This window comes from Dipodomys merriami, unplaced genomic scaffold (genome assembly GCF_024711535.1).
Source record: "Dipodomys merriami isolate MVZ:Mamm:240054 unplaced genomic scaffold, mDipMer1.0.p SCAF_9, whole genome shotgun sequence".
Taxonomy (NCBI): domain Eukaryota; kingdom Metazoa; phylum Chordata; class Mammalia; order Rodentia; family Heteromyidae; genus Dipodomys; species Dipodomys merriami.
Window position 1 is genome coordinate 33,976,369 of NW_027206512.1, and position 71,195 is coordinate 34,047,563.

Sequence of the window (71,195 nt, forward strand, 5' to 3'; positions counted from 1 at the left end):
TTACTGTAGCTCCCCCCACCCCGCATTTCAAATGCAGTTTCAGTATCTCAGCACCCATCTTCTGTCCATGAACATAAGAGCAGTGTGCTAAAGATAACGAAGTGGAAAGGACAGACATGGTAGCACATACCTACAATCCCTTCAACTGGGAGGGGGGAGGCAGGAATATCATGATATGATAATGCACACTTATACAATCTCAGTACGTGGGAGATGGAGATCTGGAGGACTGCAATGCAAGGCCAGCGTGGGCAAAAACGTTAACGATGTGATGCTTGTGCCTGTGGTCGCAGCTAGGGAAAAGGCGTACGTAGGAAGATCGAGGTCCAAGGCTGCCCTGGGCAAAATTTTAGTGCAAGAACCTATTTGAAAAACAAATAACTAGGGCTGAGAATGTGGCTTCATGGTAGAGTGCTTGCCTACCATGCATGAAGCTCTGGGTTTGATTCCTCAGTACCACATACATAGAAAAAGGTGGAAATGGAGCTGTGGCTCAAGTGGTAGAGTGCTAGCCTTGAGCAAATGAAGCTTAGGGACAGTGCCCAGGTCCTAAGTTCAAACCCCAGGACTGGCAAAAAAAATAAACTAAAACAAAACAAACAAATAAATACAGCAAAAAGGGGAGGAGGGATGCCTCAAGAGGTAGAGTACTTGGCTGGCAAGAATGTGACCCTGAATTGAAACCTCAATACTCTTCAAAAAAAGACATTCAATGTGTTATATAATGAATGGACACAAATTATCTGTGGGCACTTTTGGAACAATACCTCTTCCTTGCCTAAACTTATTAACCCTGCCAGGACCTTGATAAAAACAGACTCCATTCTAGAGCTTGAGATATTGCATTGCTCCCAAGCCCACCGCAAGGCTGATGACTGGCCCTGGACCACGCTTTGCTCAGTCAGGGCTTAGATCAGCACAGCTGTTTCCACTCAGCTTCTGTGACAAGCTCTTCTATTCCCCTTTGATGGCATCTTATTCAGCCACAGAGCTGCAGGAGTGTCAGTACATTTCTACCAAAGAGCGCACGTTTGCTTCGAATAGAATTTTAGAGAAAAAAAGCAGTTCGTTTTATTTAGCAAAATAAATTTAACAAAGGCATTTAAATAATCCTGTCGTTTTCTAAGTGACTTGCTTTTCAGCCCATTGGAGTTTCTATCTTCTAGCCTAACAAGGTTATTTCCAAATGACTGCAACTCTCCAGCCAAGATGCTGTTTTATGCAACGTGAATCATTCAAGTGCATTTCAGCGTCCGCACTGGAGCATCTCTGTTAAATAAAGTGTGGTGAATACAACTCAGGGAAGCAGATTTATGAGGAAACTTCTTGGACTCTCCATCTTTTGATCTTGTCAGCAGACGCTCTGCTTGCTCTGAAATGCAGACTCAAACACAAACTTACATAGTTGGTTTCCACACATCTGTCACAGACATACAAGGGGAAGTAAGGTAAAGGCTTAGCCTTTCCTGGCTAAGCCATTGCATGACACAGAAGCTGTGTGTGAGTTTCCTGTTGGTATGTCCTTTTCTAGTTACATACATTGAAAAAAACTACAACATTGTGTTAAATAGTAAACTAGCCTACGACACGGCCCTGAAAAATCAAAATGGACTGATTAAGCTGAGGTGAGAAACAGCAGGTGGTCAGCAGATGGTCTTCTTGGAGTGAGGCTGCCAGTGTCCACCATCTCCCTAGTCGGTGACAGATCTACACTCCGAGGGCAGGCCTTCAGACCGCCGCCACTGGGCCAGACGCTCCTTAAACCATTTCTGGAAGAGAGAAACACACAAAATGTGCCATCACATACTGAGATGCAAAAATGCCTGCTCCATTTCTAAAAGATAGCCTTTGTGTCTCAGCTGAAAAGGAGGAAAGTAAGGATGTGGCCATGGGAATGATCCTCATGGTGATACCGACCCTTTCTGCCTCAGGATCCTCACACATGCTATTTTCTATGCCTACAGTGGTCAATGAACTCTCTTTCCTCCTCAGATCTCAACTTTAACAAATCCTTCTCAGTGAAGGCTTTCCTGGTCAATGTATCAAAAATAGGCTCTTTTTGTTCTCTATTTTAGTATTTTGTTACCCTCACAGAAGTTTCAGTATCTGTGATCATGTTACTTTCTTGTGTATTTATGTCTTTTGAATCAACACACCATCATAGAATATAAGATCCATGAGAGCAGATCATGTGCTCACCTTCTCACATTGTATGTTAGCTCCTAAAATAAAGTCTCAAGAGTTTAGCAATCAGGCCAGATGGGGGTGGCACTTGGCTAAAATCCCAGTACTCTGGAGCCTGAAGCAGGAGAATTCTAAGTTCAAGGTCAGCCTGGGCTTCATAGTGAGACCTTGTCTCAAAAGTAAAGAAGAAAGGTGGGCACTGGTTGCTCACACCTGTAATCCTAGCTATACAGGAAGCTAAGGATTACAGTTTGAAGCCAGCCCAGGCAGGAATATCCAGGAGCCTCTTATCTCCAATTAGCCACCAAAAACCCAGAAGTGGAGCTGTGGTTCAAGTGGTAGAGGGCCAGACTTGAGAAAAGAAAAAGCTCAAGGACCTGAGTTCAAGCCTCAATACTGACATTGGAAAAAAAAAAAAAAAAAGGAGTGGCCAGGTGCTGGTGGCTCTTGCCTGTAATCCTAGCTCCTCAGGAGGCTGAGATTTGAGGATCGAGCTTCAAAGCCAGCCCAGGCAGGCAAGTCGGTGAGACACTTATCTCCAATTAACCACCAGACAACCGGAAGTGGTACTAGCCTTGAGCTGAAGAGCTCAGGAACAGCGCCCAGGCCCAGATTTCAACTCCCACAACTGATGGGGGGGAAAAAAAGTGGGCATGGTTGTGTCCTCCATGTTTGTACCTAGGGAAGCAGGCTTCTGCTTAGATAACGGGTTTCCTTAATGAGGAAGCTCTGTGGGGGTTTCAGGGTTGCCAGCACTTGTTTAAATAGGATTTCCACTGATTAGAGCTGAATAAATGGCTATATTTTAAAGACTAATTAAAATCTAAAGGAGGAAAAATTTTTTTTTTTCACTTTCTATCAGGACTCATTTAGGACAAAATGGTCAAGCTGGTCTCATTCAAAAGAGCCACCCACATCTTCACAGACAGAATATTGATGGACCGTTCTGGAAAAGAGCTCTGACTGAGACCACATTTGTGGCTCTGCAAGTTGGCAGCAAAATGCTTAACAAATTGAGTCTTGGCATTGGGGGATGGGAGGAGGTACAAGGAAAGATCAACTGTGTTTTAGCTTTCAGTGAAGAATATCATGGACTTATGAAGTATATTCAAGATATACTTACAAAGTTTCAATGAAGTATATACATGGGAACGTAGAAGATCACTTGCTGTCTGACAGATATAAAAAACAAAACCCAAAAAAACCAGCAACATTAAATCCCTCACTAACTTCTATTCCCCACAGCCGAATCTCAGAGCATCTTACATCAATACCAATTTTCCACCTGGCTCCATCCTTCTGTCTTTTGTGGGAGCCTTTGTTTCTCCTGGGAAAGACATTCATCCTGGCTTGCTTGTAAATGAATGCCCTCATTACCCTTGCCCAATGGTGGAGATTTATTTACTCTGAGGGACAGATGAAAATGAGCCCCTGGGATAGGGGAGGGGCTGGGGCAAAGTAACATTGTTCCAGTCCTTTTCTCTAGTGACTAACATATCATTCTTTTCAGGGAGAGACCTTTAGAGGTCTTTATCCCACTGATAAAGTGTCCAACAAACTAACACTACTGGGTTCTGGGAACCTGCTCAGAATATCAAGAGGAGATTAAAAAAATAATACTAGAAACTTCTCCAACCACACTGCACTTGAATGTGTGTGTGTATACAATACTAGATCATTCCCTCCCTCCAGGGAAATAATGAAAGCACTTTCCCAGCCCTTTTTTTGGTGCCAGTATTGGGGCTTGAACTCAGGGCCCCGTGCTCTTGCTTGGCTTTTTTGCTCAAGACTGGTGCTCTAGTACTTGAGTCACAGGTCCACTTCTGGATTTTGCTGGTTAATTGGAGAGAAGAGTCTCACAGACTTTCCTGCCTGGGCTGGCTTCTAACTGCAATCCTTAGATCTTAGCCTTCTGAGTAGTTAGGATTACAGGTGTGAGTCACCAGCCCCTTCTAACATTGACTTCCAAACAATAAAAGACACTGGACTCAGGATGTGTCAGCTTCCATCTACCTTAAGTATAGGAGCTGTTTAGATTAGTGTCATGAGAAAACCCTACTCCAGGGCCCCTATAAATGGAATCCATTAGCTCTGCCTTCACTCACTGTTTCTGTAGGTGTCCTCCTATCGTGAGAACTACAGAGGGCAGTGACAGAGAGTCTGCAGATCCTTTAGCAGCTCAAATCGTGATGCTTGGGTGTTCAAGTTGTTGCCTGAGATGTATACTGCCCACCTGATGGGGGCTGGGGATTAAAAAGAAAGAAGGCCACAGAGCTCCGGGGTCAGTGTTTCCCACCCATTTGTCACTCTCGCCCGTTACCAAAGTATCAGCTGTGTGAGTCTGTGGTACCAAACTATCTCACAAGAACAGCTCATGTTTCTTTTACTAGAGTATGACACGCTCTAAGAAAATTAACAGTATGGGGGCTGGGAAGGTGGCTCAGTGGTAGAGCACTTGCCTTGCATGCCTGAGACCCTGGGTTCGATTCCTCAGCACCACATAAGCAAAAAGAAAAAAAAAAACCAGAAGTGGAACTGTGGCTCAAGTGGTAGAGCACTAACCTTGAGCTGAAGAGCTGAGGGACAGCACCCAGGCCCAGAATTCAGGCCCTAGGACTGGACCAAAAGAAAAGAAAAGAAAAGAAAAGAAAAGAAAAGAAAAGAAAAGAAAAGAAAAGAAAATGAACAGTATGATGCAGCGTATAGTAGTGCACAACTGTATTCCCAGCACATAGGAGGCTGAGGCAGGAAGAGAGTTCCAGGCCAGCCTGGGCTGCATAGCAGTGATTCCCACCCACCAGGGCAGGTGAAAGTGGTAGATGGGGGTGAGGGAGATGGGAAGATGAGACTCAGAACAAGCGACAGGAGACAGGCAGACTGAAGTAGTGAGGAAGACTCTTTCCTGAGACTTGCTAAACTTTGCCTGCCTAGGAACTCTGGGTTCCAAATGCTTCCCTGCAGGTCTAGGCAGGAAGACATAAGAGCAAGCTGACTGCAGCTGTAGGGAGGAAGAAGGTGTTGGCCCCATGGCAGGAAGAGGAAGCCCCCGGCCTCAGGCTGACTCACCCACACTCACTCACGGGCAGCTGGGTCTACCACGTATTTATTTGAAGATGTCAGAAGAGGGAATTTCTTTAAATTCTCTCAGATTAGGTGAAGCTCAAGGCTGATCCCTAATCTGAAGTGGTTGTCTGAAGTGCATGTCTTTTGTTTTTGTTTTCAAATTGAGTTTTCTATGCTTCCCTCCCCATGCCACACACTGGCTGCCGGCCCTCTTCTGCAGGGACAGCTTAGCCTGGTGGTAAAGAGTCTGAAGTTGTGGAACCAGACTGCTCCCTCAGAGTGGTCTTGGATGACTTCCTTAACCTATCTGTGCCTGTTTCTATATCTCTACACTTATGTTAACAGTACCTTCCCTCACAAATAAATGACTTGATACTTAGAGAGTGCCTAGACAATATATGGTAAGAGAAGGTCATTCCACAAGGCCAATGTGGAGCTGGGGGTGCAGCTCAGTAGTAGGGTATGTGCTCAGCATGCTCAAGGCCCTTGGTTAGATCCCTAGTGATACTCTCTCTCTCTGTCTCTCTCTCTCTCTCTGAGTGAATGACAAGAATCAGGTAAAGGGATTGATGATCATTTAATTTACCATGGGATAATCAGAGGCTGAGAAAGGGTTAGACTCCACATTTATACCAAGCCCATAGTATCCCACAATCTTGTTTTTAAAGATGAACACTTTGGGCCAGGCAACATAGTAGTTGTCTGTAATACCAGTAACTTTGGAGAGGAGGAGGATGGGGGTGGGGAGGAGATGCTGACAAGATCCCATCTTAATCCAGTCAGGTGCACCTGCTATCTCAGTGACTCAGGAGGACCATGGTCCAGGAAAGCATGGGCATAAATGAAAGACCCTCTCCAATGAATGAATGGATAAATAAATGCAAAAATGACTGGGGGTGTGGCTCAAGTGGTAGAACACCCACTTAGCAATCCAGGCCTTGAGTTCAAATCCTAACATTCACACACACACACACACACACACACACACACACACACACACACGGAGGAGAGAGAGAAGTCTCTGTGATCCTTCTACTTTTTTTTTTTTTTGGGGTCCGGTTGTGGGGCCTGAACTCTGGGCCTGGGCACTGTCCCTCAGCTCTTTAGCTCAAGGCCAGCGCTCTACCACTTGAGCCACAGCGCCACTTCCGGCTTTTATTCTTTTTGCTTATGTGGTGCTGAGGAATTAAACCCAGGGCCTCAGGCATGCAAGGCAAGCGCTGTACCACTGAGCCACCTTCCCAGCCCTCCTTCTACTTTTCTAAATATAGCATGGGATTTTAAATAAAACTTCAGCAGCCTGGGGAGGTGGGGAGTGGGGGGGGTGTTCCAAGAAACTTGAGCCATTAAGAATTAGGTTACAGTAAATCACCCTCCATTAGATTCTACTTCTGGTTAATCAGACAGCTGTTCTCTTTGCCAGAAACAGATACGTTTGCCTTTCTATTTGATCTGTGAATGAGAAGACCTTACATATGGGCAATGCCCTTGGCTCGATTGGGAAAACCCTGCTGGGCCTGAGGTACAGAACTTTGGTCTCCATACCTGGCAGGGCACTGCTACCACCAGCTTTTCAGCCCTGACTCCAGCAGGATGGGGAGAGGATGCTGGGGAGCCCTGTGAAGGTTTGGAGCTCCCTAGCAAGACACTAGGTCAGTGTCACTAGGTCTATGACTAAAGAGAAAATACAAGTCAGAGTTGAGATGGAGTTTACAAATTTCAAAAATCAACTGAAGGATCCGAGGCTGCGAGTGAGAAGGCTCGGTGCAGCCTCCTCTACCTCAGTTTCCCTGATGACACAGGCGCTTTTATTATTTTTTTTTTTTGGGTCCAGTCGTGGGGCCTGAACTCTGGGCCTGGACACTGTCCCTCAGCTCTTCAGCTCAAGGCTAGCGTTCTACCACTTGAGCCACAGCGCCACTTCTGGCTTTTTTCTTTTTGCTTATGTGGTGCTGAGGAATTGAACCCAGGGCCTCAGGCATGCAAGGCAAGCGCTCTACCACTGAGCCACCTTCCCAGCCGACACAGGCTCTTTTAAAAAGACAAGTCCACCCCAGAGGACATCCCCTCTCTTCTGGTTCAGTGTCAGATATCTACATTTATTTTTTGGAACATGCCAGAGAAAGTCTCTAAACCTTAAGAGCCAGGAAATTTTTATTTATTTATTTAAGATCTGAACCTGGCTCAGCACAGCGCGATGCCCAACCACCCAGCTCACCCTGGCAACTAGCTAGCTAGCTCCCTTCTTCGGGGCCTCAGTTTCCTTGTTTGCCAACCCCGAGAAGTGAACAGTACAGCTGATCGCTAAGTCCCCCGCCCCTGCCGTCCCGCGCCCCCCGACTGTGACATTGCCGGTGTCCACGGACTGGCCTCGGCCCGTTCAGCGCAGCCGGCGGGGTGGGGATGGCGCGGGGCGCGCGCGGGTCCCGGGCTGGGAGCGAGGGAGAAGGGGACGCGGCCGAGCGGGGTCTGCGTGGCGAGCCCCGCGGGGCTCCCCCGGGACCGGTGATGGATGGATCGCTGGGATCTGTAGATGGATGGGGGGGGGGGATGGCGGGCGCGCACCGGACTCACCTGGGTCTCCTTCTCCGAAAGGCCGGCCTCGGCCGCGATGAGGCACAGCGTGGTGGGGTCCGGGTGCTTGTTGACCTTGTTGAAGTTGTACTCCAGGATCTCCACCTGGTCCTCCGTGGGGCCGCTCCGGCTCTCTGCAGACATGGTCCCGGCGCGGCTGGCTGCGGCCGGGAGGAAGAAGCGGGGGGAAACGGTGAGCCGAGCGCGGGGAGCGGGGAGCCCGGTCCTCCCGCCGTGTCCTCCCGCCCGCGGAGCCGGGCTGCGGTGCGCGCTCCCTCCCTCCCGCCCGCCTCGGCCGCGCCGCCGTCCCACCGCGGAGCCCAGCAGCGCGGCGCGTCCTCGGCCCCCCCCCCCAGGACTCTCCCACCCCGGTCCCCGCACCCGTGGTTCCGAGGCGATGCGTCGAGCTTAGGGCGGACGGTGACTCTGCCGCTCTCCCCACAGGCGTGGAGGAGGCTCTGCCTCCGGGGGAGGAAGGGAGGGGAGGGGAAGGGAGGGGAGGGGAGTGGGCCCCTGGGGACAGGCGACAACCGCGGGACTGGGTTCGCGGACACGCGCCGACTCTGCGGTGGGGAGCCCGCGGCCGGGGGTTGGGGGGGCGGTGGTTACTGGTCAGGGCCAGGCACCCCACGCCTCCCCAAAAGATCCTACACACCCTGCAGAAGTCGTCTCTCCAAGTCTCTCCAAGTTCCCATTTTACAGAGATGGAGAGATGGATCCGCAGAGGAAGCGTGATTAAGAAGGCCAAACCACAGGGGGAAAGGTCACCTGCCACTCCATCCCAACTTTCTATGGAAAAGCTGTGAGTCACCTGCTGTCACCTGACCAGTATTCCACAGTAAACAGTGGAGTCCACTTCGCTGTGTCCCACCAGGTGTAGGAGCTGATGCTAGGAAAGAGGGTCACCCACCCAATTGGGTAGTAGCAAAGCCTACACCAGCAGCAACCTTGAACTTGGGGGGGGGCAAGTTTGGTCTAAAATCAGGAAAACAAATCCACCACAAGCTTCTAATCTCTTGTTTGTCCTCAGCTTGGAGCCAGACATTGCCAGCAGGTTCTAGGCAAAGTGCCTACCAGCTGTGTTCTCCCATACCTACACAGCCCCACAAGGAGTCAGAGTCAACTAGCGACGGTGCACCCTCGTCCTTTCTCCACATTAGAGAGACAGAGGGCTCTCTGGAAAATTAGGCCTGAAATATTCTTGGCTGTAGATTTGGTACAGACCTGTCAGGACTTGGTGACTGTGGCGGACTAGTAAAAGACAAGTCGAAGTGTGGGATTCACACTGGTTTTTTGTTTAAACAAACAGTTGCAAAATCCTAGCAGCCCAGTCCTGAGCAGGGTTTGATGTGGTTTGTGCCTGCAGATCAGCCACACTCCTCTGACCTGCCAGGCCAACGCACTCTGGGCTACTATGTCCTTTCCCTACTGCTACCTGCACCTTGGCTCCCAGTGCGTGTAGGAAGGATGCTTCTGCTGCTAGATCCCTTGTAGGGACCTCAGATAGGACAAAAGCTGTGTGTAAATCAGGCTCAAATTCTTGACACCCAGGTATCATGTGCTGTTAGGAAATTCTGTGCTCTCCCACGGAAAAATCCGCAGCAGCAATTCCTGCTCAGCCAAGGGGCAGTCAAGCCAGGGCAGACATACAGACTCTCCTCTTAGCATCCATCCATCCACATGTCTGGAGAGCTTTGGAAATCTCTTTTGATTCACTGACAGGCCCGCCACTGCCCAATGGAAAGCTTTGCCCTCAGTTTCAGGCCTGTGATTGGCTAGCCTGTTCTTAGTTGGGTAGGAAAAAAACAAAAACTGAAGGTTAACTATAACTATGTAACTGCAGCCTGGAGTTGTAGCCAGTTTAAATGAGTATGGACTGTTCTAGAAGGACACCTGTCGTGGTGAAACCACCCACTGAAACCATCTACCTCTGCTCAATTTGCCTGAAAAAAAAATTAGGAGGAAAGGCTACTGCCTTTTATTTCATTTAACCTCCTAGAAAGTTTCTGGTAGATTCCATTTCCTATGGTGATACCGACTCTTCCCAGAGGCTCTTTGCTGCTGCTTCCTAGAATCTCGATGCTTTTGAAACATTCTATTTCAAAATGGGATTTAGATGGAAGAATTCTGTGCAGCATTGCACCCTAGATTTGGTTACAGACCTCTATAGCTCAAGGGCTGCCAATGTTCTTATGTGGAATCCAGTATATTTTATTTGACCAGCTTCCTGTGACTTCCTGTGACTTTGTGTGCGGTTTTATGGCGAGGTCCTGGTTGACTTTAAAGGACTGGTTGGGTTATTTGGCAGAGGATCATTGACTTTGGTCAATGTAGGAGGGCCCTTTGACAACACCTACATCTCTAAGGAAAACCAAACAAACCTTCACGGAAGGTGAAAGATCTCCACCATCTGATGTGTTTGTTAATCACTCTACAAAGCACAATTTCAAATTTCGGTTCCCTTTGGTTGACACATTTGCTGTTGCGTTCTCCTCAACTCCCCCCCCCCCCCCCCCACTGTATAAATCAAACCACCCTGGTAACCTTGGCCTTGTAAAACCTCCACTGTTTCTAGTAAGGAAAGTAAAGAAACAGTTGGAAAGTTTCTCTGAAGGTAGTCTAAACAATTCTAGATAAAAAGACCTAAAAATACTTTAAAGCGATTACACGTTAATCTTCACACAAGTTTTATTGTGGTTATGATATCTTACGAAACATTCAAAGGGCAAAGTGTCCTGTCACTGTGTTTTTCTTTTGTGCCTGGGGGAAGTCATTGCAAAAGTGTGTGGAAGAGGGTCCACGGATACAGCTCCCCTTTTCTTAAAAAATAAAACAAAAAGCAAAATAAAAAGAACTCCAAAGCCTCAATTGTGTCTGTTGTCAATCCAACAGCTTTACTTCCGTTTATTTACATTTCATCTATTTTGAAATCATCTACTTAGATAAACAAACTCACAGAAAGTACTATAAACTGGCAAGCTGTGGTTAGCATTTGTGGGTTTTTTTTTTGTTCTTTCACAGCATTCTTTTTCTTCCCTTCCTTCCCTCTTTTCCTTCCTCCCTCACTCCCTCTTTTCCTTTCTTTCTCTCTCTCTTTCTTTCTTTCTTTCTTTCTTTCTTTCTTTCTTTCCTTTCTTTCTTTCTTTCTTTCTTTCTTCCTTTCTCTTTTGTGCTGGTTCTGAGTCTTGAACTCAGGACATGAGTGCTGTCCCTGAACTTTTTTACTCAAAGCTCTACCGTAGACACAGCTCCATTTCCCTGACCTCTTCTTAATGCCATTAATAGCAAGAAGAAAAGACAGTACCCATCAACATAGGTAGGCCTGCAGTGAGCTAGTCAGCGAGGGGAAAAAAGCAGGTGGATCATACTTTAGGATCTTCTCCTAATGTTCTGTCGCTTACGTCTCTTGTGATCACTGTGCCCTTCCAGCTAACAATGGACTCTTGAAATATTTTGTACTTTCCTAAGTGAGAAAAATCAAGGTGCGGCCATTTCCCCAAGAGAAGAGATGGGTCCTGGAGGGGTGGGATCTTCCCACTCGGCACTTACTGAATGAATGACTCTACAGATGGAGAGCAGGCATCCCTGGCGCACTGACTGTGTCTATCAGAAACACGAGAAGGAGGATGGGAGGCCAGCTAAGCTGGAGAGTGCTGGCTGGCAGGTGCAAGGCCTTGAGCTTCACCCTCTGTGCTGAAATAAAAGTAAAAATGGACAGAAGGGGTGGGGCATTGATCTGCCTTTCCATATCATGAAGGCTGGTGTGATGCTGGAGGAGTGGTTCTCTTAAATGTACTCCTGGTGTTCGTGTCCTTTTGCTGACCACAGTGGTTGTCGGGCCTAGACACCAACAGCATCACCTGTGAACATGCCCAAGCCCACCACAGACAACTAAGCAGAGACAAAGTATTCCAACTTTTTTTTCTCTCTTTCTTTCTTCTTCGACCTTTTTTTTTTGGTCCTGGGGCTTGACCTCTGGGCGCTGTCCCTGTGCTCTTTAGCTCAAGGCGAGCACTCTACCACTTGAGCCACAGCGCCACTTCCAGTTTTCTGGTAATTAATTGGAGATGAGTCTCACGGACTTTCCTGCTAGGGCTGGCTTTGAACCATGATCCTCAGATCTCAGCCTCCTGAGTAGCTAGGATTGCAGGGGTGAGCCACTAGCTCCCAGATTCCAACTTTTCTGAGGTCTTATTATTTAATCCTTAAAATTAACTACAAATGTTCTGAAATTCTGTTAAGGGGATGGGAGGTGTCTCAGAGCTTGAACTCAGGGCCTGGGCAATGTTTTGCTCAAGGCTAGCACTTTACCACTGGAGCCACAGCTCCACTTCCAGTTTTTTGATAGTTTATTGGAGATAAGAGTCTTAAAGACTTTTCTGCCTAGGCTGGCTTCAAACCATGATTCTCAGGTCGTAGTCTCCTGAGTAGCTAGAGCCTGGCCTTTTTTTTTTTTTTTTTTTTGCTTTTAAAAATACTTCTATCACATAATACATATCTCTTAAAAAAAAACAAAAACCAAAAAACTGAGAAACCCCAAAATGCTGGGCACTGGTGGCTCACGCCTGTAAGCCAAGTTACTCAGGAGGCTGGGATTTGAGGATAGTGGTTTGAAGCTAGCCCGGGCAGGAAAGCCCATGAGACTCTGATCTTCAATAAACTACTCAGAAAAAGCTAGAAGTGGTGCTGTGGATCAAGTGGTACAGAGTGCCAGCATTGAGCTAAAGAAGCTCAGGGACAGTGCCCAGGCCCAGAGTTCAAGTCTCAGGAGTAGCAAAAAACAAAACAAAAAAAAGAAAAAATCCACCAAGAAGGTATTTGGACAGTTTTGCTTGTTATTGACATGCATAAAAATGGTATGATATTTGCTCCTTTCACTTAGCATTTTTTCTAAGATCTATCCATATTTCTGCATGTAGAAAATTCATAGTCGTTGCTGATTCCCTTTTATGGATATTCTACCGTGGACTGACATCTTTTCATAAAGGATACTGACATCTTTTCATAACGGATACTCAGGTTTTTGCCAGTGTTTTGCTGTTGTTTATGTTGCTTGAACATTCCTTCCACTCTCACAACTAAAGATTGAAGTCAAGATTTGGGGCTTTCTTGGCAAAGTCTCTACCAGTCCCCAGCCCTTGCACCAGCCTTCTGAAAGGAGTTTTCTGGGCCGTGTGCTAGCACTAGTAAACGGGGTTTATAGGCAACGGTGCTCTTTGGCTTTTGCACGTATCAACTCACCTTCTAAAGCATTTCCTTTTCTCCTTATCCTTATCCTCACCAGTACTGTCAATCTTCTTAAGCTTTGGCCAAAGTTGTGTCTTCTTTTTATCCAAGAATAATAGCTAAATCTTCTCAAAGCTATTTATAGTTTCCAGCTTGCAAAAACTTCTTGAGATTAAAAGATTTACTTGTTTACTATGCTCTATGTAAAAGTATTTTCCTACTCCAGTGCAAAGGGGGATTTGAGGTATTTGGGAGGAGAGTTGAAACTCTCCAGGCAAGCTCAGCTATTTTTCTGATCACCAGCAGCACTACCATAGAATGTATGGGAAAGTAATTATTAAAGGACCTTTTGTCTTAATCATGCTGCATGTGTGGGTGATTTTACTCCTACAGTGTTTATGGGAGTTGAGGGTTAACCTCTTAACCCTTCCCCTAAAATAAATATTAAAACTCAGAAATGAAAACCTCAGAGATGGGTGTTAAATGACTGAGTAATGAAGAAGACAGGCTATAGAGGTAGACAGAAAGTATAAAAGGGAGACACTAGTAGGCCATGACTTCAACATAGGATAGACAAGTAGATGACAAATGTGCTAAAATGTTTGACCTTCGGAATTATGATCAAAAGCAGGTTGATATTAGTCTTTTGTTTCTCTCACAAGACTTTCTTAGGAATCAGACTAGGTTTAATCTTGTTTTGCGGTCAGGAAGGATTAACTAACTGATCAGAGAAGGACTGAAAGTTCTACCTTTTGTTCTAGCTACAGCACTCAAGCAGCTCATAATTCCATGAACACTGAGATTGATTTATGCCCCGGACCAAACACATTCTTCCTTTGTCTGATGTATGGCATCAATTCTAAGCTATTGCTGAATCACCCACCCATTTAAATCTGTGAGGTCTAACTTAATCATCATTTGCCACTTCGGTGAAGAATTGGGGTGGGGAGGGAGATGGGAAGCAAATCTTTATAGTATGGGCAGGGGCATCATTTCTGTATTGTGGTCTCTTCCTTCATTCCCCCCAATGGCAACCTTACAGACATGCATGCAAGCCTTCATGCTTCCTTAATCAGAGATAATGGAATCTCCTCTTTCAAGCTTTGTCTGCCTTCATTTTTCAGATGAATAGTTGAAGTCAAGATTGCTTGGGAAGATAGTTCAAGTTTGACCCGTATGTTCTGAGCTCTTAACCTTTGACCACTGCAACAGCTTGGAGAACAGGCAGAACCACTGACTAATTGACAATGGCAAACAAGCAAGCATGCTGTTCTAGAACACAGTGCACTGTACTTGTTGAGGCTGGAAGACTGCAACACTTACCTACTACCATCCTTGAATATATTCTGTTCCAACTGGCTGCCAGTGACTAGACCATCCTAACTGTAAGTTACCAACCTGTAAGTTAGAAGGGTCATCAGGTTTGGATCTCTGGGATGTCTCTCAACTTTGGTGACCACACACTGTTCTGACCCAGCTCAATAGATCATCCAGTAATCTCAGCCCATGCCACTAGCACCACCAAGCAGGCTAGCTCTCTCTCTTTTTTTTGTTTTTGTTTTTGTTTTTGTTTTGCTGGTCCTGGTGCTTGAACTCTGTTCCTGAGCTCCCTTTTTCTCAAGGCTAGTGCTCTACCACTTGAGCCACAGCTCCACCTCTAGCATTTTCTGTGATTAACTGGAGATAAAAGTCTGGGGGACTTTCCTACCCTGGCTTGCTTGGAACCTCAATCCTCAGATCTCAGCCTCCTGAGTAGCTGGGATTACAAGTGTGAGTCACCCATTTTAGCTCTCCTTCCTGTGCTCTTCTTTCATTGGTGCAGAGCTGGAAGTGTGTGAATAATATAGTATGCGAATGAAAAATGTCACAGCATCGAACAGATGGAATCATGGAGACCATGGCTGCCACTTCATCCCCAGATGTGCAGAATTTTACTGAAATGATTTATGAACTTCCTAAACAGTTGTCAGAAGAAGCTTGTTAGTGATCTAGAAGTGTATGTCCCCTTCAGAAAACAGGAAGATACTTGAAGAACTGTGGAACAGAACTGTGTCCGGAAGTAACTTCCAACAGTCAGAGTTAGTCAATCATGAGTTGACCCTGAACATAAAACTCCTTGCATCCATACTAAATTGTTTTCAATCCTATCCCAACTGCTATTTTAATCTTGTGTGTGGAAATACAAAGAATTGGCAAAAAGAAATAATAAAATATTAGGCTTCTTCTTTGAGCATTCTTGGAAATAAGTGGGCAAATGGAAGAAGGCAAGCCATGTCCTTTATCTTCTTCTAGGATACATACATTTGTAAACCTGCTGCTTTTCCAAAGGTCCCTTTCCATGATAATCATCAAGAAATTGGAAAATGGTTCTATAAAAAGAATATTAGGGGCTGGGAATGTGGCCTAGTGGTAGAGTGCTTCCCTATCATGCATGAAGCCTTGGGTTCAATTCCTCGGTACCACATAAACCAAAAAATCTGCAAGTAGCACTGTGACTCAAGTGGTAGAGTGTTACCTTGAGCAAAAGAAGCTCAGGGACAGTGACCAGGCCCTGAGTTCAATCCTCAGGACCGGCAATAAATAAATTAATAAATAAAAAGAATATTATAAATTATAGATAGAACCCAAGGTTAACCTCTGGAAGGGCACGATTAAAATGTTATTTACTTGTAACTGTGAAAGAAAATAATCCTATTGAAATATCCTAATAAAATTTAGTAAGAAGTCATTTGTTTATGGGAAAGCAAATGCTTAAGGAAAAGCCATTTTAATTAAAACCTGGTTTAGGAGCCAGGTATGGGGGCATACACCTGTAATTCCAATATTTGGGAAGCTGAGGTAGGATGATTATGAGTTGAAGGCCAGTAAGATCCTGCTCACCTCCCTCCCCCAAAGAAATCCCAAGGCAAACAAACAAATCTGGCTTAAGGAAATAAAGTCTCGGTGCATATAGTAAAAGGGCTTTCAGGGAACTGTTTAGGATTTTAAGAACTGTTTAAGGATTTTTACAGCACAACTCAGATGTGTGCCAAGTATCTAGAATAGTCCCTGGAACATTGAAGGTACTAGTAAATATGTTTGGAATACATATTGGTTGAAATTTATCTTCATTCCCAGAGTACGTATGACTTTCCTTCATCTCACTATTGAAGCAGAGCGATTCTCCCTAGGCAGAAAAAGGAGAGGGAAATAGGGGGAGAAGCAAGAATGTGGTCTGAGATGTTATGGTAACATGGAATGAAAAGGAAAAGCCAGAGTTTCTTTGCATTTCCCCCTTCTCTTCACCCTTCTATCCAAGGCTCCTGAAAGAAGGGAATGGGAGAGATGCTGTGTGACACATCTTGAACAAGCCACCAAGTGGCTCAAGGGACACCAAGTCAGCACAGTGGCTAGCCAGTGCTCCTCACGTCTGGGAAGAGCAACAAAGAAACTCCTGGCTTTTGAGAATGAAATGCACTGGGAATGTCTGCGTGTCTGTGATGCATGGGATGTGTTTGAAATCCCCATTGATGAGAGAAAATATTAAATTGGGTGAATAGAAGAGCACCAGGCAGGGAGTTAGAACTGCATTTTCATTTCCTCTCCTCCATGTAGTCCTCCATGACTGTGTCATTTAAATGGTTGTGTCATTTAACTTATTTGAAACTGAGTTCTCTTCTCAGGAAGAAGTGGCTATCAACTTCCTTCCTGCCTATTTACCCCAGTTGTGTGAGGTGGTGGCATTCACGAAACCACTTAGAAAAGCATGAAAAAAAACCCTACTGGTACCCAGTGTCACCTTCCTCCTCTCTCTCCCTCCTTCTCTCCTCCCTCCCCTCGCTCATTGGCTCTCTCACTCTCTTTCTAGTGCTGGTACTGTGGCTTGAACAGAGGGCCTGGGTACTACTCTTTAGCTTTTGTGCTCAAGGCTAGCACTACCATCTGAGCCACAACTCCACTTCTGGCTATTTGGTGGTTAATTGAAGATAAGAGTCATGTGCTTTCCTGCCCCAGCTGACATTGAACCACAATCCTTAGATCTCAGCCTACTGAGTAGCTAGGATTACAGGTGTGAACCACCAGCACCTGCCCAGCATTATTTCTTAATCCAGAATAGGATAGGTGCTATGTCAGGTGACCCTGAGATAAATCCTTTTCTAAAATGATGCTCGCAGAGGCTTGGGTTTTAGATGATCTCCCTCTTCCTCTTCTTGATGTCATCAATCCAAGAAAGGGGAGGACAGAGGCCTATCTGAGCTCTGTCCTTTCTCTGCTGACTCCTTTGTACTCAAGGAAAAACTAAGGAGCCAGTGCTCTTTAGTATTCAGCCTGGTATTCAGTAAGGGTAATCGTGGAGAGTATACTTAAGAGTAAAATGCACGCTCTTAACCGGTTCACCATTAAGCGAGTAACCCTGTAAATCGGTAAAGTTCCTCCAGAAAGTGAGTACCTGTCAGTACCCTCCTGTTGACCTTACTTGTTTCTGCTGCTGTTGGGGTTAGCAAGGCAGGGCCGTTAAGCTCTGGAAGGCTAGAAAAACATATACTTAACTGCAGTCATGAGGAGGTGGGTTTCCATTCTTACGAAAGCCTAACGTTGCATCTCTGTGGTTGAAGTAAGAGGATATAGCCGAGCTTCAGATTTCCTGACCTTTCAGTTTTACTGCAGTTTGGAAGTGTAGGGCAGCAATTTGTCTAGTAGGATAAACAATGCTTAGGCCTGTTGTGAGATTGTTAGTATGGTCGTGCACATGCGTAGTAAGTGTGAATGTCTATGATAGCTCATAATTAGATCCAATGATCAAATACAAAATTGAGGATCCAAAACAGTGTCCCAGATTTCAATAGGGCCCAGATACATGCTCAGGGTTTGCAAACTGGTTAAATAGGAGTAAGATTGATAAATTGCATGCTCAGATCTCATCTTTGAATATGTCTGATGACCTAACATATTAAGAAATTAGAAAATAGGGAATAATCTCAGTATTTCCTAAAGAAAATGACGAAAGCTAGAGAGATGTTCACATCACTAAGCTTGAAAGCAAATACGAAAAAGATAAATTTTCCTAGGGTAAAGTGTAGTTATGAAATTCCTGTAACCCCAGCTATACAGGAGGTAGAGGAACAAGGATCACAGTCTGACACTGGCTGGGAAAAACAGGAGACACTAACCAAGAAACAGACTAGAGCAAAAAGTACCAGGGGTGTGGCTCAAGTGGTAGCACACTTTTTGTTGTTGTTGTTGTTGGTTGTGGGCTTGAACTCTGGGCCTGGAAGCTGTCCCTCAGCTCTTCAGCTTAAGGCTAGCACTCTACCACTTGAGCCACAGCACCATTTCGGGTTTTCTGGTGGTTAATTGGAAATAGTCTCATGGACTTTCCTGCCCGGGCTGGCTTTGAGCCAGCCTAAGTAGCTAAGATTACAGGTGTGAGCCACCAGCACCTAGCTGGTAGCACATTTCTAGCATACACATATGCACACATATACACTCCTCTATCTTTCTCCTCTTCCTTCCTTTCTTCCTTTCCCCCATCTCCCTCTCTGTCTGTCTCTCTCTATGTCAGTACTGAGTCTAGAACTCAGGGCCTCAAACTCTCCAGAGGCATTTTTGCTCACAGCTGGCATTTTACCACTATTTATAGGAATTAGGGTGGTTTTCTTTGTTGTTGTTTGTGTTTTTGATGATACTGAGGTTTGAACTTAGGGCCTAATACTTGCTAGATATGCATTCTTCTGGGGTTATTATTTTTTTTAAGAAATAAGACCTTATACTTTTTGCTTGGGTCTGGTTTTGGACTGGGATCATGCTTTCTGCCTAGCTGTGATGACAGGTGCATACCACCAAAGCCTATATTCTTTGTTGAGATGAATCTCACTACCTTCCCCTCCCACCCTACCCCCCCAGGTTGGCCTCAAACTATGATCCTCTAAATATCTGCCTCTGGAATAGATGGAATGACAGAGATGAGCCACCATGTGCTGCTACCTAGTCACTTGAAGCTGTTAAAGCATTGGAGCTTCTGGAGCTGGTGTCACCAGTGCCCAGTTCTACAATATTTTTGTCTAAGCTCAAATTGCATGGTAAGAAACAGTGGTTTGGGACCTGTGTGTCACTGATCCGGCTTCATTAGTAGGTAAGGCTGCCTGTCAACTCAAGCAGACAGAGTTTCCTTGGGTGGTTTATACATTTCAGAAAGTCAAGCAAATAGGCTCTTGGAGAGAGAATGACACTACCACTTTGCACACACATAGTTAACTCAGTATACTCAATCATTACGTTTTATGACCCAACTACCATTCTTCTTTTTCAAGTAATATTTGTACTCATTATTATTTTCTTTTTTTCCTGATTGTTATTATTAAGGAGTTGTACAGAGAGTTTCCAATTCCATAAGTCAGTTAATGAGTATAGTTCTTCTTGGACAATGTCATTCCTTCCTTTGCTTTTCCCCATTTCCCTCCTCCTGTCCCTGCCCCTATTCATTTTTATTGAGACAGGCCCTTGCAATATGTCATAGTCCACGCTGGCCTCAAACTCAGACAATCCTCCTGCCTCAGCTTCTTTTTTTTTTTTTTTTTTTTTTTTTTTTGTCGGTCGTGGGGCTTGAACTCTGGGCCTGAGCGCTGTCCCTCAGCTCTTCAGCTCAAGGCGAGCGCTCTACCACTTGAGCTACAGCGCCACTTCCGGTTTTCTGGTGGTTTTTTGGAGATAGGAGTCTCACGGTCTCTCCTGCCCGGGCTGGCTTTGAACCGCGATCCTCAGATCTCAGCCTCCTGAGTAGCTAGGATTACAGGCGTGAGCCACCAGCACCCGGCTTCTGCCTCAGCTTCTTGAGTGCTGGGACTGTAGGTATGAGCTACGGTGTCCAGTTACTGTGTCTAACTACCATTCTTATTTTATGAATATACATTAGAACTCCAAATTATGTCATAGTCCAACCTCCTAAGCTTCTATGATACTCATGGGCTTATGTTTTATCCACCTGAGCTGCTTTTATGAACAGTTATTCAGGCCACATAAACAAAAGACAGATGGGAAGCTTTACTGTCCTCATGAACATCACAGGACATTAACAGCACAAAAACGTGAGGGGACAAATGACCTTGAATTCTGGCTCAGATACAACTTAACACCTACACTACATCACACAGAAATTCTGACCCCTCCTTCCAGATCTGTGCTTTCCTCTCCTCATGACTTTGAATAATGCTTGGCTGCTTTAAGCTTCATCTTCATTCAGCCGTCTTCCTTCATGGCTACATTCCTGTCCCTCCTAGATCACAGCATCAATGTTGGATTCAATGAGGCGGAGTATGTTAACAAACAGTGCTACGAACTACTGTATGAATACTGTGTGAACACTGTATAAATATGAGGTTCTGATTCAACTTTCCCAATGACTCAAGATATAATGCTGGGCAAATGAGAGGCACCCATGTTGTAATCAATCACTAAGAGGTAAAATATTGTAGAAACTTTACTCAACTCTAACAGTATATGATTTCTTAGAACTGTTCATTGTTTTTCTTCCCCAGATAATTGGAAACATGAGATGCTTCTAGACTTGGCTAGCTCAAGTTTAAGAAAATGACTTTGAAAAGGGAGCATCATCGAAGAGCTTATTCTTTAAGTTCCAGAAGACTCAGTCACTCAGTTTCTTATTTATGTATTTGTTAAAATACTTTGGAAGACAGAGAAACTTCCAACGTTTTTGTACCAGTCCTGGGGTTTGAATGTAGGACCTGGGCACTGTCCCTGGGTTTTATTGCTCAAAACTAGCACTCTGTGACTTGAGCCACAGCACCACTCCTAGCTTTTTGGTGGTTAATTGGAGATAAGAGTCTCATGGACTTTCCTTCCCAGGCTAGCTTTGAACCATGATTCTCAGATCTCAGCCTCCCGAGTAGCTAGGATTATAAGCATGACCTACCAATGCCTGGCCCAAACGTTTGAAATGCTAGAGCAGGATTGTGATGATAATAAGTTCCAGATTCCACACAGATGAAGGCAGTGTCCCAACAATGAGAGTAAATGTGATGCTGCATATGGTAGGACTTCTGTGTTTGTTTGATTCTGTCTGATGTAGTTCCTATATCCATGTTTGCAGCTCCTACCCATCCCTGGGCTCAGTTCATTTCTTAAAGGAGAAGGTGAGCAACTGGCCACTGACCTGCATGCTTACCAGCAGCATCATTAAATGACTTTTTAGTCTTGTCTTGTCCACGGTCAATAGCAGTAGGTCCTCTGGCTGCTCCTCATGTGTGCTGCTTTCTCTGACTATATTGTTGAGTCATATATAAACTCTTCTGAGCCAGTTTTAAGGACTCTCCTCCCTTTGTAATTGTGGACCCTGAGCCAGGTCTAGATAACTAATGAAAGTGGAGAATGGCCTCCTGCCATCTTCATTCTGTCCCATGAATCCCTGTTGTAGCCACCTCTACGGGATAACCGGTGAAGAATACTTAACCAAGTGGTAGATAGCCCAACATCAAAGATTAAAAAAAATAAACTGGGTGCTATGGCTCATGCCTGTAATCCTAGCAACTCAGGAGGCTGAGATCTGAGGATCATGATTTGAGGCCAGGCTAGACAGAAAAGTCCATGAGACTCTTATCTCCAATAGACTACTCAGAAAAAGCTGGAAGTGGCACTATAGCTCAAGTGGCAGAGCACTAGCCTTGAGTAAAAAGAAGCTCAGATTTTTCTTTTTTATATATATAAAACAGATTTCACTCTTGGGCACCAGCTGACTGGAAATTTGGGCAGGTCTGAGGAAGGTTGTTTAAATTTCCCTAGGGAGAAACCACACAGGAAGGAACTGGAATCATATCAACAATGACTGCATATGTAAGCAGATCTGCCCTGACTTACAGAAATCCAGGCAATTTCCAGCTTAATGGTCTAGACCCACTGGCTAGAACACTGTCATGAGCTTCCTGGTCTATGTACACACAAGATTAGGACATTTGACCAGTGTGTCTGCTTTGGGCCTTTTGGGTTTCTTTTTGTTGTTCTTGTTGTTAACATAGAAAGGCAGAGAAGCTGATTTGTGGTTTTTGTTTTTTGTGTTTCTTTTTGTCGATCGTGGTTCTTGAACGCTGGGCTTGGGCACTGTCCCCAAGCTCTTCAGCTCAAGGCTAGCGCTCTACCACTTGAGCCACAGCGCCACTTCCAGTTTTCTGGTGGTTAATTGGATAAGAGTCTTCTAGACTTTCCTGCCTGGCCTGCCTTTGAACTGCGATCCTCAGATCTCAGCCTCCTGAGCAGCTAGGATTGCAAGCATAAGCCACTGGTGCCCAACAGGATGTTGATTTGTAAGGCATCTGGCAGGGGTTCTATGATTGGTCATATTTGTATGAAAGTCTCCAGGAGCAAATGATAAGAAGCTACAAGGGGATGGATAAAAATCAGTTCCCTATTTTGGATAAGAGCTTTAATTCTACCCAAACACATCCATGAGCCAGGAAAGCCTGAAGCAAATATCAGAGTAACTCACACTTGGGAAGGGATTCCTCGAATCCCCTCTGAACTTCTTTATAGTGGGTCCACAGAATCAACCAGCCTCCACTCTAGTCAGCGTGGGTACAAGGCTTCTCCCAGGAAACGTAGGCAGAGGAGGAGCAAATGACTTGGACAGAAGCCAGAGTGAGGGGTGGGGAGGAAGGGTCCTGCAGCTTGCGCAACTGAATCCTGTACTTTCAGGGGCTGTATTCATACATGACAAGATAGCTTATTCCTCAGGCGAGGTACCTTGTGGAGTAAACAGGAACTACTAATAATCCCACTGGAGCCAGGTATGGTGAGTGATACAGGTCTGCCCTGGAGAGGGGCTGAGGTGGAGGATCAAGAGAATCAGGTCAGCCTGTGCAGACTGAGGTCAAGTCAAGTGTCAGGGATTTTGTTTGCTTGTTTGTTTTGTCTTGGGTTGGACTGAGATTTGGGTAGAGTGCTTGTTAGGCAAGCACTTTTGCATTTGAGCCACACTTGGAGCTCCTGTTTTCTTTCTTTCTTTCTTTCTTTCTTTCTTTCTTTCTTTCTTTCTTTCTTTCTTTCTTTCTTTCTTTCTTTCTTTCTCTTTCTCTTTCTTTCTTTCTTTCCTTCCTTCCTTCCTTCCTCCTTCCCTTCCTCCCTCCCTTCCTCTCTCCTTCCTTCTTTCCTTCTTTCTTTCATCTTTCTTTCTTTTTTTTTTTTTTGCCAGTCCTAGGCCTTGAACTCAGGGCCTGGGCACTGTCCCTAAGCTCCTTTTGCTCAAGGCTAACACTTGACCACTGGAGCTATAGCACCACTTCTGCCTTTTTCTGTGATTAATTGGAGATAAGAGTCTCACAGACTTTTCTGCTTGGGCTGGCTTTGAAGTGCAATCCTCATATCTCAGACTCCTGAGTAGCTAGGAAGCATAAGCCACCAGGGCATGTAAAGGATTTCCTTGTGACATTTCCAAGTGTGAATATAATGTACTTTGACCAGATTCACCCTGGTTTTAACTGTAGAGGGTGCTCTGTACATCTTTCCAGGCCACAGGCCACCTTTCCTGAGTTCCCATTGGTATGGCATTTTTGGAAGCCCCAGGAAGCTGTCCACAACCTTCAGAAATTAATCCAGGTTAAACAAGCACAGCTTTAAACAAATCAAATGGCTGTTTGCATTATACCATTCCACATGGAGAGAATTCAGATAGGCATGGTGGTACCTGCCTGTAATCCTCACACCTCAGAAGCTAAAAAAGGGAGATTGTAAGATCAAGAGCATCCTGGAGTACATAGTGAAACCCTAACTAGGAGAGAGAGGTGGGGAGGGGAGAATGAAGAGGAGGAGGAAGGAAGAAGAGGAGGAAAAGGAAAGGAGGAAAGAAGGGAGGAAAGGAGAAGGGAGGAAAGGAGAGGGTAAGGTTCAGGAGGAAAGCAGAAGAGAGGAGGAAGGAAAGGGAAAGGGAAATATTGAAGTAAAAGAAAGACATTTTGTCTGTCACTTTTTGTTTTCTTCCTTCCTTCCTTCCTTCCTTAATTCCTTCCTTTCTCTTCCCTTCCTTTCTTTCTATTTTATTGGTCATGTAAACCTACCACTTTGATTAAACAGTATTACTATAGGGCTGGAGAAATGGCTCAAGTGGTACTTAGCACACACAGACCCTGAGCTCAAATCCAGTATCTCCCCCAAAATGGTGTTGCTGGAACTGCGTGGCAGAAAACAGCACACAGAGCACACAGAGCAGCACACACAAGTGTTGGCTGCTACCTAATGCTCACAGCTCAGTCCTGTCCTGGGGCTAGATAACATGCAGCCACCACACACACACCCCTTCCTGGACAGAATGAACCAAAATATTAAGAGCTGAGACCATCTGGCTTTGGGAGGAATGTGGAATATAGTGAAAGTAGGGTACTGGGGTCACAGGACTAAGTCCTCAAGGAAGGACTTGTCACTGAGATCAGGCAAGGGGCTCTGCTGGGCTTGCCTTCTGCCATAGCTCCAATTCCAGCTTGTGTTTTTGGTGGCTAACTGGACATAAGAGTCTTACAGACTTCCCTGCCCAGATTGGCTTTGAATCACCATCCTCAGATCTTAGTCTCCTGAATAGCTAGGATTACTGGCATGAGCCATCAATGCCTGGCTTTTTTGTTGTTGTTGTTGTTGTTAGTCCTGGGGCTTGAACTCAGGGTCTGGACACTGTCCCTGAACTTCTTTTGCTCAAGGCTAGCACTCTACCACTTAAGCCACGGCGCCCCTTCCAGCTTTTTCTGTGTATGTGGTACTAAGGAATCAAACCTAGGGCTTCATGCATTCTAGGCAACCACTCTACCACTAAGCCACATTCCCACCTCATCTTGACCTTTGGTCACCCAAAGGTGGCTCTGTTTTTCAGAATGATAAATGGAAGGCACCTTCCTCCACTGATTCTTTACTGATTGCCCTGTTTATAAATTCAGATGGCACCTTACTGATGTAACTGTAACCTCTCTGTACAGCATCTTTACAAGAAAATGAAATTTTTAAAGATTCAGGCAGTAATTATATTTATATAACATTTCAAAGAACTTACAGATATGTTACCTTGCTGGAACCCATTTAATATCCCAGGAAGGAACATTTATTATATACTAACACCGTAACTTAATTAGCTTTCCTAAGATGGGTAAATAAAACCAGAGGGAATGAACCTGCCAATGGCATGTGTGGATGGCCTTGGGGACATTTAAACCAGAGCCAGGCCAGGCCTGACTCAACAGGGGAGGTACCATTGTCCACCCCCACTGCCACACCCGCACAGGTGCTGAGGAGGGGTGAGGGACAGGTGGGAAGGACAAACATCAGCCACTCATGCTTTTGCATGGGGCTGTCCTGGAAACGGGAATGAAATGCCCTGGTTGGTAGTGCCACATCGACTCATCCCAAGCCAAGAACTCGTGTCATTTCCTGAAGAGACAACTTGGATGTGCCCCAAAGCGCCAACAAGCTTTTCAACCACCAGAATCCCATTTACACCACACATTACGTAGGCAACACAAGGAACGTTTATTTTTTGAACATCCATCACGGCCTCCCTTTTCATGCATTAGCACAGCCCTTCAGTAAGGCAGCTAGGACAGAGATGCTGAGGAATTCACCCCTGGAGCCCCGTTGGCTTTCCTCTCTAAGACTGAGATGGAATGCGTTTTTGAGGACCCAGAGCAACCTCTTTCTCTGCTTCTGAGCCAGGCTGCTGTGCTCTGCCTCCCAGGCCCACCCTGCCCTGGATTGGTGGCTGGACAGGCGCTATCCCCTCCCTCTGGGCGGGACATGAGTGAGTTTGGATTGTGATGGTTCTTGTCAATCCAAGCATTTTTAGAGTTGCCTAGAGAGCTTAAAAAAACCAAGGCTTGTCCTCCCAACCCCTTCCCCTCATCCAGGGATTCTGATTGGATCTGTGGGGTAGAGCCAGCATGGATGTTTTAAAAAACTGTTCTCCAATCCAACCACCCTTGGGGTAGAGATTTCCCTGAAGACTAGATAGGATTCCCTGTCATGTCCTTGCATTTTTTTTTCTTTTTCTTTTCTTTTTTTTTTGCGGGGGGGGGGGTGTCGGCAATGGGGCTTGAACTCTGGGCCTGGGTGCTGTCCCTGAGCTCTTCAGCTCAAGGTGAGCATTCTACCACTTCATCCACAGTGCCACTTCCAATTTTCTGGTGGTTAATTGGAGACAAGAGTTTTCACAGACTTTCCTGCCGGGGCTGGCTTTGAACTGCAATCTTCAGCTCTCAGCCTCCTGAGTAGCTAGGATTATAGGCATGAGCCACTGGCACCCGGCTGTGCACTTCATTTCTTAAACTGATTTTTTCCCCCCAAATCACTCCTTTTGTTGTCATGCTGCATAGGCTGACTTAATTATAAAAAGGACTATATTAGCTAGGTGCTAACTAATCCTAGTTACTCAGGAAGCTGAGATCTGAGGATCATGGTTCAAAGCCAGCCCAGGCAGGAAAATTTATAAGACTTTGATCTCTAATTAATCACACACACACACACACACACACACACACACACACACACACACACACACACACACACATACCAAATCTGGGGACAGTGCAAAGACCTTGAGTTTGAGCTTAGGATTTAACAAAAAAGACTATATTATTAAAGTATTGTTTCTTGAAGTAAATTGATATTATAGCACATGTACTAAGTGTGCAATTTGCTACATTTTCACATATGATTACCAGAGTCACAAGAATGAATATATTATGTCTATCACTCCCAAAAATTTTCTTCTGCCCCCAGAAACCTCCTCAAGTCTCAACTTGCTTTTTTCCCATGCCCTTCTCCAGGTAAAACTGATCTACCTTTTTCTTCTTTTTATTTTTTTATTTTACTTATTTATTTTTTTGAGTCCGGTCATGGGGCCTGAACTCTGGGCCTGGGCACTGTCCCTCAGCTCTTTAGCTCAAGGCTAGCACTCTACCACTTGAGCCACAGCGCCACTTCTGGCTTTTTTCTTTTTGCTTATGTGGTGCTGAGGAATCGAACCCAGGGCCTCAGACATGCAAGGCAAGCACTCTACCACTGAGCCACCTTCCCAGCCCCTTTTTCTTCTTTTTAAATGTGTGTGTGTGTGTGTGTGTGTGTGTGTGTGTGTGTGTGTGTGTGTGTGTGTGTGTGTATGTGTGTGTGTGCGCGCGCCCATGGGGTAACAGGGCTTGAACTGTTCCTGAGCTTTTTTGCTCAAGGCAGGTCTCTACCACTGGAACCACAGTTCCACTTCTGGCTTTTTTTAGTTGTTAATTGGAGATAAGAGTTTCATTTTTCTGCTCAGGCTATCTTTGAACTACCATCCCCAGATCTCAGCCTACTGAGTAGATAAGATTGCAGGCATGAGCACCAGTGCCCATCCTTCCTTTCACTATGCATGCTTTGCCACTTCTTCTATAGGTGCAATTATGCAATACACCACTATTTCTTGCCTGGCTTCTCATCAATCCTTAGACTTTAGAATTCAGTCTCTTGGAGACCCACTGTCTGAGGGTCACTATTTACTTTTACACGACCTCCAGCCCTTTCTTTTCATATTGTTTTGGAGAGATGGTCTTGCTACTTTTGCTGGGACTGGCCTTGAACTTAGGGATCCCCTCATCTTTGCTTCTCGATTAGCTGAGATCACAGGCATTCAACACCATGCTCTGCTCATGTTAATGGTTTTAATTTTCCACTATTTCCCATAACTTTCTCAGAGGCTTTAGGCTAGTTAAAAAAACATTAGACATAATCTTAAAAACAGGAGTGTTAAACTTAGCATCTGAGGACTTCCCAAGGACTTGCAGAAAATGAGCCTCGGGCAGTGTTCAGGAAGAAAGGCTGAGGCAAATACTAGGAAAGGTCATGGGTTTCCATCAGATTCTTTTTTTTTTTTTGGGGGGGTCCGGTTGTGGGGCCTGAACTCTGGGCCTGGGCACTGTCCCTCAGCTCTTCAGCTCAAGGCTAGTGCTCTACCACTTGAGCCACAGTACCACTTCCGGCTTTTTTCTTTTGCTTATGTGGTGCTGAGGAATTGAACCCAGGGCCTCAGGCATGCAAGGCAAGCACTCTACCACTGAGCCACCTTCCCAGCCCTCCATCAGATTCTTAATCACTAGATTCTTGACCCAAACATATAGATTAATGTTGTGTTCTCTTCTTTTAATGACCTCTGCATTTTATGAATGTGAAGTCTAGTTACAAATCTTTGCTTCCATTCACCTTTTCTTCTCTCCCCATCTGCCCAGGACCCTGTTTTATTCTCTGCTTGCCCTGGTTTTACTTAAATCTATGAACCTGCATACACTGCAGGGCACTGTCCACTTCATCTGAACGCTTGGCATTCCTTTTCAAGACTCTGTCCTCTGAGCAACATGATGGCATGTTGTTCCTTTTTATTCAACACCTTCTCTTCCACTTGCCAGTTTACCCTGTGGTTCCCGCAAAGCTCAAAAGTTACAAACCTCACCATCTTCAAAACCCCAGAGCAAAGGATTTCCTTTTATCTCAAACCCCATCAATGTTTTTGTTGTTATAAACACAAGAGAACAAGTAGCAACCAGAAATAACTGTGCAAATTCAGAATCCAGCCACCGTTGTTCAATCCAAGTAAATTCTTATCCCTCCATCAAAATACAACAAATACAATATTTTAAACTATTCTGTCTAATTTGAGTTTCAAAAGCTGAGCTGCAGAGTGGGGCTTTGAAATGATCCATGATAAGTTACCCAAGGTTACAAACCACCTTTCAAGAGAAAAAAAAAGATAAACAACACAAGGCCAAAAGTCCAACATGGACTCAGCCTGAGCCCCAAGTTTATCTGAACCCCATGCAGGCTTTTTTTTTTTGCAGAGGGTCAGGTACCTTATACCCAGCAGCATTCTGTGGCTCCTTGCTTGGGAGGGGGGGGTCAGCTTTGCATTTTTATCTTCCCCCTTTTCCCTGCCCTGTCTTCCACCAGAATTCAAATACAGTAACTATTCTAGCAGTTGGGACAAGTTTGCTCTGTGCATTCAAGGCAAACCTGCCAGAGGTACTTACGTGGAAGCAGCAGAGGTGAGCCCTGGGTTTGGGAATCTGCAAATGCTGATGCCAGTTTAAATAGCTGGGCCAGGCTGACGCTGCTGATAGCAAGTCTGTTTACGCCTGGGAGTACAGCTCAAGCAAGGACCTGAAAAACCTGCAGCGTGGGCAGGACGCGCAGGAACGACTGAAAGTCTACAGCGGCTCCCTCCCTCCCTCCACCCTCCTGGTTACACAGGTTTGATATTCAGGCGGTGACTTCTGAGTCTCATGGAACTTTCTCATCACCTTCCCAGCCCTATCTTCCCTACAGAGCCAAGCCCGACTTTTCAGTCAGACTGGAAAGAAGATGCAATTGAGAAAAGAAGGGTAAGGGCGGTCATCCCTGGTCCCTCTCCTGGGCCTCCTTCCCTGGGAGCAGGCTTCTGTCAGATGCTGCTGTATTTTCAAAACTAGGTTTCCATGAGGTTGATTTTGGTTGATTTCCCAGTTCTGCAAGGCGCTATGCCAAGTGAAGTGCCTTGACCACTTCCTGATTCATGAAAAGCTCTTTGCTTTCAGACACAGGATGTACAAATAAGGAAGAATTGAAGCAGAAAAAGGCCAGACCAATTTTAGGTCCCTTTGCAAACAATATTTTCATTCCCACCTTCTCATCTGTACTTTCTCCTCCTCTTCCTTTTGCTAATGAAATTCTTCTGTCAGAGTCGAAAGATTCCCCACATAGGAACGCCAATAAAAAGACAGTGTGTGAGCAGCGTTCAGGAGCGTGTGTGAACACCGATGGAGGTGTTTCTAAAAGGTGAGAGTGTGGGTGTGAGGACCAGAGGGTGGATGTTTATCTTGATTTTATTAGCTAGATAGGGCAGTTTCCTAGTCCTCTGGTCATAGTGAGTATGATCTGGGAGGGGGGTCGGGAATGAAAGGGAGGCAGGGTTTGGTGAGATCATTTATGGCAGGATCTGTGTACATTTGTCCCTATGTAGCACCAACTGGTAAGGACCACTCCAACATCATCCACACCTTACAGTGTTTGCTTCACGGGAGAAAGGCAGAAGCCTAATCTCTTGGGAACAAGAGTGGTAAGGGACAGAAGAGTCATAACCACTCAGAGGATATTTTTGAAGGTAGGCGTGGTGAGCAATAAAACATACATAAGCTATTGCACCTGGTGACAGGGATTCCTTTGGTGTCCACCTAGTCATGGTCTCACTTCCAGCTGTCCCATTGCCACATCTGGATTCACTGACATTAGGGTCTATGTCATAGTCTCCCCGCCCCCCCCCCCACGTTGGTACCAGTATACAGATTTGAACTCAGGGCCTTGTGCTATTGCTCTGCTTTTTCCCTCCAGGTTGAGCCTTGCCTCCAGTTCTCACCTTTTGCTGATTAATTAGAAATAAGAGTCTCTCAGATTTATTTACCTGAACTGGCTTTGAATTATGATTCTCAGCTCTCAGCCACCTGAGTGGCTAGGGTTACTGGCATGAGCCACCAGCACCCAGGTCATATTCATCTTTTTTGTTGTTGTTGTCCCGGTTGTGGGGACTGGACTCTGGGCCTGGGCACTGTCCCTCAGCTCTTCTGCTCAAGGCTAGCGCTCTACCACTTGAGCCAGAGCACCACTTCCGGCTTTTTTCTTTTTGCTTATGTGGTGCTGAGGAATCGAACCCAGAGCCTCATGCATGCAAGGCAAGCGCTCTACCACTGAGCCACCTTCCCAGCCCCCATATTCATCTTTTGATACATGCCTGGGGAGAGTTGTGATGATGATGATGAAGATGATACTCGAGTTTGTAGGGAGACTTTGTGGCAAGCTTTGTGTGGAGCACTTCACTTGCTTGTTAAGTGTTAAGACTTCATAGCAACACCATAAATTAAATTCCTTTAAAACCGTTTAAAGAGAGACCCAGAGGAAGTAGAGATCGAGTGGTAGAAGGCCACCCTTAAGCAAAAGAGCCAAACAAGAGTGTGAGATCATGAGTTCAACACCCAGTGCCAACACACACACCACACACACACACACACACACACACACACACACACACACACACACACACACACACGAGATAATCAGAAAGATGAATAACTGTCTGAAGGCCACTGTGAGTAATGAAGGCAGAATTTGAATCCAGAGCTGTTTGATTTCAGAGTCTTGATTTACCCTTAGGACTAACAAATGACTACTTTAGAAAGTTGCCTTAAGATGATCTCTTTATCCTTGTTTGCCATTTGCCTTCCAGAATGTGATTTCCTTATCACAGTGACTATATCTCTTTCATCCGCTTTTTGTGACCGCAGTATAGTAGGTGCTCAATAAGAAAAAAAAAAAAAAGTGTTATTTGTTTAGTTCCTAAATTCCTCTGGAGACTATGCAGTCCAGAGAATTTGACAACAATGGAGTCTCCTCATGGTTCAGGCACATTTGTTTTTGCCCTGGTATAATGTATCGGCTTCAAACGAAAAGTGGATGGAACAAGAGGATGCATCACTTAAGAACTCTGCAGTAGGGGTTCTGGTCCTTCAGGGTACAGTGCTGTCACCAAGACCCTGAATGTTTCCCTTTTACTTTGTAGCTTTCACAGGCCGGTGGCCTCTCCCCTCACAGCTCCGTACAGCATGTCCTTAGACAAAAGTAACCAAACACAGGCAAGGAGTGGAATGTGCTTCTGCTTAATGCTCAAGTATCTCTCTTTATGAAAATCTTTCCAGAAGCCACCTGCAGCCTCTCACTTATGTCTCCTCCCTGAGAGCTCAGACAAATAGCCACACGCGGGCTAAATCTGTTACTTGCGAAGAGGACAGGGATCAGCTCCATCACTGCTCACCTCCAGGAAACCAACGGAGGGACTCACATTCCCAGATAAATCAGGGTTTAGTTAACGTGGAAGATGAAGGAAGTACCAAAACAGTTGCTAGTCTAGGAAATTGTTGAAGTGACAGCTTCAATTACTGTAGCACTTGGACACTAGTTCAGGCCATGACTGTCCAGATTTCATTTCACCAGTTTCTCCCTCCTTCTCTCCTTCCCTCCTTCCCCTCCCCTTCCCTTTGTTTCCCCTTCCTTTCTTTATCTTCTCCTTCCTTCCTCCAACTGTCCCTCCCTCCTTCCCTCCGAAATCCTTGCTTTGCCTGTAAGCAAAATTAAAACACTGTCCCCACTTTCAAACGAGACTCCACTGCAGTGGATTCTTCTCTGTGGTTTAGAGCTAGAACTGCACACCACCCTGGCTTCTGGAAACTAGTCAGTGTGCAAGCCTGGCTTGTGTCTTCTATATCAGATGGACGTGGTCATTCTTTTCTTCCTGGTGTTAAAAAGCTTCCATTGAACACCTGCCAATAGGTCATTAGGGTCCTTCTGTTTGCTCTTATAGACTTCTTTTTTTCTTGCTGTGGATATTGGGAACTCTGTTCTTTATGTTCACAGATTAAGAGAAGTCAGGTGTGGGGTTGTTCATCTGTAATCCCAGTACTTAGGAGGCTGAGTCAGGAGGATCAAGACATTGAGGCTAGCCTAGCCTACATTGTGACACCCTGTCCAAAAAAAAACAAAAAGAAAAAGAAAAAAGCTAAAGCCAACAAAACAAAACTACATCAAGAGAAGTGAGAGTAAGGACAGGATAGACTTCATGTTAGGCTCCATACAAGGGACGGGTGCCTTGGACATGGTAGACTTACTACCTGTTTGCTGTGAAGTGGTAGAAAGGAGGGAATGTGGAACTGGCCTTTTGAATCATGATATGGGTTCAAGTCCCACACTTCTGTTTATCAACAATCTTAAATGTAATATTGGTCTCATAGTTTGTTGTAAGGACTAAAGAGAATATATATGCATTCTACTGATTATTTTTTCTTTTTTCTTCTTTTTCTGAACAAGGTCTTGCTATGTAGCTCAGGCTACCTAAAGATGATCCCCACTCAGCCTCTTGAGTGCTGGGTTTAGAGGTGTGTACCTCCATGCCTAATATTTAAAGCACTTACCAATAAACAGTAGCTATTGCTATTACAACCAAAACCAACCCTAGTCATCTTTTTAACAGCTGAGGCAGAAACCTTTAGGAGCAAACTCCTGCGCAATGCACTTTGAAGATGTCCTTTCCTCGATTTTCAGATAAAATTCCATTGCAGAAGCTGAGACATTCCAGTTCACCATTTTAAACGTCTGAACATGGCCCTGAGCTAACGTAGAAAAGCATCTTTTCTATCAAAGTAGTTTGCTTCCTTTCTGTTAATCTTGAGAGAATTGTTTTTCTGAAGGGTTCCTGCGATGGCCCAGTGGCTTGGCCCTTGTTAATTTTCGTTACATACAGCCATTTTAGTTATATACATCCTTTTCCTGAGCACTTTAATTAAGACATCCTGTTAGAAGCTCCTTGAACTTTAATTACACCCTGTTAATTAAGCCACATCTTTTGCAATTCAGTTAATGTGAGCAGAGGGGCGGGACCTGCTGGCTTAGGGATACAAAAGGGAGCAGCCTGCCTGCTTGTGTGCTTGTGTGCTTGCTTGCCAGATTTGGGGCTGATGGCACACCCTTCTGCAGAAGTAAACTTTGCCTTGCTGAGTTCCTTTTGAGTTGGTGTCTTTATTCCTACACAACACGCCAACATCATAATCTATTTCTAACAGCTAAATATGCCTCAGCACATGTCTGTTGTCTTTCCTCCTCCTTCAGTCATGACTTTAAACTTGAGCATGTACTCCTTCACTGAGCATGCCCAGGAATGTGCCCTCCCCTAAAGCCTTTTCCTAGATGAATATGTATAGGGTCCCTGAGTAAAATCCCAGTGCCGCCTTTATTTGGGAAGGGGATTTGCTTGGTCATAAGTCCTATGCTCCTCTAACCTGCTGCAGATACCAAATCATTCTCTGCTGCCTTATTCCTTGGCCCTGCTTGTCTTGACTTGGTGTTCACCAAGATGTGAAACCATTGTGTTTATGTTCTCTGTGGAGCCCGTGCAACAAAACTCAACTACAAAGCCCTCATTCTGGAGTAGACTGGGCGCTGGGGAAGCCACAGGGAAGGCAGTTATGACTGAGTATGGGAGCAGCTATTCTCCTCCTACCCAAAGCGACAGGTCATTCAAGCTTAGAAAGCTAATCTAGAGTAGGGAATGTGTGGAACAGAACAGTGGGGCAGAGGAAGAGAGAAGACATTCCTGAGGGACATAAAAACAAATCTCCATTGAAGGACACAGCCCTCCCAAGGGTCCCAGTGTGACTGGCATTGAAGCAAACAAGGAAGAGACAGGACAGAAGCATCCTCCCAGTGAGCTTGCCCCCAGGTGAGGAACTTACAGGCAGAGCAGGGGAGCTGTGAGTCGTTGTGGAGACTTTTACTCACAAGGGCCCTTCCTGACCTAGACTGGATGGGATTGGAAAAATCAAGAGAGAAGGAGATGCTGGAGGGAGGATGCCAGCTGGCTGAGGATGAAGATGTAGTCCTTGGTTCCTTCTGGAAGGGAAGTTCTCAGTTCCCTGGTGAGATGGAAGAGGAAGTTCTCACAGAACGGTGCTTTGTGTTCTGGGAGATTGTTGTAGACATAGCACTGACCCCATCAAGCTTTACCCCGGGAGTGGATGCGATCCTATTATTGTCCCCGCTTGTAACTGCTGGTTGTCCTGTAGAGTCCTAAGTCGGTTGAGGGCATGAGTTAAAGAATTCATTGCTTGGGGCTGGGAAGGTGGCTCAGTGGTAAGAGCGCTTGCCTTGCATGCCTGAGGCCCTGGGTTCGATTCCCAGCACCACATAAGCAAAAAGAAAAAAGCCGGAAGTGGCGCTCTGGCTCAAGTGGTAGAGCGCTAGCCTTGAGCTGAAGAGCTGAGGGACAGTGCTCAGGCCCAGAGTTCAGGCCCCACAACCGTAAAAAAAAAAAAAAAAAAAAAAAGAATTCATTGCAGAAGGTGCCTGGGTAAGAGGTGAAGGCTGTTCTACCCGGGCTGGTCCATAGTGAGTTCACTCTTAAAAATAAGGTAATCCATGGCTGGACACTGGTGGCTCACATCTGTAATCCAATCCACGCAGGAGGCTGAGACCTGAGGATCACAGTGAAGGTAGACAAATTAATGAGACATTACAATTAACCAGACGTAGAGGCACGGCTCAAGTGGTAGAGGATCAGCCTTGTGCAAAAAGCTAAGCAAGAGCATGAGGCCCTGAAGTCAAACCCCAATACTGATACACACACACACACACACACACACACACACACACACACACACACACACACACACACACTTGCTTTCCTTGATCATCTCATCCATGTGTTTGACTGGAGGAGGGGAATTCTTGGTAAGACAGCAATCATCCTAGGTAAGCAAGAGAAGAGGGGAGTCCTCTTTCTTTACCAGGAGTGTCTTGCTCCCCTCCTCAGTGCCAAGACCTCTTGGCTGCTGGTAGGAACTGCCTGAGAAGTAGCATGGTGACATTCTCCAGAGAGGTGGGGTTTGTGCCTCATGAGTGATTGTGGAAGGATGCTGCAGGTGGGGACCGCCAAGCTCTACCGCAATCCCCTAACACACCTGCCATTGAAGTTTCTGGGCTGGGTCCTGTGCTGTCAGGAGGAAACAAGTAGGGAGTTGGGGAGAAGGAAAGCAAAACTGTGTGGAGAAACACTTGCTGGGCAGACAACCTGAGCACTCTGCTTCCAATCTGCACCCCTAGTCACTGCTTCACACAGCCTAGCTAGCCATTTCTCACAGTATCTCAGGGAGCCCAGCAGGAGATGTGCCACCTTCCTCACAAGGGGTACCCCAGGCTCGGGGTTCATCTGCTTATGACATTTGATGTAGGCAACTGTAATTTCATTTTACTGGTCAACAGAGAGGAAAAAGAAAGGAGGATCAAGTTAAATAAAATAGGAAGTTGAAAGACCAAAACAAAACAAACAAACAAACAAGACTGTATATGTAATAGAATGGAGAAAAGTAAAGATTAAATTGATTAAATTAAATTAATTAAAAATTATTGGAGCCAAGCCCCAGTGGCTCATGCCTTTAATCCTAGCTACTCAGGAGGATGCAGATCTGAGGATCAAGGATTGAGGTTCAAAGCTACTCTGGCGGCCAGGAAAGTCTGCAAAAAATGTTATCTCCAATCAACCCCTAATAAGCCAGACATGGAATTGTGGCTCAACTCTTGAGCAAAAAGGTAAGTACTGGCAAACAGAGACAGTGAGGAGAGAGAAAAAAATTATTTGAGCTAAAATTGTGAAGCAGCTGAAGGGAAAGGGGAATTCCGATTAGAAGACACACATTGCTTTTTTTTTTCTCCTTCCTTCTCTACACACTAGATAAATGGAGGTGGATGCTCAGTATGTTATGAGAAACTCATATCTGTTCTCTATGTCTCAGCCCGACTCTATATAAGGAGGAAGTCATACTAGATGATCTCTGAGGTCCTTTGTTTTGATTTGCTGTCCTCCATTGGGCAGGTGAATGAGAAGAAGGCCCTAAGCACCATAGTGGAACAACAGCTCCCTCACTCAGAGCAGAGGAAAAGGAGCCTCAATGCACAGGTGCAGCCTCACCACCTACCGACCCTCTTCTTCCAGAGCCCTGGGAAGGAGCCATTCTCCTGCCTTCCAGTGTTCTCCCCGATAGCCTAGCCTTCCCCCTGACTACCCATAGCTACCAGCATCCAGAAACAGAAAGTAACACCCAGCACGGTGTGTGTGCATGTGTGTGTTGGGATAGTCAACACGATTTCTCCAGCTACGTCCTGAAACCTCCTCAACTCTGGATTTGCTCAGTGCCTGGCTTTCTAGGCACTGGAAGATACCCAGGGAGATGCCCTGAAAAAGAAAACCCTGGAGGTGAGCAAGAGGTGAAGGTAAAGAAGGGAGAGAGGGAAGGAGTAAGGGAGGGAGGGAGAAAGGGAAGAAGGAAGGAAGAAAGAAAGGAAGGGAAGGAAGGGAGAGAGTGACAAAGGAAGAAGGAAAGGAAGGGAAGGAAGGAAGGAAGGAAGGAAGATAGGAAGGAAGGAAGGAAGGAAGGAAGAAAAGAAAGGATTATTCTTGGAAAGTTTCTAAATGTTATGAGACGTGCTATGGTTAACTATTTCGGGGCAGTTCTGTGTGCATTTAGGTAAAAACCTGCTCCCAATGTCATCTCTGAAGTTTCTGCAACCAAGTCCTGGCAGTGCTGTTGGTAAAGATTTCTGGTTTCTTCTAGAATGCGCATGCTTGTGCATTAAGTGTTCATATCTTTGGAGAGTCAGCTCCCGGACTTGTCTTTCCAGTGGGTTCTGCAAGAAGGCCTGGTATCCTGGGTTGATTTTGCAAAGCTGACACACCTGGTCCTGTCCTCTCACTCAAGGGTGGACAGTGCATCCTTTGTGGTTCTGCCAGGAGATGGCCCATCTGTCCCCAAGCTAAATCTTAGGAACAATTTAGGGTGGTATCAGGTACTAAAAAGCTTAAGGGTCCATGAAAATGTGGTTCAATTCTAGGGTGACCCACCTTCCCCATTTTCCCTAGCATACAAATCCTACATCGCAGAAAGCTCCTTACCCTGGTAAAACTGGGGTGATTGGTCATTGTCTTTTAGCTCTGTCCTTCTTGGTGAATAATGTGGTCACTTAGTCAAACTATTTAAGAAATGAGGGCAAGCATGACAACCTTAGTGTTTGAGGAAGAAGGAAGCTATATGTCTCCCAAGATTGTTCAGAAAGAAAATAGAGGATTAGGTCCCCAAAATCAAGTCTTTCTGTTTCTACGCAAAAATGCAGATGTCTCCTCAATGTATTTTGACTTTCCAAATTCTTTGAGACTTCTGAGACACTCTTCCAAAAGGCCAGCAAGCCCTGCTGAATACAGAAGGGCAGATTAGGGACTCTCCCAGACCAACGATTATCTGGTTAAGTATAAATGGCAGAAGGGGCTGCTACTGGCAGAAGCCACTTTTAGCAGCTACCACTTGAAAGTCATAAATAAGGGATTATGAAGCTTTTCCTTTTCAGTATCTTTGTTCCAAATGACTATTTTCCAGTAACTACTGTTTCATGACTGAAAAAAGGAAGAGAAGTCAATGTTTTCTAAGGACTCTTTTGCAAGGCTTCAGAAGCACAAGGGCAGATTTCATAGGCGTCTTCATTCTTCACTATAAAACTGAAGGCTGTCTAGGAGACCAGAAGCAGCAGGCAAGAACTCCACTAACAAAAAAGAGGCCAGGGGATTATTTATTCAAATGTCCTGAGAGAAGGAAGCCTAATCAAAGACAGCATAGAAAACAAGCAGCAGGCAGACAGGGAAAATCGGGAACAAGAGCTTGTCAAAGCAATCCAGGACTTTTTGTTTTTGCTCAGAAAGAAAGAACTGGGGAACGAGTCTTTCATAATTAAGCAAAGCTAAGTCAGAATTGTATGCCAGAGGTTGGGGAGATGATTCAAAATGCAAACACCTTTACCTTTCTGCTTCTCCCACCTCATCACAAATGAAATAAGAATTATTAGAATTAGGGCCAGATTCTGATAGAAAACAGGAGCTTCCGAAAGTGGGAAATTTTAACATGTAAGACTCTGGCACCGGTGATCATGAATGTGTTCATATCCGCAGCAGTTGATGACACATTCTGCCCAAAATATCCTTGGAAATGGTGGGGGAAAAGGGACTCTCTAGTCTATGTAAATGTACTGATTTGCATAAACATTAACGTGATTAGAGTTTCCACCCTGAAAGTACCCCCTTGACATTTACATTCCAAATGAACTGCTGGAGCAGAAAGCCAAGGGGGCAAGAGGGGGGGGGGGGACGGCGTGGAGGCCACACTGACTGCTTTTAGTGGCTCACAAAATTGTCTATCAGACTGGGGAAATCAATCTACCCAGTAGATGTGTCTAGGTTACCAAATTGCCTTTTCTCCTTTGTTTCTTTTCACCCTTTCCCAAAGAAAATACAATTCTGGAGCCATTTATTTAAAAGTCAAGACATTTAATTATCAGAGCAATGCACTTAGCATGTCCATTGATAATGCATAATGAATCATCCCAGAACCTAGTGACTTAGCTTAGAAATTCAGTGAGAAGACTTTTGATTGGGGTCCCTCAGGCAGTTGTGGGAAGACAGCGGCTGGAGCCAGAGCAGCAGAAGGACCTGTGCAGCTGTTCTCTTGCTGGACATCTCTGTCTTCATGTAGACTCAGGTCTTTCCATAGGGCTACTCCAGAACAGATAGTTGAGCTTCCTTTTAGTATGGTGACCTCAAGGCAGTTAAGTGTTCCCAGGCAAGTATTGAATTCCCAAGACAGCAGCTACTGTAACTTTTAACCTTAGAAAACATGTAGCATCATTGCAGACATTGGTCCTCAGTACAGCAGTGTGAGATGAGATCTATTGTGGCCATATGCCAGCAAAGCATAAATAACTGATGATCATAACCTTTTAAGGAAATGTTTGTATTTTAAGAAAATAATGTATTAATTGAAATAAATCTCTCAGTGAGAATGAGTATTGAAGAACTTGTATCAACTGCCCTCAGTCTCTTCTCTGATTCTTTAGTGTGGAGTGATTGCAACATGCTGTTTTAGTTTCCCGGCTACTATGACAAAGCACTCCATGCTGGGTGACTTAAGCAGTTGAAATCTGTCTTACAGTTCTGGAGGCTGGAAGTCAGGTTGAAGGTTTTGGCAAGTTTGTTTCTTTTGGAGGGCCATGAGAGAGAATCTGTTCCATACCTCTCTCTGGCTAACAAGAATTTGCTGCCCTGTTTGCCTGTGGACACATTGTCCAACTTCTGCCTTTGCATGCATACTCTCTGTACATATGTGTCTGTGTTCAAATTCCCCCTTTTGATTAAGTGGGTGGTGACTCACTTGTAGAAATGGTACTCCTTGATTGCTAAGGTCAAGTCAGAGAAGTTGACACAGCTTCTTGGGAACACAGTACTTGCCTGGGAACTTTATTTTTTATGCCAGTCCTGGAGCTTGAACTCAGGATCTGGGTGCCATCCTTGAGCTTTCTTTGTTCAAGACTAGTTCTCTATCACTTGAGCCACAGCTCCTCTTCCAGCTTTTAGGTGGTTAATTGGAGGTAAGAGTCTCACAGACTTGTTTTTGCTCAGGCTGATTTTGAACCATGATCCTCAGATCTCAGCCTCCTGAGTAGCTGGGAGTACAGGCACGAGCTACTAGCACCTGGTTTTACCTAGTAATATTTGCCTTCCTTGAGGTCACCAAACTGTGAGAAAGCTCCTGAATCTGCACTAGTGTGACCTCATTTTAAGCAATTGTATGAGCAACAATCCTATTTCCAAGTTCTGACATTCTTAGAGTCAGGAGCTTAACATATGAATTTTAGAAGGAAAGTTTAACCCATGTTGCATCTCTACTTTGTGAGGATCTGAGTGGAGGGGCACATTTTCTATTTTCTACATTCTCCTTCCCATGCCTCTCATAGTTTCTCTAGTCTTGTAAATGCCTTCTATAAAGTTTAAATAAAGGCGTTCACTAAGGCCATTAATGCCATTCAAGTACTTAGGATTAAATGTCCTTTTATTTTTAATTATTCAAATAAAATTATCAGACATTGGTTACAAATCTTCTATAGTTCTAAGGTCTCTAGTTAAATAGCTTCAAGTTGCACAAGATTTTCTAAGACTATCTGGTAACATGGGACTCGCCTATACAACAAATCTGCAGTTTATTGGCGTTGAGGATCCAGATCACGCTTTCTCTCTCAATAACATGGAGGCATTTAAAAATTTATTTCCTTCTGTGTTTCAAGTAAAAGGAAAGAAGAGAGGTACATCTAGCCACCTCCTGAGGAGAAGCCACAGCTCTTTGATTTTCTACCTTGGCTCTTAGCTTGCACTAGAAGTTTTCAAAATACCATCAGATCAGTAAATAGCAAGCAATTCCCATTACATTTTTTTTTACTTGTGAGATGTGAGAATTCTTGCCATTTTTAGTAAAGGAAATCAAAGCAAGAAGCACCAAGGTGACCTGTGCACCAAGCACAGAAGCACCAAGGTGACACTTCACGACCTAAAACTGCCTTGTGCAAGCCAAGGGACAGGCTTTTCTGGCCTGTCATTTAATATTTAATATTTTGGGACTTTTTCTCATTTGATATTTTGAGTCTGTGGTTCATAGCAGGTGATCCACTCTCAGAACAAGATTGTGGATAACTTTTCTCACGTCCTCAGATACCACACTTCTGAGTGCCCTTTTCCCCTACACTTGGACACATGGGTGGGCAAGGGGTCCTCTCTGGATTGCTTTCTCCGTGGACTTCGGGGGTATGCCTCCAATGAGACCTTCACCCCAAATATGTGTCATGTCCACACAGCCCTGGTGAACAGAATAAGCCCACAGAACCTTGGACATCGCTACTGTGTTTTGCTTTATTCTTCTCTTTTTCTCTGGGAGACCCTTTCCCATCACCCCATGCACTTGCCTTGTTCAACACCCCCCCCCCTCATTCCTCTAGGACTGAGAGGCTTTTGCTGCTGCTACTGGGATTTTTGTTGGGGTGGGGGAGGGGCAGTACTTGGCATGGAACTCAGTGCCTTGTAATTGCTAGTCTGCTGCTCTATCATTTGAACCATATCTCTAGTCCTGTTTTTTGGTGATTTTCTTTGAGATAAGGTCTTACCTCCTGCCCAGGCATGCAGGAGGTAAGCTGCAGTCTGCCTACTTTTGTCTTCCTACTGTTGCTGGGATCCCAGGCATGAACAACTCTTTCTGTGGAGATGGAGTCTCATGGACTTTTCCCATTCTCAGCCTATAGCCTAAGATGACAAATGTGCACCACTGCACCCAGCTACGTGTTAACAAGCAGTTTCCTGAATTTCTTTTTTTTCTCAAACTGGCCTTGAATCGCAAGCCTCTCTATCTCAGCCTTTCAAGTAACTAGGATTACAGGCATGAGCCACTGTCCTGGGTACATTGCTTTTTTTTTTTTTTTTTTCCAATCATGGGACTTGAACTCTGGGGCTGGGCACTATCTCTGAGCTCTTCAGCTCAAGGCTAGCACTCTACCACTTGAGCCACAGTGCCACTTCTGGTTTTCTGGTGGTTAACTGGGGATAAGAGACTCACGGACTTTCCTGCCTGGGCTGGTTTTGAACCACGATCCTCAGATCTCAGCCTCCTAAGTAGCTAGGATTACAGGCATGAGCCACCAGTGCCTGGCATATGTTGCTTCTTATACCAGCCACACATTTGTCAATTGAAGCTGGCTTTCTGCCATGTTCTCTACCTCTGAGCTGTAGAAATTTCTGGTTTCCAAACTACTTGGTAGGGAATGTCAGGTCTGGTCAGCACCATATTGGCCACATGGTGGATGGTAGGGTCTGGCACCTTGTCTTCATGCTGGGTGAAGGTGTTGCCCCTGACTCCCAGGTGATGGGCATGCCTGGATCCCTGGAGGCAGAAGTGGGCACTTGGCTGATAGGTTACTGAACCTAGCAATGTCCTGTGACCCTGCCCCCTGCCTGGACCCTATTTAGGTCTGGAGGAGCACAGGCACCATTACACCAGGCCACATGTCTCCCTATTCACATCCTGTGTTCTGTCTTCTGGCTTGTCTCGTCACCATGGCGTCTCCAATTCAGCTGAATTCGTTTGTTGGTATTGTTTTTGTTCTTTCTTCCCTTTCTAAGCCGTGTTCAGTGTATTTGTGGGCTGCAGGCCTTTGTATCAATCAGCTGCCTGCAAACTGCTAACTGTGTAATAAAGATTCCAAGATTTCATGCTTCAAAATGTGGCTTCTTTGATACTTTACCTTACAACAGGCCCAAGTTATTTAACACACACACACACACACACACACACACACACACACACACACACACACACACACACACATATACACACACACACACTCATCCTGTGCTTTAATATTTTTATTCCAAACTAGACTCCTTGGGGTTTTTTTCCCTTTCCTTTAGAGGTCAAAAGCAGGTGTGGGGAGGAAGGGAGGGGGACCCAGAGTCTCAAGGTTGCCTAAAAGCCAAGAACTTGACTTGTGCAAGAAAAACGGCCATTGAATTCTTTTCTAGATAGAAAGCCTGGTTCTGGCTGCTAATTGCTGGTCCAGTGTGGATGAAGGAGGAGGTAGAAGGCTGTTGAAGGCTGCTGGGGATGGCATCTTTAGCCATTTGTGGGAGCGTGCAGTAGCACAGCTCTGCTCTCCTCTGGACACTGGAAGGGTTGAGGCAGGAAACTTGGGCCTGGCTGTGTTCAGTGTGGCCTGCAGCAGGGGCTTCCTGAAACAGAACCACAGGCTGAGGCCTCTGCTTGCTGGAGCTGGAAGGTAGGAGTGGGGGCTGGTGCCAGGCAGCCCTCCGTCAAAGAGAGTGTGCCAGGGCTGCTGGACGGGTGGAAAATTCCTTCCATTTCTTCAGCTGTGTTCAATACCAATTTGGAAGGCCTGGCGGGGGTCAGGGTCCCAGCTTCAGCCCTAACCAGAGCAGCACACGTGATACTTTTCTTGCTTTTCCCCCCCTCCCTCACAGGAAGATTTAAGCAAGAAAACCAACCAACCAAACCCCTCACTTTCCACTCGGGGCACCCCCTGCTCTGCCCACAAAGCAATACGGAGTCAAAATGTCTCTCTTCAGCTGGACTTGCTCCTTCTTGGCTCAGAGTCCAGCTGATTCCCACAGAGTACAGAGCAGCAGGAGACCAGGAGCTCACAGCACAGAGAAACTCAGCTCTGGCTTCCTTGTGGATTCCAGAACGCAAGGGAAACCACAGTACTTCTAGATGAGTGCACGGAGAACAGCAGTGATATTACCCACACTTGCCCCTTGGGTTGAGCTTGGCTGTGCCAGGCTGGCCAGGCCGCCCTTGCCTGTGAGTGCTCTCCCTCAGAAAAAGGGGTGCAGGCGGGAGGGTGGAGGGGAGCCCTCTCCATCATCATTCCACAGGCTCTTTCAGATGCCCTTTGCCTAACAATCATTTTTAGCCCCCAAAGGAGATATCCACACTATCCTGCTATGGGCTGCTCCAGGCAGAAACGTTGGGATAATTCAAAAGACCCTTTTCTTATACCGCTGCCTTCAGTCTGCTAGATTATTCCATCCACTCCATATTCAAGACATTCAAGATGCACATTACTACCAAGGGTTCAACTAGAGAGGTAGAACTGGTAGGTGATATGTATTAAGTGATTTATTATCTGGACACAGTGGCTTAGGTCTAAAGTCCCAACTGTTCAGGACTCAGAAATCTGAAGGATGTTGGTTTGAGGCCCAGACCAGACAAAAAGTTAGAAAGACCCCATGTCAACCAAAAAGCTGGGTGTGGTCATTCATGATTCCAACCACTCAGGAGGCATAGGCTGGAGAATCATTGAGACTGGCTTACGACCCCCCCCCCAAAAAAAGGCTAGGGCAGTGGTTCAAGTGGTAAAACACCTTCTTAGCAAGTCAGTGTGAGGCCCTGAATTCAAGCCCTAGTTCTACCAAAACTAACACACAAATACAAAATAATACATTGCTAGGCATCGGCTCATGGAATAGTGCTGGCTGGTTGGGTGAGATCGCAGTGTATCTCCGGCATGGGAAGTCGGGCTCTGTCCAGACTGACTCTGACCTCCAGAGCCACTTCCCTCCCTTGGTCCCAGTCTCTGTCACTGGCCCCTGGATTTTTGCCTTAGCCTCTTCACTGACCCTCACTTCTCTAGTCCAGTCTGTACTACCTGCCTCCAGCTGTCCTCCAGGCAACAGAGCAAGAGCAAGCAAGCTAACAGCAGCGTGTGAACAGGCATTCCATCAGCCAAGGCCCCTGTGGAGGGCAAAATAATGCCCCACCCCCCAAAAGTCATCTCTGAATCCTTCACCTTACCCCAGTGACCTGATTTCATCTCAGGAGTCCTTACATTCAGATCAGAGAATACTCACAGTGGAGGTGAGGCTTTGGAAATGTAGGAATTGGGTCACGAGGCAGCAGCAAGGAGACCCCTCCTGCAATCGCAGAATATCACGTTCCGTTAGCAAGCAGTGAGCAGAAAACAGATCTTTGCAGTTTGTCTAAAGTCCTTTGAGACCAAGTCCCTGTACTTGGTATTTCCTACTGCTTTGAAAATCTGTTCTCTTCAAATTCCTTTTCAATAATCAAAAATTCAGTTTTCATGATACCCTTTCTCTTTAGTTTGTTGTTGTTGATGATGATGTTTTCTTTTTGCCTGGATAAGCGTTTCAACTCAGTGCTTTAATCCTCTCACTTGACTTGCTTAGTTACAGCTGGCACTCTACTACTTAAGACATACCTCCAATCCAGCTTTTTCTTTTTTTTTTTTTCAGTCCAAATTTTCCTAGTGACTAGACATGAGGTTTCAAAGGTTTTTCTGCCCAGGCTGGCTTTGAACCTCAAAGGGCTCAGGAAGCATATGTGGAAAGGAGAAGAAAGGGAGGGAAGGAAGGGAGGAAAGGGGGAGGGAGACCTTTGGAGGAGGCCACAGGATGTGCTCATGCATGTGAGAAGGATTTTCCCACTGATGTACTGAAGCCAAAACTCCCTTAAGAACAGCAGCAATTTTTGTCACTCATATCTACGCAGTTATTTTTTCCCATATTCCCAATGGGGGGGAAAGCCACCAATCACCAGTGAGCTCTAGTTGATGAACTTGCAGATTTGGGCCAGCCGTGTGCTTTCTTTTCTAGGAAACTCGCTAAATGTGATTCCAGTGAAACTCTGGGAAACGTTGGAAACCCTTGCAGTTTGTCCCAAATCCTTTGAGACAGTGTCATATCGACCCTGTATTTAAAAGTGCTGAGAGACTGTTCCTCTCTGCTTTCCACCTCACCAACCAACAATTCTGTTTTAATGCCCTTTCTTTCTTTTTTGGGGGGGAAATTCTAATAAAGCTACTGAAAAAAGCCAGAGCTATTTTCTATGATAGAAAAATAGATTCTTGACCCAATAGGAAAACAATAATCTATCTCATTTGCAGGGAGGATTTAAGACTGTTTTACAACTGCCCTTTGAATGATGGCATCTTGTCACCTGGAATGGGTGTGGCTCTAGGGATGGCAAGGAAGTGATAGTTACATGCAGAATCAAGGGCACTTCAGGCCAGGGTGGTGCCAGGCAGGATCACTGAGCAGGAGTCTTACTACATAGGATACACACACACACACACACACACACACACACACACACACACACACACACACACACACACACACACACACACACACACACACACAGCTCCAACAGTTTGGAAAAAGCAGACAGTATACTCGTTTATTATCAAATTTCTTCCTGTCCCTCTCCCCCTAAATCTGCTCAGAGTCCAGAAATGTCTAGGCCCAATCAGATGCTCTTGTAATCTGAATGACCTTTGAGGTTATGATCTGCACAGTTAGGTAGTTCCTATGTAAATTAAACTTCTTATACAGCAACCAGCCTCAGTTGGGATTAAGGATAAAATCAAAACTAGAAAGTACACCAGGCACAGGTGGCTCAGGCCTGTCATCTGAACTATTTGGGAGGCTGAGGCTGGGAAGCCAGACAGAGCATGGAAGTCTGTGAGTCTTACCACAATAAACCACTGAAAAGACAGAAGTAGTTGTGGCTCAAGTAGTAGAGCACTAGCCTTGAGCCAAAAAGCTCAGGGCAGCACCCAGGCTGAGTTTAATCTCTATTACCCCCCCACCACACAGACACACTTGCACAAGCACGCATGTGCATGCACCTATACTCACAATGTCTTGCAAAAAAAAAAAAAAAGCAATACCAACAGAATTACAACTCAAATTGCTTTTTTGCACAAAGAAACTAAGCCAAGGGCTACCCTCTTGGCAAAAACCAGCTCTCAAGAAAGCCAACAAAGTAACAAGTAGAAGTCAGAAATGGCCATGGATCTATTCCTGGGAAAGAGAGGCAGAGATGGTGTATGTGACTACATTTCCCAGGAGCTCTGCAGCTCCCAGAATGGAGAGTCGCCAAAGAGGAATCCTAAATGTTTACACTCCTGGGCACATTCACCATTACTCCAATGCTGGCAGGATGTCATAGGGGGAAATTCTCCATCATGAAATTTGGTTTCATGTACAAAGTTACTAGAAATGTTCTATAAAATTACTTTCAGGGGCTGGGAAGGTGGCTCAGTGGTAGAGCGCTTGCCTTGCATGCCTGAGGCCCTGGGTTCGATTCCTCAGCACCACGTAAGCAAAAAGAAAAAAGCCGGAAGTGGTGCTATGGCTCAAGTGGTAGAGCTCTCACCTTGAGCTGAAGAGCTGAGGGACAGCGCTCAGGCCCAGAGTTCAAGCCCACGACTGGACCCAAAAAAAAAAATTACTTTCAGGCCATGGTTATGGTGTCCATGAAGCATAAAGGGATTTTCATGTGTGTAACTCAATCCATCCCTGAGATACCTCTTTGAATATGCAATCCACAAAAATCAGAAATTCCGAACACTTCTGGTCTCAGTCATTTCTAATAAAAGAGAGAGGTGACATGGATCGAGATATGTTGTATTCCATAAACTGCTTTGTTAAATGGCAATTCCTTTGTACAACTACTTGAAGATAATTAAAAATTTAAATTAAAAAAGTCCTCCACATGTTCACAGCAAAGTCTCCAACTTTGGGCTAGAGGTTTGGCTCAAGTGGTCAAGTGCCTGCCTAGTAAGTCCAAAGCCCTGAGTTCAAATCCCAGTACAGGAAAAAAAAAGTTTGGCTCATAGCTGTTGCAGGAGTGAAGAAACGCTGGATGAAGCTGGTAGCACAGAGATAAGCAGGCCCTTCCAGAAGGTTCAAGTGCTGTCAGGAGGCCAAGGATGTAGCATGAGAAGCAAATGTTCCCAGGCTACTCTGCACTTGGGACAGGAACACTGGGTAGGTCTCTGCCCCATCCTGAAGGGTTCAGCCTGCCTGAGTTGCTCTCCACCCCAGTCAGACCCAGCTAGGGTTTCTCCAGTGCCCACCACAGGGTATACTTCAACAGTGCTCCTCTCCCATGAGCAGTGGGCCCTGGTCCGGGACAGTTGTCCTTTGTTTAGTTTCTAGGATCCTACTTGGGTGCATGGGTGTATTGATTATCTCTTAGTGTATAACAAAGTTACTTTGAAGTGCAGTGGGTTAAAACAACGTGCATTCATTATCGCAGTGTCTGAGGTCAGTGAATAGGGATGTGGCTCAGCTGGGAATTCTGTTTCTGGGTCTCTCACAGGGCTACAATCCAGTTTCAAGATTGAGTCTCAACTCTCTCAGTGGTTGTTAGCTGAGTGTCTCAGTTATGCTAGGATGCCCTGGATCCCTTGCTCGGTTAATAAAAGCTAAGAAGCCAGGTGCCAGTGACTTATGCCTATAATCCTAACTACTCAGAAGGCTGTGATCTGAGGATCATGATTTGAAGTCAGCCCAGGCAGGAAAGTCCATGAAACTCTTATCTTCAATTAGCCACCAGAAAACTGGAAGTGGTGGTGTGGCTCAAAATGATAGAGAGCTACCCTTGAGCACAAAAGCTCAGGGATAGTACCCAGGCCCTTTAGATGAGGGGAAGAGAGGCTGAGCAAATAGAGATCCTCTTTGGTTAGCAGTAGGAGGGTTGTGGAAGGGAGAAAGGAGAATTGTCTAGGGACACATAGGTAGTAGCCCTTGTCTCAGTCACATTTCAGAAGATGCCTGATGGTGCTACTCTGGTCTTGTTATTTCAGACAAAGCTGAGGCACTAGTGGGGTAGGACAGCTATCTTCTCTCATCTTGCTCATCTGGAGCAATGAATGAGGGTCAAGCCCAAAAGAAGCAGAGAGAATGAGACGCACCCCACTGCCCACCCACAGCCTCCAGACCCACCTTCCCGCCTTCTCATAGAGTATGTTCCCAGAATGACCTGGAAACCAATTCGAGAGAGAATAGGCAGCCACATTTTATCTTTCTCTTAGATCCTATAGTAGCTACCAGGCAAAGCCACGCTTGGGCCTCTCAACCATTCCTGCTGCCAAGGCACTCCCTATTTAATTCTGCCCTAATGCCTGGTGCAGGTGGCTCACGCCTGTAATCCTAGCTACTCAGGAGGCTGAGATCTGAGGATCGAGGTTCAAAGCCAGCTCAGGGAAAAAAAGTCCGTGAGACTCTTATCTCCAATGAACCACCAGAAAACCAGAAGTGGCTGTTGTGGTTCAAGTGGTAGAAAGCTCACCTTGAGCTGAAGAGCTGAGGGATAGCGCCCAGGCCTAGAGTTCAAGCCCCATGATTCACACACACACACACACACACACACACACACACACACACATAATAATAATAATAAATAAATTCTGCCCCAACCACTTCTCTTAAACCAACCCCCGCTTCCTGTCCCAAACACCAATCTAATCACCCCACTCAAAATGTCTCCATGGTTCTCCTTTCCCTATAAATTCCTCATTAGTCCTCCCAGTGCCCTCTCTGCGGGCATTGTGTGATAATCCCCCATGAGCAAGCATGCTCCGCTTTTCTGCTTCCACAACCCCTGTTCCACACAGCTCCAGAAACTGCATCCTGGTGTGATTGCATCCTTCTTCCATTTCCGGCAGTATCCTAACTCGATCATCTTGGAATGGCATTCTCATTACAGTTTGGTGCCTGTACAGCATCCACTTATTAGGGTCTATTCTTTGAGAGAAAAAATGCCACGTTCCTCAACTTTGAATTGTCCCACATTGCTCAGCAAGGAGCCTTGAACTTGGGCATACCGAACATTCAACAAACAGTAGTCACTTTGAAACCAAGTTTGTAGGGCTAATATCTCTGTTGTCCTAACTTTCCATCTACTTTATCTTTTTTAATATTTCCCCTTATTTTATCGCTACGACACAATCATTGATTTACTGCTTTTTTTCTTTATTAAATTGTGTGTGTGTGTGTGTGTGTGTGTATGTGTGTATGTGTGTGTGTGTGTGTGTGTAGTGGTACTGGAGCTTGAACTCAAGGCCCAAGCACTGTCCTATAGCTTTTGTACTCAAGGCTAGCGCTCTACCACTTGAGCCACACTTCTACTCAGTTTTTGGCTGATGTATGGGAGCTAAGTGTCTTATGGACTTTCCTGCCTAGGCTGGCTTGAACAGTAATACTGTGTATCTCCTGAGTATCTAGGATTACAGGTGTGAGCCACCAGAGCCTGGATGTTTCATTAAATTTCTAACTGATACACAAAAACATAGAAGTTCTATTTGCAAATGAGGTACCATGTCATGTTTGGTACACATCAATGCATTATATTGTGTAATGTTTAAATCAGGTGGAGGATACTTATTTTCTCAAACAATGATCAATTCTTGGTAATCAAATCTTTCAAAATCTTTTCTTCTAGTTTTGTCTTGTTTTTAGGATTCTATAGAAATGATCATTCTGGACAATAGAACCTGGATCCCCTTGATCCTATCTAGCCCTTCCTTAGAACCATTGATAAGCCTCTTCCCACCCTCTTCCCTCATTTCACATCTTTCACTGGAATAGGTGGTGATGGTATGAGACACATTCCTTTGAAGAGAGAAGGCATGAGAAAAGCCTCAGAGAGGCCCTTGACTTGGGTGGTCATGGTCACGTACATTCCACAGCTTGAAGTTCATCAAGCCCAAGAGCATGTAGTCTCTGGGTGTTTCCTGGTGAGCCATGCCTCTAACCATCTGACCTCATGCTTCTCAACCTTGTCACCCACTACCGTCAGGAGTGTGGCACAGGGCATGTCAAACAGGAAAGACATCTCAGAACGTCTGCATTCTTTATTAATCACATTGGCATGTAGAAATAGGCTTTCTCAACTTTGGCCAGAGATCTGAATTGGAAAAAATTAAAAAAAACAAGAAAGACAATGACAGCAACTCAAGTTAGAGATCCATTCTGCACCTAGATGAGCCAGACACTCTGCAGAAGAGGTGGGATGGAGGGATAGACAAGCGACACTAATGTGGTATAAGGCACCTCTGGAATACCATTTCAGGAGGGGTAATTACTGCTACTAACAATGTCCTCTACTGAGCCTGGACTAAGCATCTCAGATGCAACATCTCACTCCTGGCTCCTCCTCCTCCTCCTCTTCCTCCTTTTTCTTCTTCCTTCTTCTTTTTCTTTTCTTCTCCTTTTTCTTTTCTCCTCCTCCTTCTCCTCCCCTTCTTCTTTTTTCTTTCTTTTCCCTTTCTTCTCTTCTTTCTCTTCCTCCTCCTTCTTCTTTCTTCTTCTGTACTGAGGTTTGACCCACACTCCTAGCCCCCCCCTTTTTTTTTGTCAGTCGTGGGGCTTTAACTCTGGGTCTGGGCGCTGTACATCAGCTCTTCAGCTCAAGGCATGTGCTCTACCTCTTGAGCCACAGACCCACTTCCAGTTTTCTGATGGTTAATTGGAGGTAAGTGTCTCACTTTCCTACCCGAGCTGGCTTTGAACCACGATCCTCAAATCTGAGCTTCCTGAGTAGCTAGGGTCACAGGCATGTCCCCCTGGCACCCGGCTTTCCTTCTAACCCTTTTAAACTTTAGTTATCTTTCAGGTAGGCTTCACTTTTCTTGTCCAACCAGCTTGGACTGAAATCCTAATTTAGGGTTCAATCATGTCGTTGGAATGAAGATGTGCCCCATCATGTCCCGTTGTTTTATTTACATGGGGTCTTTTTTTTTTCTGCCCAGGTTGGCTTTGAACTGTGAGCCTCACAATCTCAACTCCCAAGCAGCTGAGTGTAAGCTACTGCTCCCAGCCCTGCTTCTCACTACAATCCTCAGTTCCACCTTCTGCTTGGAAACAGGAAGCCAAAGGTTTAAGAAGTACATTCCCCTGGTAGTCGAAGAGTTTACACTAGGGTTGTATGACTCGTCTATCCTTAAGCACTAACTCTGCCTCCTGAACATGCTTCTGGTTTTTACTTTAATTTTGGCTATTCTTTGGGTTTTTCTTGTGGGTGAAGGTATATCTGCCATCAACAGTTTTTCTCTATTGCCTCTGGAGGTTTCACCCTGCAAGGAGGGACCTCTCTCTGCACTTGGTGGACATTCTTTCACCTGCGACATGCACTGACCAGAGGCTGTGTCTGTTTGCTCCTGTATCTTAAAATCATCCCTCCCCATTCCTCAGCCTGATATTCTGACATTGTGCTTTATCGGTTTCTGTTGTGTGAGTCTTTGAAACCTCCTAAACTCTTCTGCTTATCGAGTTGTGCAGGAGTACATAGAACATGGCTTGAATCTAGTGCAGGCTCAAAGTCATACTTGAATGTAGACAACAGGTGCTTAATATATGAAGGTTTGCAGCTCTTTGTCCTATTCTGCTGCTTGAGGAAACTTCTACTCTGATGGCTTTCCCAAATTCTGCTTTCTGGAATATTCCTTCAAAGAACAGATTCTCTGGCTAACAGGAGCTATTTCTTGTTGGAATCCTTGTGCATTATGGGTAGAATGTATATTGGCATAGATTCTGGTGGAAATGATATGGTGGTTCCTCAGGATATTAAACACAGAGTTGCCATGGGATCAAGCAATCCTGGTTCTGGGTATACTGCAAGCAAGAACTAACAATTTCTTAGAGACACTAGGCAGAATGGTGGTTGCTGAGGAGCAGAGAGGTATGAGGAGTTATTATTTCATGGGAATGGAATTTCAAGTCAGGAAGATGATGAAAGTTCTGGATGGCTAGGGATGTAGATCAGAGATCAGGGGTAGAAGCACCTGCATAACATTGCACAAGGCCCTGGGTTCAATTCCAATGCCAAAGGAAGAGGAGGAAAAGGAGGAGAAAGAGAAGAGGAAGCTTCATAGAATCTAGTGATGGTTGTGACTGTGCTTAATGCCACTAAACGTATTTTAATGACTAAAATGGCAACTTTTATGTTACAAATATTTACCATGTTAAAACATATTTAAATTGCCCATTCCATGAGAGAATCATGGTAAATGGCTTGTCCAAGGTCACTCAGCAAAGTGAGTAATATACTTGAGACAAGGTTTGAGGGCTCTTAGACCTCTGGCTGTGACTGTCTCTCTGAAAGGAGGGTTCAAAGGAGACCCGAGGCACCTCTCAGATCGTCGCCCTCCGGTCAGGGGCTTTTCCATGGTGGCCTTTGCTCCTTCTCTGAGGCCTGGCTATCTTCATTACACCTTCCTTCCTTTTTTCCTCTCTAACCCAATGTTCTTTTGTTTACTTCATTTTGTTTTCCTTCACACTGGGTTTTACTACGTAGCCCAAGCTAGCCTTGGAGCTCAAGGATTCTCCTGCTTCAGCCTCCCGAATGCTGGGATTACAGTTGGTTTGTCACTACGCCACCCCTGGCTACCAGAATGTTCTGATGGTAAGAGGCCCTGGGGAAGCAAACACAGGTGGAATGAACTCCAGGGGAAAATGCATTCCAACCCATGTGGCTGAGCACCCTTCTGTGTGTTCCAGAGTTAATAACTATTGTTATTAAGAGCTAATAGCTCCAGCTCTTAATGACGACTGGGATTTCACTCCAAGTGGTATTTCCATCGCTATGTAAGCTCCTTAAACAAAATATTACTGTTCACCTGCGTCTCCTAGGAACCCTTCCCCCACCCTGTCCTGTCTGAACAGAGCCTCCATTATTGGAGAGGTATGCCCTGGCAAGCTGAGGGCAGGCACACCCTTGAGAAATGAGTTGTTTCATCAGCTGCAGAAACATCTGCTCCCTGCTCATGCCTCAGTGCTCTAGAGAAGTGACCTCAGAGAGACCCAAGCTCTGCCACTCTTCTTGTGGTCTTCCCTGCCTGATGGACAGAGAGAGGGCTAATGCTGGGTAGGAAAGCAAAGACAGGAGTCTGAAAACCATGCAGGCTGCTGGGATGAACCTTCCATAGCTCCATCAGGCAGTGTGTACAGGGAAATGATTTTGTTTTCCAATTTATTGAGCACTTGTCATGGGGAAGACACTACTAGGAGTTGAAACTACACTAGGGGATAAGAGAAACAAGTTCTCCAGCTTTCTTGGAGCTTACAATCTAATAAATTAAAAACCTGGTGCTGGTGGCTCACACCTGTAAGGTCTACACAGGGACACCTCCCTCCCTTTTGGCTAAGTTTCCACCCAGTATCTGTTACCTAGGTAACTGGCAGACCTGGAAGCAGTCACCTTTCCCTGTGACACATCCTGCTAGATCACATCCTGGGCCACCTCGGGTCACATGCCTCCCATCTGACCTTAGGAGGGTCCCAGACCCTGAAGTCACATCCAGATCCCCCACCTGGCTACACCTCTTCCTGTCCCTGGCCTATATAAGTCCTGGCCCAGAGGTGGGTCGCCCCTCTCTTCCCCTTCCCCACCCCCCCTTTCCTTTTCAGCCATGCTTCTCCACTATGCATGGCGGGGGCAGCAGCTTGGTAAATAAACTTCTTTTCCTGCCTGAATAGTGCATGGTATTCTCTTCACCGGCTACCTAATGAAACCTACCTATTTAATATACTTTACAATGCCTATAACCCTAGCTACTCAGGAAGTTGAGATCTGAGGATCTCAGTTCAAAGCCAGCCCAGGCAGAAAAGTTTTTGGTCAGTAGTGGGGCTTGGACTCTGGCCTAGGTACTGTCCCTCAGCATTTCAGCTCAAGGCTAGTGCTCTACCACTTGAGCCACAGTGCCACTTCTGGTTTTCTGGTGGTTAACTGGAGATAAGAGACTCACAAACTTTCCTGCCAGGACTGGCTTTAAACTGAGATCCTCAGATTGGAGCCTCCTGAGTGGCTAGGATTACAGGTGTGAGCCACCGGTGCCCAGCCATAAGACTTTTTCTCCAATTAACCATTAGAAAATGGGAAGTAGTGCTATGGCTCAAAGTAGTAGAGTGCTAGCCTTGAGCAAAAGAGTTCAGGAACAGTGCCCAGGCCCTGAGCTCAAGCCTCACAATGAAAGAAAGAAAGAAAGAAAGAAAGAAAGAAAGAAAGAAAGAAAGAAAGAAAGAAAGAAAGAAAGAAAGAAAGAAAGAAAGAAAGAAAGAAAGAAAGAAAGAAAGGAAGGAAGGAAGGAAGGAAGGAAGGAAGGAAGGAAGGAAGGAAGAGAAAGAGAGAGGGAAAGAAAGAGAAACAAAGAGAGAAAGAAAGAGAGGAAAGGAAGAGAAAGAGCAAGAAAGAGAGCAAGAAAGAGATAAAGAAAGAAAGAAAGAAAGAAAGAAAGAAAGAAAGAAAGAAAGAAAGAAAGAAAGAAAGAAAGAAAGAAAGAAAGAAAGAAAGAAAGAAAGAAGGCTGGGAAGGTGCCTCAGTGGTAGAGCGCTTGCCTTGCATGCCTGAGGCCCTGCAATTCCTCAGCACCACATAAGCAAAAAGAAAAAAGCCGGAAGTGGCGCTGTGGCTCAAGTGGTAGAGCGCTAGCCTTGAGCTGAGGGACAGCGCCAGGCCCAGAGTTCAGGCCCCACGACCAGACCCCACCCCCCCAAAAAAAGAAAAAGAAAGAAGGAAAGAAAGAAAAAAGGAAGGAAGGAAGAAAGAAAGAAAGAAAGAAAGAAAGAAAGAAAGAAAGAAAGAAAGAAAGAAAGAAAGAAAGAAAGAAAGAAAGAAAGAAAGAAAGAAAGAAAGAAAGAGGGAGGGAGGGAGGGAGGGAGGGAAGGAAAGAAGAAAGCAAGGAAGGAAGGGAGAGACAGAGGAGAAAGAGAGAGAGAGAAAGAATAAGGAACAAACAGAAGGATGCACAACTCACTAAACAAGCGCATTCCAGGCTGAAGTACTGAGGAAGAAACCTTGAGGAGACAGGTAAGGACAGCTAGGAGTGGGAGGCTGCTCCTTCAGGTAAGGTAGTAATTGAAGGATAGGGCTGACACCTGCAAGGTAATAAGAAGACACATATATGAAAGGTCAAGAGATGCATTTCATATGCAAAAGCTACAGTAAGATTGCAAGGAATTGAATGTGTGAGCCTCAGGTGTGGCCTGAGCACAGGAAGTGGAGGAGAGAAAGAGAGAAGGGATGGGGGGAAACATATAGGAACTAATGAGCCTCAACAGGGGTCAGGCTTTTATTCTAAGGGTAGCCAGGAAGGAGGAGCAGAAATGGAAATGACTCTAAGCAGATTTCACTTCCTTAACTGAGACCTTTTTAAGCCTTTTGCAACCACTACTGGGCCTGCTTGCTTGCTTGCTTGCTTGCTTGCTTGCTTGCTTTTCCTTCCTTCCTTCCTCCCTCCTCCCTCCCTCCTTCCCTCCCTCCCTCCCTCCCTCCCTTCCTTCCATTCTTCCTTCCTTCCTTCCTTCCTTCCTTCCTTCCTTCCTTCCTTCCTTCCTTCCTTCCTTCCTTCCTTCCTTCCTTCCTTCTTTTACTTTGGTCTGAGGCCTGAACTTGAACTCAGTACCTGCTGCTTTGGCTCTTTGGCAAGCACTCTACCAACTGTAAGGTATATTAAATAGGTTTCATTAGGTAGCTGATGAGGAGAACACCACACACTATTCAGGCAGAAAAAGAAGTTTATTTACTGAACTGCTGCCCCCGCCATGCATGGTGGAGAAGCATGGCTGAAAAGGAAATGGGGGGAAGGGGCAACCTACCTCTGAGCCAGGACTTAAGTAGGCCAGGGAAAGGAAGGTGTGGCCAGGTGGGGGAAAGGTGTGGCCACACTGGATCTGGATGTGACCTCAGGGTCTGGGACCCTCCTAAGGTCAGATGGGAGGCATGTGACCAGAGGTGGCCCAGGATGTGCCTAGCAGGAGGGGAAGGTGACTGCTTCCAGGTCTGCCAGTTACCTAGGTAACAGATACTGGGCGGAAACTTAGCCAATAGGGAGGGAGGTATCCCTGTGCAGACCTTATGCCAACACCAAGGACCTTATTTTAAATAATCCTTTTTCTGCCCTCCTGCAACAGGGTAGACATTGGGCTGTCAGAGACCTCTGATTTCTTGACTTTCCAGCTCCTCATCTGCTCTCAAGGTTTGGAATGCAACATGAAAAGCCCCCTGTCTGAGGCCTCACAAGGCAGAAGAGAAGCCTGAGTGTGTGTTGCTGATCTCACTGCATCTGCAATAAGCATCAGATCAAGGAGTCTTTAAGTCATAATCCAGATTTCCTGCCTCCTCCAGACAAAGCTAAGCAACAGCTATTGCACTAGTGAATGGCACATTTATCAGAAATCTACTGAGGTTCATCTTCTTAATTGTACGAAAGCCACAATTAACTGCCATTAAGGTCCATCCATCCACTCTCCACCCACAGACAGAACCCCAACGTACTCCCTGATGATAACCTAGAAAAATAGAAATAGTTTCTTCAGCACCAAGCCAGAGATCTTTTATGGGATGTGTCTTCTGTTTCCTTTTCCACTGGATTAGGCTCCTGAGCAAGAAAAACAGGTTGACATCTGGAAGAGATGAAGGGACAATGTCTGCCTTAGCAGGAAGGGCACGATTCTGGCCCCTTTCCCTTCTCTGGGAAGTATTCTTGAGGAACCTAAGCAACTCCATTTCACTTAAGACCCCCATCTCAGTTCTGCAACGTAACCCTTGACCCACTTCAGCCCCAATGCCTGGAATTATGATATCTGAAATTCCAGAACTGCCCCTCCTGGGGTCTGGTGACCATGCTCTAAACCAGACACCCTGCAGTTTAGCACCTATCCTCTTGAGACTCCCCTGTGGTGCAAGCCAACCAGTTTAAAGTACGTTAGCCCCCTTGATCTAACCAGCAACTTGTTTCTGGTCCTTTCCCACTTTGTAGTGCGCCAGTCATACTATAGAGTTGTTTTATGATTTTCCCGTGGTTTGTTGTCATTTGTTACAAGAAGTTATGATGTATGCAAAGCCCCTGCTGTCCTTAAAAAAATGTATAAAAAGTGTTGTAACCCTGGGCTTGGGGCCTCTCAGTGTCATGGGCTGCTACCGTGTACGCGAGGGGGGGGGGGGGCGGGGAGACCAAGCTCGAGCTTACAATAAAGACTCCTTTGCTTTTACATTGGTGACAGTCTCTGGTGGTCTTTTGGGTAAAGATTTCCGAATTCAGCTTTACATTCTCTTCCTTGGTCACTTAAAGGATTTCTGGCTGCTCCATGTCTTTGTTTTCATGTATGTTGATTAAAAAGTTAATACATTATACAAGAATCTAATCCCTCCCAAACCCAACAAACCAATTGCTAAATGGGCAAGGAACTAGAGAGACTTCTCAGAAGAAGATATAAAAATGGCAAAGAAATCTGGGAGCCAGTGGCTCATGCCTGTAATCCTAGTTACTCAGGAGGCTGAGATCTGAGGATCATGGTTCAAAGCTAGCCCAGGTAGAAAAGTCTGTGAGTCTCTGATCTCCAATAAACCACTAGAAAACCGGACGTGGAGCTGTGGCTCAAGCGGTAGAGTGCTCTTTGAGCTGAAGAGCGCTGGGACAGTGCCCAAGCCCCATGACTGACAAAAAAAAAAAAAAAAAAAAAAAAGCAAAGAAACACATGAGGAAATGTTCATCATCCCTGGTTGTGAAGGAAATGCAAATAAAGACAACCCTGAGATCCCACCTTACCCCAGTCAGAATGGCCCACACCCTAAAGTCAGCCAATGACAAATGCTGGAGGGGATGCGGAGAAAGAGGAACCCTATTACACTGCTGGTGGGAATGTTCACTTATACAACCACTTTGGAAAGCAGTCTGGAGGGTCCTCAGAAAAGTAAATATTGACCTACCTTATGACCCAGTCATACTACTTCTAGGCATCTATCCTGAACAACAGGAACCAGTATACAAGGACACATGCACCTCCATGTTTATTGCAGCACTATTCACAATAGCCAGGATATGGAAACAACCCAGATGCCCCACCACAGATGAATGGATAAAAAAATTGTGGTATCTATACACAATGGAATATTATGCAGCCATTAGAAAGGACAAAATAATGGCATTTGCAGGCAAAAGCAAAGGGACAAATGGCACATGGTCTTCCTGATTAGTGGATGTTAAATCCAAAACGCAAGGTGATACGACAAAGTTATCAAAGGTCCTCCACTCGTCTGGTTGAATCACTACTAAATAACCCCATGCTGCTGATCACATATATGGTATATATGTGCACACTGGAGGGAAACTAGGAGGAGGACATAGAACTAGAGGGAATCAGGGAAAAACATACAACCGTGGGACCTATCAGCTGCACTGGTCATTGATCAAAACGAACCAAGCAACTCAATGGCAGCGATGGGAGGGGGGGAATGTGTGGAAGAAATAACTGTATTGTCAAAGCTCATAGAACTCATAAACTTTATAGACAATTTGCCCTATGAAAGTTAGAATGTGTTTGTGAATTTAACTAAGCATCACTATCCCACAATACTGTAAAATTTGTGAAATTATGTAATCAATCACAATAAAGAATTTGCAAAAAAATTAAAAAATAAAAAAGTTAATACATGTGATGCAAAGATTTCTTTTATGATTCTTTTCAGGCATGGGAGAGTGAAGACAGTATAAGTTATAAAGTCAGAAAGCCTCTGTTTTAAGTCCAAGAATTCTAACTTGCCTGGAATAAATTATTTTACTTGCCCAAACTTTGGTATCTGCTTTGACAACCTACTGGTTGCTCTGAGGATCAAATATGATCATAATGATGATATTTCTGAGAGCTATAAAGAACTCTGAAGTGGTGACTTGTTTGAAAGGATGTTGCATCAGTTTTTAGGAAGATCTGTGTGGGTCAGTCACAAATTATGGCAGGAGAAGCTAATGGATGTCAGCATTGTCTGCAGCCCACCCTGCCATACCTCTCAGAGCCTTAACAATGTTTCTATAGTCATATGTTTTCATTTGGAAAATGAAGATACTTTAACAATAACTGGTGGAGATCATTGTCTTTCCTCTCTGACTTACCACTGAGTAGTGATGAATTCATGGTAGGCATTTTTTAATATTAGCAAAAGAAAAGTTGAATGGGGACCCATTTGGGTTTGATTGAAGCAAGATGCACATGATCCAGGCCTGTGATCCTACCTAACAACTCAGGAGGCTGAGATCTGAGGATTGCAATTAGAAGCAGGAATGTCCATCTGATTTTTATTTTCAATTGGCCAACAGAAAGGTCAAAGCTGAGCTATGGCTTAAGCAGCAGAATGAGCAAGAAAAAAAAAAAAAAGCTAAGGTACAGCTCCCAGGGCCTGAGTTAAAGCCCTAGTACCAGTGTACACACACACACACACACACACACACACACACACACACACACACACACACACACACACACACACACACACACACAGTGAGAGAGAGAGAGAGAGAGAGAGAGAGAACGATAACACTGAGCTAAGCCAGAAGTTCCCATACTTCTTCATGCATTGATCCTACACAAAAGGGAGTGCCTGATAGTTCTGTTTACTAAGTAGCTTTGTCCCAATAAAAAAGAATTAGTGTTAACTACTTAGTGATGAGTACCACGAAGGATCTGAGAATTCTGCATATTTGTAAGCTGATGTTAGCCTGCCTCAGACTCATAGATGCTAGCAGAAGACGCAAAACTCCACGGCCAGAGATGAAGGAACTTATTACTCATGGCAGAAACAGTCACCATGAACTGATTCTCTGAGACCTGGTTCCTACAGGGCTATGGGAAAAAGGCTAAATAATAGCTGTTCATGCAGTAAGTTGTGTTATGAGCGTGGTGACTTGAGCAGTGACTTCTATTATACTGGATAGGAAGCCGATCTGCTCTTTCTTCCACAGGGAGTCACTGTCTCTGCCAGCCACGGCTGTTAACAAACAAGCATCCTGGAAAGCTGATCTGGACCATGTGCTTTCAGGACCTCTGCTTATAATGTGTGAAAAATCATGCCAGATCCTCTGAGAATTACTTCCTAACACTAGCCATTATCTTTGCAAAGATAGTTAAAAGAAACTATTTTTATTCACTTCGAAACAAAGGCAATCAATTGGTAATAGGATGTGTTTTATTTTTATTTTTTTATTTTTTGCTGGTCCTGGGGCTTGATCTCAGGGCCTGGGTGCTATCCCTGAGCCACTTTGTGCTCAAGGCTAGCACTCTACTATTTAGTGCTGTAGCCACAGCACCATTTCCCACTTTTTCTGAGTAGTTTATTGGAGATAAGAGTCTTCTGGGCTTTTCTGCCCTGGCTGGCTTCGAACCACTATCCTCACATCTCAGCCTCCTGAATAGCTAGGATTACAGGCCCAAGCCACTGATACCCAGGTTTGGGACGTATTTTAACTGTTGGATATTGTTTAAACCCTCAGATTTGATACTATCCCCTCCCTTCATTCCCTGTTCTATGTTTTGCTTAAAAAAAAAAAAAAAAAAAGGTACTGAGAACCTAGATTCACAGCAATTGATATCATCAAAAAAGTAGTACAGGGGGAAACTGGAGGAAAGAGAAGGGTGGAGTGGCATTGTCCAAAAAAAGCAATGTACTCATTACCTCACTTATGAAATAGTAACCCCTCTGCGCAGCACCTTAATAAAATTATATTTTAAAAAAGAAAGTAGTGCAATCTGACATTGAAACTGTGAAGTGCCTCAAGCTAAGATTCGTATGGTATCAGAGAATAAGCATATAACAACGTCTTTCTCAAAAAATCTGAAATGATCTCTGTGTCCCTGAGTTCACGATCACTCCATGGAACAACTTGGTGCACGGTTTGGGAACCTTCACCCTAAGCTGTGATCCTGAGTGCCTTTATGGGGGTGGAGCTGCCTTTATAATCTCGATTTAATTAGACCTTGTATGTCAGAGAGAAATAATATGCATACTTTTTTTGGGGGGGGTCATGGGGCCTGAACTCTGGGCCTGGGTGCTGTCCCTCAGCTCTTCAGCTCAAGGCTAGTGCTCTACCACTTGAGCCACAGCACCACTTCCGGTTTTCTTGTGGTTTATTGGAGATAAGAGTCCCATGGACTTTCCTGCTCAGGCTGGCTTTGAACTGTGAACTTCAGATCTCAGCCTCCGAGTAGCTAGGATTACAGGTGTGAGCTGCCAGTGCCTAGCTTTCTGAGTGGTTTTTATTGGGGATAAGAGACTCACTGACTTTCCCGCACCGTCTGGCTTTGATCCTCAGATCTCAGCCTCGGGAGTAGCTAGGATTACGGGCGCTTGGTAAATGTTTACCTTTTGAGTGTAAGTCTGTGAACTTCCCTGTCCTTGATGATTTCACTTACTTTTCTTAGCAATATTTGTGAACAAATCCTTGTTTTCTTCTGATTTGAACTGTCATCTTTGTCACATTTGAAACTTGATTTATGGAATTAAAATATTTTTGTACAACTACTTGATAACAACAACAATCATAGTAATAATAAATCACATAGTAAATCAAGAGATCAAGGGACACATAGTAAATCAAGAGACACTTTTGTCATTTCAGTTATATTTATACACGACCTCAAGAAAAAATTTGTGTATGCATGCATGCATGTGTGTGTATGTGTGTGTGTGTTTTTGGGTCCGGTCGTGGGGCCTGAACTCTGGGCCTGGGCGCTGTCCCTCAGCTCTTCAGCTCAAGGCTAGCGTTCTACCACTTGAGCCACAGCGCCACTTCCGGCTTTTTTCTTTTTGCTTATATGGTGCTGAGAAATTGAACCCAGGGCCTTATGCATGCAAGGCAAGTGCTCTACCACTGAGCCACCTTCCCAGCCCTGTATGTGTGTGTGTGTATGAGAGAGAGAGAGAAAAAGAGGGAGGGAGAGAGAGAGACAGAGAGAGAGGGAGGGGGAGAGAGAGAGAGAGAGAGAGAGAGAGAGAGAGAGAGAGAGAGAGAGAGGAGAATACTGAGGCTTGAACCCAGGGCCTGGTAATGTTCCTTGGCTTTTGTGTGTAAGGCTGACATTCTACCATTTTAGCCATACCTTTACTTCCGGCATTTTGGTGGTTAATTGGAGATAATAGTCTCAGGAACTTTCCTGCCTGGACTGGCTTTGAACCTCTATCTTCAGATCTCAGCCTCTAGAGTAGATAGATTAGATGTGAGAGAGCAGTGTCCCCTTTCAAGAAAAAAAATTGAAGCATAATTGTGAATGAATGAGTTTGAAGAAAAGTACTATGTAACTTGAGAGTAGAGATGAGAAAAGGGAATGGAGAACAGAAGGAAGGGGTAACATTGACCAAGAAGCATTGTACTCATAGCCTGACTTATGGAGTTATAATCTTTTTTTTACATGTGCCCTTTTTTCCCTCCAAATATTTTTTTATTGAGATTAAGTGATTACATAAATTTCACAGTACTGTGCATGGTTGTACTTAGCTAGAATCACAAACACCTTTTAATCTTCACAATGATAAATCATTATTATCTTAATCTACAAAGTTGATACAAACTTTAACAGTAGAGCTATTTCTACTAAATCAGATGATATGTACACTTCTTTTTCCTTTGGCTTAGTGTCAACTGTTCCCTCTTTCTCTATCATTCCCTCCCTCCCACCCATCATGGCCCTTGAGTTGCTTAGTTCACTTTCGTCAATGTCTAGTGGAATTGTCACCTTTTTACATAACTACATCATCATCATCATCATCATCATCATCATCATCATCATCACCATCATCACCATCATGTATGAAAGCAACTGGCTTCAGAAGTTAACATACTAATTCTTTGTGTTTGTAGCATAAACTTGCTATCAATTACTGTTTCCTTCACAGATATCAAAAAATTAGAATATTCTGTCACTGTTACCTGATTCCATTACACCTGTTCTTGTTGAAATGTTTACAAACCAACTACAGAAGTAAAATATCAACTTTTCCTCATTAGCTTAATAAGTCACTTGAATAAATTCCTCTGTCCTAGATGGTCAGGGACAGGAACTGGAAAGACATTAGGTTTCACAGGCCATGGACCTGGTCCAGAATAATGGTTCAGTCGTAGAATCAGAAGGACAAACCTGTTTTTCAAGTTCCATCCCACCTCTCCCTCCTCTTCCCCCAGGTCATGTGGGTGGCTGGCCAGTTTTCCAGTCCTCTAGTTGCCCTATCCCAGGACCAAACCAACTGGAGGCTTACTAATTTGGGTGTCCTGAAAATTTAAACACATTTTTTTACAAGTGAACACATATGTCTTTTGAGATAAAGGAGTGGGGGAGGTAGAGGAGGGAAGGGATAGTGGGAGAAAAACAAAGGAGGGAGTAACAATGCCCCACAAGAACTGTACTCATTATCTTACTGATGTAACTGTAACCTCTCTGTACCAAATCTTTACAAGAAAATAAAATTTAAAAAAATTAAAGCTGTTTTTCATGGGAAAATGCCAATGTACTGAGAGCCCTATGAAATTAGTTTTATTAGAAGCAAATCTTAGTTTTAAATATAAGTTGTTGCTGAATTCCCATCAGATGGGATAAAGTAAGAAAAAATAGATTTATATCTACATAATAGAATACTACATAATAGAAAACACAACAGCTGGAATTTCTTTTTGAGACCCTGCCTCAAAAGGAATTCTCAATCCTCTGTCCCAGTCTTCCAAATGCTAGGATGACAGGCATGTACCGCCATGCCCAGTTGAGGATACTCTTTTTTTAATTAGTTAAATATATTTTTAATTGTTATTATAAAGGTGATGTACAGAGAGGTTACTGTCACATAAGTCAGGTAATGAGTACATTTCTTTTTAGACAATGTCACTCCTTCCTTCGTTCTCTTCCAGATTTTCCCTCCTATCTCCATTCACAAGATGCACAGTTCATTTTCAGTTCCTTCTAGTATCATTGCTACATTTGTTCACCTTTAGTTACTCTATTTCTGTGCTTCCCCCTGTCCTCCCAAGACAGATAAACAAACAAGACAAAAAGAAAAGAAAAAAACTCCTACTTTCATTTCCTCGAGTTTACTTTGACACATTAAAATTTTTGTTATTGTCTTCGGGCTAGGGTGCTGTCCCTGACCTTTTTCTCTCATTTTGAACCACAGTGCCACTTCTAGTTTGCAGGTAGTTAACTGGTGATAAGAGTCTCACAGAGGGCTGGGAAGGTGGCTCAGTGGTAGAGTGCTTGCCTTGTATGCATGAGGCCCTGGGTTCAATTCCTCAGCACCACATAAGCAGAAAAAAACAAGCCAGAAGTGGCGCTGTGGCTCAAGTGGTAGAGTGCTAACCTTGAGCTGAAGAGCTGACGGACAGCGCCCAGGCCCAGAGTTCAGGCCCCACGACCGGACACAAAAAATAAAATAAAATAAAAAAAGAGTCTCACAGACTTTCCTGCCTGTCCTGGCTTCAAACTACGATCCTCAGATCTCAGCCTCCTTAGTAGCTATGATTACAGGAGTAAACTACTGGCAGCCAATGCCCATAAATATTATTTTATATGATCAGAGACATACAGTCATTGTGCCTTTGTGTAAGAATATCTTAATGTATAGATTTAAAAAAAAACTCTCTGAGATATATTAGAAAAAGAAAAAAGGGCAAGTTACAAAGATAGCTCATAAAACAATGGACTATTATTCACCAATGAGAAAACAAACTAGAGCTACTATCATTTGAGTTTTTTCTTTTTCTTTTTGGAAGTTCAGCAACGATTTCCTTTTACTAAAATAGAGAAACCCAGGGAGAAAGGAGCGCCCTCTGCTATGCAATGGGTGGGAGCGGAGAGGCTCTTAGCACTGCTATATTTCAGTATTGAAAAATCTCACACAATGATGCTGAGTGAAAGAATCCAAACAATCTTATTATATAATTCCATTTACATATGGTTTATGCTATGAAAAAAAATCTCTGCTATGAAAGAAATCAAGATTAAGCCCCACACAGTGGCACATACATGTAATCCCAACCTTCAGGAGGCTAAGGTGGGAGGATCACTTGAATTTGAGAGATGGAGACCAGTGAGGTTCAATCTCCAAAAAAAAAAAAAAAAGAGGGAAGGAAAGAAGGGAGAGAGGAAGGGAAGGAGGGAGGGAGGAATGAAGAAGGAAGGAAGGAAGGAAGGGAGGAATGAAGAAGGAAGGAAGGAAGGAAGGAAGGAAGGAAGGAAGGAAGGAAGGAAGGAAGGAAGGAAGGAAGGAAGGAAGAAAGAAAGAAAGGATAAAGATCACTTTATGCTCTGATCTGAATGTGAATGTGTCCTCCAAAGACTGTATGTTTGAAACTTAGTCCCCAGTGTGACAGTGTTCACAGGTGAGACCCTTTAGTGGTTATGGGGGCTCTGCTGTCAAGAATCCATTCATGCTGTTAGCACAGGACTGCAGGTGTGGCTTCCTGGTGAAAGGATAAGTTTGGCTCTCTTCCCTCTTGTACTACACATGTTCTCAGCCTTTCCCCTTCAGCCATAGGATAATGCAGCAAATAGCTTTCGCCAGAGGTAGGCCCTTCTACTATGGGCTTCCCATAATTGCACTTCAAAGCCAGATGGGGCAGAAAACTCTGTGAGACTCTTTTATCTCCAATTAACCACTGAGAATCCAGAAGTGGAGCTGTAGCTCAAGTGATAGAGTGCCAACTTTGAGCACAAAAGCTCAGGGACAAAACCCAGACCCTGAGTTCAATTCCTAGGATGAAAAAAAAAAACAAGTGTGTGTGTGTGCGTGTGTGTGTGTGTGTGCGTGCGCGTGTGCACGCACATGCACGTGTGCACGCACATGCACGTGTGCATGTATACATGCATGCACACACACATGCATGCACGTAAGACTTAAGTTTATACTAGGCTTGCATCCCAGTACAATCATGTTGTTATTCGTATAATCTTTTGTTTAGGAATTTTCTACAACACCTAACCAGTTGCTTGAGATATCTTTATTTAAAATTGCTGGACTATGAGATAACCGACTCCCCAGGTGAAGAATGTGCTATGGTTCACATTAGCAACATTTAAAAAATATCTATTTCCAGGGCTGCGTGTGTGGCTGGATGGTAGAGTACTTGTCTACCACATGTGTGGTAGACAAAGTGGAGATGTGAACTTAAGGAGAGTTTGGTGGCTGCCACTTACCTTGAAGGGATCCCCATATGCTTTTGTGTGACTCTTGATGGGGCAATACCCTAATGAGCTATTTTGATTCAAGAGTAGACTACCCAAGGCTGGGTGATTTATAAAGGATAAGGGTTTATGAAAACTGGTGAAGTCCAAAATTGTGCAGCTAGCTGCAAGGTAAGGACTTATGTTGCCTCCACTCACAGTGGAAAGTGGTTAAAGGGTTAAAGACCTTAGGAATGGACTTGGTTTATAACAATCAATGTTCTGCATAACGAATCCAAGAACTCAGGGTCCAGAGAAAGCACTAATCCATCATAAGACTCCTACTACCCCACTTCCTGACACCACTACACTGGGAGTTTTGGTGGGGATGTGCCAGGTTCAAGCCATAGCATGAACACTCACCCAGATAAAGCAAATACACACACACACACACACACACACACACACACACACACACAATTTACATGGGACATGAGGATAATATGAATAATACTTGATTTCCAAGGCTGACATAACATGACTAGGTCCACGGAAACTTCTTGTCTCTTGATGGCGGCCCCAAGCCCAGAGTCAAGGTATCAGCAACACCGTGCTTCAGAGGGGCCTAGAATGCAATCCATCCTCTGACTCTTCAACTTGGCATAGCTGTCTGGGCATTTCTGGTCTGGTCACCACATCGTTCTACATCTGTCTGTCGTCAGAGCCTGCTCCTCCATGTGCAAGGGTCTTCCCTTCTTTGTCTTTAGGACACACGTACTTGCATATAGGACCCACCTGGAGAACGCACACCAACCATCTCCAGATACTTCAGCTCATCCTGTATGCTAAGATTGTTTTTCCTAATAAGGTGATATTCATAGTTTCTAGGGTTCGATGTGGATATCTTTGGCAAGACTGTTTTTGGACCAACACTACTCTTAGGGGTTTTTTTTGTTGCTTGTTTGCTTTTGTCAGTCATGGGGCTTGAACTCAGGGCCGGGGCACTGTTCCTAAGCGAGGCTAACGCTCTACCACTTTGATCCACAGCTCTCCACTTCTGGTTTTCTGGTAGTTAATTGGAAATAAAAGTCTCACGGGCTTTTCTGCGTGGTCTAGCTTTGAACCAGGATCTTGAGATCTCAGGTTCTGAGTAGCTATGATTACAGGTGTGAGCCACAAGTACCTTGATCTTAAGGTCTTAATAACAGAGTAAAACAAAAAAAAAAAAAAAGGGATGAAGTGCTTCTCTATTTTTTTTTCTCTGAACTTCCATAGACAGGGAGACAGTGCAGACCACTGGCAGCACAGCCCAGAGACATAGCATTGTAATTAAGCTGACTTAATAATCATAGGACTCAAGAGATACTCCTTGTGTAATCCAGAAAGATCTAAGATGAGGAGCATGAACAGTTACACAGAGGGCTATGACCTGACTTTGTATTCACGTCTTGCAGTTGCCTTGGAAGAGTTATGAAGAGCCTCCCTGTATCCTCTGGTTGGGGCTGTAAGGCTAACAGTTCAACTATTCAGCCCAGTTCCTAGAGTCTAGGGGTACAGTGTATTCTGCCTCGTGGCAACAAGCTAGCTTCGTGTTTACTAAGGCTTCACAGCCCAACTCCAGGCACCTGATCCTTTTAGCTCATTCAGAATTGGGAACACATGCTCTATCACCTGCCTGGCACCATTGCCCAGCTGAACCAATGTCAAAGGTATCTCATATCAACTTCAGCTCTGGTAGCTACAAGATGGAAGTGACCAAAATCCTCCGGCTAACCACAGGCTAGAGGCAGAACATTTGCAGTTCAGGGGGCACAAGCAGCAGACTTCCTGTTCCGAGGTCTTGCCTGCAGGAGAGATGTGGACAGGTGAAGAGAAGCAGTGAGCGCTGTTGTGGAGAGGTTACGTATCCTTGGGCAAACATGAACGTCTCTAAGAAGGGTCTAAGCTTTGTTTCCCTCGCTTTGGATGGGGCAGGGGTTAAAAGAAAGTACAAGTACAAAGCCAAGCACTGGTAGCTCACACCTCTAATCCTAGCTATTCAAGAGGCTACTCAGATCTGATTTTAATCTGAGTAGCAGTTTGAAGCCAGCTGAAGCAGAAAATTTCATGAGACTCTTATCTCCAATTAACCAGCAAAAAGCCAGAAATGGAGCTGTGGCTCAAGTGGTGGAGCACTTCGCCTTGAGCAAAAAAAGCCAAACCAGAGCATGAGGTACAGAGTTCAAGTCCCAGTACTGGCTTGTGCATGTGCGTGCGCACGTGCACGCTCACCCCCCCATACACACTCACAAGTGCTCACACACAGTACAAATTATTTTATTGCCTTTTTATTTCCCAGCTGGCCTTACTAACCTACTGCTTAGTTAAATCCATCTTTACCTTCCCCTAAACTCTTCCAGGAGTCAGAACCTCCTGCCATCCAAATATTCTGCCAAGGATGCTCTTTTCCTCAGCTATGTGACCTGTTGTACCATCAGGAGGGGGAGGAAAAGTATATGTAACCTCAGGAGCTTGGCCTTGAAGGAGAGAAACTCAGTTGGGAGCTAAAACAGGTGGTTTCCTACAGAGGCCTGGCTTTTGAACTGTGTACTCTTTAAGGGCTGCACCCAAGTGCTCTTTCTTTTCTCTTTCTTTTTTTTTTTTAACCAACTTGATTGTTTTTCTTGGGCCCTAGCTTCCTGAAGTTTCTGTCAGACCAGTTTATTAAAAAAAAAACTTTGAATAAATACCAAGGGACGTGCAGAAAGTCAATGTGGTACTTCAAAAAAGTGTTTTTACATAACTTAAATTTTAGTTTCTACTCAGGGTAAAACAAAGTACTCTTCAGAATAAAAAAAAATGTTGGTTTGTGAACAGGAGAAGGTTTTGAGTCCTTGAGTTGGGGTTGACCCTGGGACATTGCATGCATTTGGTCACATCCAGAGCTTTAAAATACCAAGGGGAAAATTACAAGGGTATTGAGACATTTGTTATATACCAGCCATGTTTTAAAAAAATAGGCAAAAATGTTTGCCTTTGGTAAAGATGAGAGAGAGTGATGAAAGAGGTGACACTGACCAAGGTGCATTGTACTAGCCCACCCCAAGAGAGCTGAGGATTGAGTTGGAAGCCAGCCTGGGCAGGAAAGTCTGTGAGGTTCTTACCTCCAATAAACTACCCCCCAAAAAAGCCAGAAGTGGAACTGTAGTCCAAGCAGTAGAGTGCTAGCTTTGAGCAAAAGAAGCACAGGGCATCCAGGCCCTGAGTTCAAGTCCCAGGACTGGCACAAAACAAACAAACATGCACTGTGTTCATAACCTGACCTATTGAATTGAAACCCGTTTGTTCAATAAAAATAATAATAAGACCCACTGTACCCATAAACGGATACGTTGAATTCAAACCCCTTTGTACAGCTAAAGATAATAGAAGAAGAAAGAAACAGAAATAAAGGAAGGAAGGAAGGAAAGGAAGGAAAGGGAAAAAAGAAGGAAGGAAGGAAGGAAGGAAGGAAGGAAGGAAGGAAGGAAGGAAGGAAGAGAGGGAGGGAGGGAGGGAGGGAGGGAAGAAGGAAGGAAGGAAGGAAGGAAGGAAGAGAGGGAGGGAGGGAGGGAGGGAGGGAAGAAGGAAGGAAGGAAGGAAGGAAGGAAGGTAGGAAGGAAGGAAGGAAGGAAGGAAGGAAGGAAGGAAGGAAGGAAGGAAGGAAGGAAGGAAAGGGGTGCTGGAAACTCACAACTGTAATCCTAGCTACTCAGGAGGCTGAGATCTATGGATCATGATTTGAAGCCAGCATGATAGAAAACGTGTGAAACTCTTATCTCCAGTTAACCACCAAAAAGCCTAAAGTGATACTGTGATTCAAGTAAGTGGTAGAGCACCAGCCTTGAGCAAAAGAACTAAGCAAGAACATGATACCCTGAGTTCAAGCCCTAGTACCGGCACCAAAAACAAAAGGCACAATAGGTGAACTCACTGAAGGACTGACTGACCCTTAGCAGACAGTTTTAAGAACTCAGATCCTTACAGGGCTGGGATTAAGTTAAAATGAGTAAGAGGATATCACAACATTGTAGTAGGACAAATAGTATTTTAATGTGGTATTATAACAACTGAAATTAAATTTAAAAACCTATCATGAACAAATTATCAAAATTCTAAATTAGCACAAAATCTACCTTGCCCATTTTCTTTTCTTTTTTCTTTTTTGTCAGTCATGGGGCTTGAACTCTGGGCCTGAGCACTGTCCCTCAGCTCTTCAGTTCAAGGCTAGCGCTCTACCACTTGAGCTATAGCACCACTTTTGGTTTCCTGGTGGTTTATTGGAGATGAGTTTCATGGACTTTCCTGCCCAGGTTGGCTTTGAACTGGGATCCTCAGATCTCAGCCTCCTGAATAGCTAGGATTACAGGCATGAGCCACCGGCACCTGGCGCCTTGGCCCATTTTCTACAAGTACTTGCGGTTGCTCT

At 44.8% G+C, this 71,195-nt stretch overlaps 1 protein-coding gene and 2 long non-coding RNA genes across 7 annotated transcripts; 2 read left to right on the forward strand and 1 right to left on the reverse strand.

The window, feature by feature from the left end:
* Positions 1 to 1,046: 1,046 nt before the first annotated feature.
* Positions 1,047 to 29,778, reverse strand: Hopx (HOP homeobox). 5 transcript variants are annotated; one of them, XM_070012937.1, is made up of 3 exons: positions 29,689 to 29,778; positions 7,822 to 7,982; positions 1,047 to 1,769 (listed from the first exon to the last, which is right to left on the reverse strand). In XM_070012937.1, the coding sequence occupies exons 2-3, from the start codon at positions 7,963 to 7,965 to the stop codon at positions 1,692 to 1,694; spliced, it is 222 nt and encodes a 73-aa protein (XP_069869038.1). In that variant the 5' UTR covers positions 7,966 to 7,982; positions 29,689 to 29,778; the 3' UTR covers positions 1,047 to 1,691. The 5 variants fall into 5 exon arrangements, with proteins under 5 accessions (XP_069869038.1, XP_069869036.1, XP_069869039.1 ...); XM_070012935.1 differs by lacking the exon at positions 29,689 to 29,778 and adding an exon at positions 29,058 to 29,269; XM_070012938.1 differs by lacking the exon at positions 29,689 to 29,778 and adding an exon at positions 11,371 to 11,467.
* Positions 29,233 to 57,734, forward strand: LOC138820936 (uncharacterized). The gene is made up of 4 exons (XR_011370019.1): positions 29,233 to 29,408; positions 51,589 to 51,638; positions 53,133 to 53,240; positions 56,747 to 57,734. It is a non-coding gene; the product is annotated as an uncharacterized lncRNA (long non-coding RNA).
* On the forward strand, positions 29,758 to 36,243 carry LOC138820937 (uncharacterized). The gene is made up of 3 exons (XR_011370020.1): positions 29,758 to 29,841; positions 30,026 to 30,166; positions 36,046 to 36,243. It is a non-coding gene; the product is annotated as an uncharacterized lncRNA (long non-coding RNA).
* Positions 57,735 to 71,195: the final 13,461 nt, after the last annotated feature.

What these genes read in the sequence shown, in the direction of transcription:
- Hopx (XM_070012934.1), bottom strand. Translation starts at nt 8,516, where the DNA reads ATGGGAACTTGGAGAGACTTGGAGAGACGACTTCTGCAGG. An exon ending in GGAGAGACGACTTCTGCAGG is followed by an intron (nt 7,983 to 8,476) that starts GTGTGTAGGATC and finishes TCCCGGCCGCAG; the next exon opens with CCAGCCGCGCCGGGACCATG. An exon ending in TTTCGGAGAAGGAGACCCAG is followed by an intron (nt 1,770 to 7,821) that starts GTGAGTCCGGTG and finishes TCTCTCTTCCAG; the next exon opens with AAATGGTTTAAGGAGCGTCT.